The sequence below is a fragment of the Nicotiana sylvestris genome, chromosome 12 (genome assembly GCF_000393655.2).
Source record: "Nicotiana sylvestris chromosome 12, ASM39365v2, whole genome shotgun sequence".
Lineage (NCBI taxonomy): Eukaryota > Viridiplantae > Streptophyta > Magnoliopsida > Solanales > Solanaceae > Nicotiana > Nicotiana sylvestris.
Window position 1 is genome coordinate 102,644,043 of NC_091068.1, and position 72,089 is coordinate 102,716,131.

A 72,089-nucleotide genomic window follows, 5' to 3' on the forward strand; every position below is an offset into this window, starting at 1 on the left:
CGAGGGCAGAAATTATATTTGGTAATTACCATCTCAAACTTTAAACATTCAAAAGGAATTTCATGTTAAGGCGCTTTGACCTGCGCAAAAAGGTAACAGATTTAGAAGCAAATGGAAGGAAAAATGGGCTTTGTATAATTTACAAAAAGTTGTAGGTCACGATCGAGAGTTCCTCGCAAGGGCCGATCAACCTCAAAAGCAAAAAGTTACTAAGAGCACGAAACCTAAGCAGCACGGTCATTATTGACAAAAGTGTCTTCGCCCTCAGAATCTTCCCCGCCGCCGGACTCGCTAAAGGTTCTCGGAGTTTTCCTCAGGAAAAGACAGCTTCCAAGCTTTCGTTTCCTCAGTCATTTGCGTCATGATAATGATGTCGTGGCAAATTGGGGTAAAAATCAATGACTCAATTCGTTTCTTGTCGTTATACTCTAAGAAACGCGGGGACTATCTGTATATGGTAGAAATCAAGGCTACCCGATTTCGTGAACTCGAGGGTCACTTCGAGAGAGAGATCGAAATACACCAGGAGCAAGCCTGATGGGAGACTTCGAAGATCAAAGTGTCCGATGAACATTGGGGCCAAACGTGACCGGCCTCGAGATAATGCTGTTACGAGTTTGTAACAGAATGAGCGAAATTCCTGCCATGTCCCCTAAATGATGGCGTAAATCCCGGGACAAATTTGTACGAATCCGTACTAGGCGGTTAGATAGCTGTCCCAATAAGATTCTTTACTGTAAATAGAAATGTACGTTATTTAAGGTTCCCCTATTATATAAAGGGGACTCCAATCATTTGTAAAGATCATCTAATCATTGACAAAGAATATACTATCCTATTTTTCTCTCTTACTATTCATCAAAATTATCCTTTATATTTATTGTTCTTACTTTATTGCTCTTAGTCCATCTCGAGGTTACTAAGCTCGAGGTCACCACTGCTGAGTAACATTGGTTTGGTTCACTTATTTCTTTCATTTCTACTTCATATTTCTTGATTATTAATTGGTATTGAACTAAATCACATATCTTTAAAACCACAAATTAAATTTAATTGTTACTCGTATTTTCAAGGTAAACAGTATGACGTAGAGTAAACATACAGTTTACCGTTATAATTTATCATTTATGCTAGTTCATCAAATCAACAAAAATTAGCCATCCTTTACAATAGTTCATTAAATTACAATAGTTAATAAAAAGTTCGAGCGTATTCTTTACATCACTAGATAGCTTTTGCCCGTGCAAAGCACGGGCCCAACATTTCATACTTTTAGGTAGCACTCTTTTTCTAAATCCTTGATTTGGTTTAAGTACTAATACATATCATTCAGAATATTGATGATTTTGTAAATGTATATTCTAATATCACTGGCCATTGCTTTGATTTTGTAAATGCATCTGATATCACAGGCCATTGCTTTCAACCAGTATAGTCCCATAACAGGGAAGTCAAGTAAACGTAACCCGAGGTGACAACTAAGCATGAACCTTAGATTTGGGCTGTAAAATAACTTCAAAAGTATCAAACATCATTTATTTACAAGGTAATGTATATTTTTAAGTTCTTAAAAATAAAAAGTCTCAAACATAAAATACAAAAACTTAAAAAGCCTAATGCAGGCCATGTAAATCAAACGTCTCAAACTTTAAGAGCAAAAACTGAAGCAGTGTAATGCTTGGGGAACAACAAAGAAATGAAGCATTTTGCTACGCAGTCATAGAAACCACGCAAAATTTTAAGAAGTCTAACACTTAGGAAAACAAAGAATAAAGCATTTTACTTCCCAATCATAAAAGTTAAAAATCAAGCTACGTCACATACGCTTGAACTTAGGGAATCAATCTGAATCAGTGAACAATGACAAACCATATTTAGCTGAGACTATAAAGGGACATCCACATACAATGACAATAACAGTAAGAGACACTTAAAATGCATAATATTTCTACAATGGTTGGAGAATTGCCAAGCTTGGGAGGAATTGGTCCTTTGAATCGATTAGCATCGAAGTCGAAAATCTTTCATTTTCATAAAAGCTAATCCCCTTTAGTATTTTGTACCATCACATGTATACTCATTCAAAGTCCTGCATATCAACAATATAGTAACATAAAAATCTTGAAAAAGTTTGAATGTTAGAAACTAATACTTATCCTTTATTGGGAAATAGCTTATAATTTCCACGAAGAAGAGATTTTGTACAAGTATTGAAAGAAAATCCATTTAAGAAGCATCATAAACGTTACTGTAAAAAAGAAAGTGAAAATGCAAATTAGAGGCTCTACTGATATGTTCCAAAATATATCAAATAAATTGAATTTTATTGAAAAAGATTAATAACCAAATAAATATACAAAAAGTACAAAAATTACATAAGTGGAAGACACATCTTCAAGTTTTTATGACGACAGATCTTGCGTCATAAAGCAAAGTTTCCAAGTCTATCATAAGAATCTAAGTCAAAGATATTCTAATTCGGTAAGTCAAAAAAGTGATGAGTTCTTTTTGCTTTGAGCTTCAAGAATCTTTAAGTGAAGTCAATAATTTATCAAAATAATCTTAATATGCAATCATCATTATTTCCAGATACATACATATATCCAGATGCTACATTAGCCAATAACATTAAAGCGCCCTACTGTTGGACTCTTATTTTGAAGACAGACAACCATGAAAAGTCATACTTTATTAGCGGCAGCCGGCAGGGATCACTATATTCAGCATTTAGCATATATCAAGTCATGTAACTTTTTCATTGTGAAATTATTCATGAATAAGATATCATAATATGTCAAGCCAGCATCACTGAGTTGACAAAAAATTGCATTATAATGTCCATGTTGTTTCTTATTGCTTGCAATTAGTGTATCAGAGTGTCTCTCAAGTTGGACTTCTTTGAACCATTCAGGAAGCATCTCTATCCCACTGATCTCAACTATGTATATAATAGAATGCAAGAGACGAATGTGGTGGACGGAGTATAACAATTAGCGTAGCAAAAAAAAAAAAGAAAAGAAAACCACGATGCAGCTATTTGGCGAAGTCATAACGTGTTCCGAGAGTAGCAAGTTTAAGCCAACATTAACTGTTGATATGCACGGGCTGAGATGGGAAAATGTTCAGAGTTTGTGGTCTCGTTCCATATTCATTTGTAACTTCTCAAGAATGGAAGCTTCTATATTTCTGACAAGTTATGTATTTTAGCTCTTTGGAAAAAGCTGCAGAAAAAAAATGGGAAAAACAAATATATGTCCCGCACTACTACATCTATCAACTTAAATAAACAAAAGAAACAACCTCATGTCAATTATTATACACTGTGTAACAATCTAATACTCGACAACACAATTATACACTATGACTATAACAATTATGCCAATCAATCTATGGTAACTCCAGCATTCTATAGAACCTTACACTGTTTCCTGTAGGCTCGTCAAGTTTAGAACTTGCGAAATTCAACTTGAGCTCTAAAGGATTACCTGTTAGTTTTGTATGATACCGTCAATTTAATCTGTAATCTCATTGTTCTAATCTCAGCTTTAAGATTTATGATAGCATACATGTGTTGATACATCAGATTTGTTATTATAACCCGGCAAATTCAATTCGAAGGAAGAATTTCGACTCTCCTAGATCTTTTATCTTGAAATTTTAGTGTAGTACCTCCTAGATTCTTCAACCATCTTGTCATCATCCGTGTGATCAGCAAGTTATTGACATATAAAAGGATCACAAGTTCACAACTATGTTACTGCATGTCTTCTCGTGAACAAAAAGCAATATAAGAAATAAATCTATCAAAAAAAATACAAAAGTAGCATTACTATATCATTTTCATAACTTAGATGACCATTTAATTAAATAAATCTAAAGAATATAACTTTTTTTCATTAACAAAGGATAAATTAAACTTTGGCATATTAAAATTGAGCAAAAAAAGATATCCATTTTAAATTCACATTCTTCTATAGTGAGTTAACTTTACTAACTACAATACATCGTAAACAGTATAGTGAAAGTACCAATCACTGCTTACAAAAATAAAGAATGTTATGTCGCCATGGAATAATAACAGCCAAGGAAATTCACCCATGAAATAGGAAATTGTTAAGAGATCTCCAAAAAGAAGAAGAAGAAGAAGAAGACAGAAAAAAAAAAAAAAAAAGATTGGAGCAAAAACTGTGAGAGAATCATACCCGAAATGATTTTCTTCAAATTCTGAAGAAGGAGAACTCAAAGAGTTCACCTAAGTTTCGATGGAATAGAGGAGAGATGTTTCTAGACCCATATCGTTTGTTTGTGTCGAAATAGTGAGCACTGTTAAAGATAGAAATAGGGGAAAAATAAAATGGCAAGGTAAAATGTCAATTTTGTCCTTGGTCGACCAACTTCTCTTTTCTATATATAAATAATATACTAGTTAGAGATGGCCCGGCTGAGCCCGGGCCCGAGGACCTTATTAATTTTTTATTTAACAACGTAAAGAACTTTTCTTCACATACCGTAAATCAAATCTGAACAAAATCCATACAACCTGATTCAAAATGATGCAGAACTAATAACACAGTTGATTAACTTTTAAGTTGCATTAAAAGTCAAATTGAAATGAAATGCTATTCTACAAGCTGTATTAGGTCCCTGATAAATTTGTGTGCTCTGCAGAAGCAGAGTTTTTTGCCTTATAACCGAGACAACAAGTTATTCTGAAAAATGTAAAAGTAGAATAAGTCTTAGCACATGTCCGTAATACAAACCATCATGTAATATTCTGATATATTATTTGTATATGTTCCAACACAATCTTTTTCTTTTTCTTCTTTTCTTCCTGTTAGCAAGAGTACAACTGCATTAGAATAAAATATTACAAAGAAAACAGCTATACATCAAATCTCTGTCCTATTAAGTGCAGATGACAGAATGATGTTGTGATCTAATAAAATAAAGTCATTTATTTCAACTTCGATGAAAAATGGCTTCACAATTGGTAGATTAAGATTTTTCTAAACAATGGTAGGTCAAAGCCGTAAAGAGAGTACACTGCACTATAGCAAAGAAATGAGAAAACAGGAAAGTGAGCAAATAACATTCAAGAAAGAACTTTAGACGAACTGTAGAGTTCAAATGTGGTATGAAGCAGCTCAAGAATCACCTTTTAGCTCGGTACACGACATCTATGAGTAGCAAAAAAGTACGCCAACTTCAATTAATCCCAGGCACAAAATATGAGCAATCCAATTTGGGAGTCTCTTCTCTTTTGTTTCCCCGCGAATTAAAGGACTGATGAAGAGAGTTCAACAAACGAAAATACTGTGTTAATAATGAGGATTTGTCAGAGTATATAAATTAGTGCACAGTCAGTTTAATTACACTGATGGGCTACACATCCCTGAAATATGAGGCTTCAGTGATGAACTCTTGTGAATAGCAGCCACATAACAGAACAAGATAAGAGAGCAAAAACATAGTCATATGCAAAAGAGTGAGAAAGAGTCGAACCACAATGTGAAAACATGCAAAATCGACATGGTTAGATTTATCCATTGAGAGTACTCTGCCTCTCGTATTTCTGGTTTCATCTGTCTGTCAAAAAAATTCAGTCCACATCCAAAGAAACATGATTATGTTAAACTTTTAATCACTTTGTATGTGAACAGTGTCAAGGAGAATCACTATACTTTTTAAAAATATTGGACAAATGAAGAATGTGTTTCTAATATTGCACAAGATCCCAAGTGTCTTCTACATTTGTAACCTTACATGTTACATAACTACAATTTAGTCATTTTTTCTATACGCTAGTTGTTTGCAGAAAACTCTGGAAACCATTATAATTGCAACTGCTGTTGAATTCCTCAAGCATAAGCAGATTCTGTGGAAAAAAGAAAATTCAATGCATGTGTGACATCCGACATATATATGCATCCACAGTATACAATATGCTTGCTTACGATACCATGGTGCTTCTCCACCAGAGAACTATTTTACTACAAATGCAGAGGACTATGCCCTTAATCTACATAATTTATTTCCATTTGAATGCTCTAAAAAAATTTCAAAATTTTCCTCTTTATTTGCATACATCTCACCCCTCATTAAACATACTTTGTTTCCATTTGAATGCTTTAAATTTAGATGATCGACTTTATAAATCTTTAGCCTTTAGTTGCAAACTCCCTCCTTCTCTGTTTTCTTTGAAGTTTAGATTATCTTAACTTGTCTGTGAGCAATCATATGTGAAATGCCATATGATTATTATTCTTGCAACTGAAGTTGCTAATGTTGTTTCCTTCTTTTTCCTATATTCGTTTCTGGTTTATCTCTATCTAGCCCTTTTTCGGGGTTTTCAACACAGATTACAGATTATTCAAGCTATAGCCAACTTTGAAATCTCATTAACAATAACAACTTTTTTACAATAGCATGTTCAAAGTAAAATGTTAGTCATCTGAACGGGTATAACATCAAATTTGTCTCTTCAATCACTTAAGAAACAAGAAACTCAAAAAATTAGTTCCATATCTCTTAGTCACAATAGGTTGTGTATCCTAAAAAGAGTAAGATTTTTAGCTGTATTGAAATATAGGTGATAAATAATTAGTTTTTCTAAAATAAAGTGAAGCATTTAATTTATTCTCTAAAAAAGATATGCATTTCTCTAAGAAGAGAATTCTCATTCTTGAAGCTCCATCTAAATTCCAAAATAACACATACACAGTAGAGTCCAATATTCTATCATGAAGTTTGGTCTAATAAGAGTCTATTATGCAGAGTGAGAGTAAGAGAGTCATGACAGGGATTACGTTGTTAATCAACTCACTATTGAAATAAAATGATAAACATTCTCATGGATGCTCCTTATAACTCAGACTCTTATCTAAGCACTTTCAAGTTTTCAAGAAATTAAACTCGGCACTTTCTAGATGCATGGATGCTCCTTTCTGATGATTTAGTTCACAATACGATTAGCTCGGTCGACTTACTTTTTGGCAAACTTAATGATGTTGGAAACTGAAATTTAGAAATCAAAGAATAAAAAACTTTCTATGTGTTGCCTCTGAGCAGAGCATATTGTGACAACCTTTAGGTCTTGACTTTGGGTCCTTGCATCTTGGACTGGACAGCAGAACAATAATGAAACGACTCCCTTTCTTTCTCTCCATATCTGAGTTTTCTATTTACTGTTATTTCTATTACTTTACTCGGTTCATTTGTTACTTGCACCGTTTTACTTGATCTTGGTAGATTTTAGTATCTAAAACAATAAGATTTTGAGCATTTAGGTGTAAACTAATTCTTAACGTTTTTCAGCGCATGTTTTATGCTTAGATATAGAAAGCATGGGCACGCTACTATTACAATCCAATAGCTATTCCCATTTTAAAAACTGTCATGTACATCTTGTTTCAAGACACAAATATTGTACCAAATAAGCTATCGCAATCGCTACGAGCAACTTATTTCATACTCTTTCATCGTACTTCCTCTTCTCTTCCTCTTCTTTCTCTCCGAGATGCTAATAAAGGAGGAAGACAGAAATCTAATGTTTTCAATGTGAAAAACAATTTTCAAACCTCAAAAATTACAATGCAGCAAAATTTCCTAGTTCCCACAATTTTTCAGTTGTTATTTTCATTATGTAACAAAATACCTGAATGCTGTTGCACCAGTGAATGCAGCTCCCGAAGAGGTAGTTAATCAATTAGACTGACTTCACCACAGCAAAGCATATTATAAGACTGATATTTTCTTTTGAGTAGTCATAGTTTCACAATTAAAAATCAGTAATGCAAGAAGTTTAACAATTTTATCTTAAACAAGATATTTGAAATAGAAAGATGATACACACAAGAAGAATAGATGACATACTGCACAAACACTTCAAAAAAACCCACAATGACACACCAAAAGATGCATTTACACCTGAACTGGATTCAACCTTGTTGGGAGCAACAAGGCAACTCTTAGGTGCAGAAGTAAGATACTTCTTAGACACGACTCTGTTCATATTGATTGTGAAATAGGAATTCTCCAATAGAGAAACACAGAAGAAGAATAAAGGAAAAAGAAGCAAAGATAGAGAGCAAAATTCAATGTACAATCAATCACGAGTGCCTGTATAAGTATAAACTTGTGACTCACTTAGACCTATCAAAAAAATATAACTTGGGTCCATTCAGGAGAAGCAATATGAAAACCAATCGCTTACATGGGGTAAATAATATTGTGACTTCTTTTATTTCAAAAGAAAGTTATGCAGAGCAAGAATGTGCAACGATAAGCAAAAGAATGCCTCTACATCATCTTATATCTTAGTATCTATTTTAAATAGGAAAACCCTCATACTGTTAATTGTGAGGGCAATTGAACGGTCTGATTTTTATCTAATTGACAAAGAAATACAAGGAAAAATCAGAAGCAAAATTTACATTACCTATTAGTCTCTTTTAGGGTCCAAACTCAGCCAACAAACATGGAAGAAGCACTCTATTTCCCCTTTTCAGCCACCGATAACACCATAACCTTCCAATGATCAAATTTAAGCCCAACCACTAACCAGACGTAAATAGACACATTAAAGGTAAAATGACAAGAGAAGGGAAAAATGAGAAGAGATAGAGCGTCAGTAAGATTACCTAGGGATTTCGAAATAGCCTCTGTGTAAAATTAACCTACGCGTAACTTTATAGAACTTTGACTCAAAATCCATTGGCTTCAACAACGACAGAAGAGGGGAATCATCAAACATGCTTCGAGATAGGTACGCTGCAGATTAACGGGGAAGACGTTGGCGGAAGCAACAGGAGAGTAGGTATCTGTAAACCACCCGTTCACAAGAGAGATGACTGTCAGAGCACCGCAAGTTTTCCAGGTCAAAGTAAGAATATCTCTAAACGAAATTTCTTAAATACCCCTGAGAGGACGACGAAGAGCTGCTAACTCCCGCTTCTAAATAGTAGTAAAATATAGCTCACCATGAAGCTTCAGTTCCTTTTGAGGAATGATAAACTGGATTAAATAATTTTATCTGCAAGTAGACTTATTCTTGAGGTCGAATTTTAAGATTTTCATATTGTTGACATTAATATTACATTGAAAGTAAAATAATTCGTATATATATATATATATATATATATATATATTATATTTTTATGAATAAAAAAGAATCACATATTAGTGAAAAATTTGTCAATATATAAAGTACCTGACAAGAATAAAAATAGAACAATAAGAAAAGAAAAGAATTTTCAGCTACAAAAATTACATAATAATATGGCTTGCATAGGTAACTTGGCCGACCTACTTGGACTCAAAAATAGAAAAGAAAAACCAATATAGTGAGTAAAATTAATAAACTTCAATTAAATATGTGTGACTACCCGACCCGTCGTCTCGTGAGTTACCGCCCCGTTTTCCCCATTTCCTATTTCTTTATGCTTCATTATCAGTGTTGGGTGTGAACGAGTTGATTCGGAAAGGTTTTGAAAGGAATTGAGACACTTAGTCTCTTTTAAGAAGGTTTAAGTTGAAAAAGTCAACTGGACGTTGACTTATGAGTTAGAGGGCTCGGATGTGAATTCCGACGATTCGGTTAGCTCTGGGAGATGATTTGTGACTTAGGAGTGTGTTCGGAAGTAATTTTGGAGGTCCGGTGTAGAATTAGGCTTGAATTGACGAAGTTAGTATTTTGGCGAATTCCGGTTGATAGGTGAGATTTTGATCCGAGGGTCGGAATAGAATTCTGAGAGTTTTTGTAGCTTCGTTATGTCATTTGTGATGTGTGTGCAAAATTTCAGGTCATTCGGACATGGTTTGGTTGGGTTTTTGATCGAATGCGTGTTTTGGAAGTTTTAGAAGAACTTAGGCTTGAATTCGATGTAATTCGATGATTTTAGTGTTAGTTGAGGTATTTTGATGATTGGAGCAAGTTTGGATGATGTTTTAAGACATGTTGGCATACTTGGTTAGAGTCCCGAGGGGCTCGGGTGAGTTTCGGAATGGTTTCGGGCCATTTTTAGGCCAATTTAACTTGCTGGATTTTTGACAGCAATGTTCGAAAATTTTGATGCGAGGAGCATAATTTGGAAGCTTATATCTCGTAATCTATAAGGAATCGGAAAATGTATAAAACATGAAAGTTGTAGTCCTTGTATTCTAGTTTCCAGAAATATAAACCATTTGTCATTTGGATATTTGTACAGAAAGTTATGATCGATTGAATAAGGGCTAGTAAAGCTGTTTTGAAATTTCCCAGAAATTTCTGATGCGAGGAGGCTAATTTGGAAGCTTATATCTCGAAATATATATGGAATCGGAAAATGTATAAAACATGAAAGTTGTAGCCCTTGTATTCTAGTTTCCAGAATTTTAAACCATTTGTCATTCGGGCATTTGTACAGAAAGTTATGATCGATTGAATATGGCTGGTAAAGTTGTCTCTCGTGGACTTTTAGTGACGACTTTTAGTGACGGGCGGACAGAAACTTAAGGACCAAAAATGCCGATTTCTTCATTTTCGTTTTGGGATTTTTGGAGCTCGGTTCTTGGGCGATTTTGAGGTGTTCTTCACGATTTCAACTCAAGTAAGTGTTCTATACTTGAAAGTGTTTATATTACATATATCCATGGTTATTTTCATCGTTTAATTCGGATTTAAATGGAAGAAATCAAGATTTTTGCAAAATCTTCCAAAAAATAAAAAAAATTAAGATTTGGAGGTCGAGTTGTTGTCGGAATTTGATAATTTTGGTATGGTTGAACTCATATCGGAATGGGTTGTCGGATTTTATAAGTTTCGCCGGATTCCGATACGCGAGCCCCACTGGCGAATTTTGAGTGCAATCTCGGATTTTTAATGGAAAGTGTAGAATTCCATATGAATTAATTCCTATAATTTTATTGATTGAATCGAATTATTGTGGCTAGATTCGAGGCATTCAGAGGTCGATTTGAGAGGAAAAGGCATTGTGGAGTAGTATTTTGCTCGGATTTTTGCTAATTTCGAGAATTTTGGTATTTTTCGATTGTTTTGATTGGGCTTTGTTCCCTTATCATATTATGACATATTCGTTCTGATTTTGGATAGATTCGACACACGTGGAGGCCAATTCGAGGGGCAAAGGCGTCGCGAGCTAAAGAACTAGCCGGTTCGAGGTGAGTAATTGATGTAAATGATGTCCTGAGGGTTTGAAACCCCAGAATTTCACATTGTAACGCTATATTGAGGTGACTTGCACGCCGGATAACGGGCGTGGGGTAGAGCACCGTTGGAGATTGTGACTTGGTCCGTCCCGAGAGATGTTTTTACCGTGTTTTCTACTTGAACTAAATTGAGAATCATCTTTACTTGGATTTAATTGTTACATTTGGGCTTCTTGCCAATTATTTGAATCCTTCAGGGATCGATATTACTGCTTTCGCATATTTTGCATATCATTTGACCTCAGTCCAAGGTTTTAAATACTATTTTGCAAACTTAGCCATCTTTCTAAGATTTGAAAACTTAAATGATATTTCTAAATGATATTTCGGGCTGAGAACTACTGTTTTACAAATTCCCAAGGGGCTTATGATGATTTCTGGACTGAGCATGGATCGGGCTGCGCGCCGCAGCAGTGTTATATTGATATTGAGGCCGAGAGCCTGGTTGATTACATTGATATTGAGGCCGAGAGCCTGGTTGATTACATTGATATTGAGGCCGAGAGCCTGGGTGATTATACTGAGATTGATATGAGGCCGAGGGCCTAGATTTGATGCCACGAGATGGCTTGATATTGCGCTTGGGCTATAGGAGCCCCTCCGGAGTTTGCACACACCCCCAGTGAGCGCCGTCGACGATAAATAAATGGATGGCTCGGGCTGCACGTCGCAGTGGGTACTAGAGTGTACCATCATATGCATTGCATTGCACTCATGCATTTGTTTTTATCGGTTATACCTGTCTCAGTATTTGGTACTATAATTTAATTGACTTGTTGCTTCACTATTTGTTGTTCTAAACTGCCAGTTATAGTTTACTTTGTATTTTTCCACGATTTCTTATTCTCAGCCTTTATTTATGTTTATTACTCACTGGGTTGGAGTACTCACATTACTCCCTGCACCTTGCGTGCAGATCCAGGTACACCACAGGCTAAGTGAGGAATTGTTTAGCTGAGCAGGCAGTATCTGGGAGTATTGAGGTAGCTGCATGGCGTTCACAACCTTGATCTCTCCCCTCTATCTCTATCTTTTATTTCGTATTTTTCCTAAACAGACTTGTAATAGGTGGATATTCTGTATTAGAGGTTCATATTCGTGACACCGGATTCTATTGGGCTATGGTGTTGTATTTTAGTTGAATTTCCGCAGATTTTATTATTAATTATACACATGAAAGTGATGACTTAGTAAATTCTCTGTGATATTTATCTATAATCTGAATAAGAATTTGGGATAATGTTGTTGAATGGTTGGGCTTGCCTAGTAGTATGTTGGGCGCCATCATGACCGGGGTTGGGGGCGTGACAAGTTGGTATCAGAGCCTAGGTTAATTGGTCTCGCGAGTTATGAGCCGGTTTAGTAGAGTCTCGCGGATCGGTACGGAGACGTCTGTATTTATCCTCGAGAGGCTTCAGAACCTTTAGGAAAACTTCACATTCTTGAATTCTTATCGTGCGTCCTTGATTCAGCTTGAAAAGAAACTTTTGAAATTCCTTCCACGCGTTCGTATGCGCACATGTGCGCTCAGTATCAGATGTGCCTCGATGGCTTGTGATTCCCCGATCGAGGGGCGAGGTGTTATCTCTGTGAGTTTATGGTGGGCCAGTCTGGAGGACTTGAGGTTGGATCTTTGCCTATGGCGGGAGCGCCGAGGTGCTGATTGTGTGAACAAGTGTTTTTGAACTTATATGTTCGGTAGTGTCCCTGTTAGTGGAAATGATGGTTGTGGCTATGTGATGAGTATGTTAGTACTGCGAGGCGTATCTATATGATTTGGAAGCGACGAGAAGGGTCTGCTGAATGATGGAAGAACTAATAGATGCTTGAAGTCCATCGTGATTCAAGTTATAGCCCGAGTTATGGGCGTGTGAAGAATCTTTTCATGTCTCCTAGTTGGGAGTGAAGTAAATTTCATGTTGCAGTATGAGTACAGACTTAGAAAGATCAAGTGACTGCGTAATGCTTATGGCGGTGGAAGGTATACGAAAATGTTATATTGAGGCGAAGCGGGTGGGTTATCTCCCGTGAAGTATGCTGAAGCGGTGTGATCCTCATGTGAATGACAGAAGATCTCATGTGCAAATGAATTGTAAGTGTTGAAGTTTGAAATTTTTGGTTCACTTAAGAGAGTGAGTTTAACTGTTGCGAGATTGCCAAAGAGTTGAAGTACTAGATGAAATGTGTTTACACAAGCTTACAGAGGATTTGAGTTTAACCTCACTATGGTATTGAGGCAACAATGGAGTATATGCGTTATGAGTATAGTGTGTTGTGATCTATGGCTTCGAGCCAAGTTGGGGAGCTTGCTATTGGTTAGCGGATTGTGCGGTTATGTACTATGTTAGTTCTGATTTGATGCATGCTGGTGAATTAGTTCTGGTTGTGGAAATTGGGCCGAGAATGGCACGAGTGAAGGAAAATTTTTGACAAGATGTCATGAGCTCGGATGAGCAAGAGATAAGTTTCGATGTTTACGGTAAGTTGGCATTGTCTTCAGCGTCACCTAAGATCGGTGTTTTGTAAAAAGGGTTTTGCGTCCTGGTTAATGATTCTTGATCGCTCTTCAGCGTTAGTGCGACCGGTGGTTTGGAGGTACGCTCCAGATATTGTTGTGGTAGGTTGTGGGAGTGTGTCCCACGGGAAGATTATATAAGTGTGGCATGTGATCACTTGATTGATTAAAGATGTAAACCAAGTATGAAGTTTGTGATGGTGTCGTTAAATTGAAGATTCATGCCTGGAGGGCACGTGGCTTATTGGGTTGTAAACTGGGGAGGATTACTCCGATTGTGATGGTTGTTCTTGTGTGTTATGAGAAAAATAGGAGTTATTATGGACATTTAAAAGGTTATCAGACTAGTTCAGTGTGATCAGAATCAGCTTGCAGTTGGTGGATAGATTTAATGTGAATAATGGCTCTATATCAGGCCAGATGTGTGCATTTTAGTAACGCGGTCCTCATGGAGGAGTAGTTAGGTTGATGTTGCGTTGTCAGATATTTCGCGTAGTAATGTATTGTGCCGTGTGAGTTGTGAGACGGCTTGAGAAATTGCTATGTGTTGAGAATCCGCATAGGAATGACGTTATATGAGCATCTTGGCTGTTTTGAAATTTCCCAGAAATTTCTGATGCGAGGAGGCTAATTTGGAAGCTTATATCTCGAAATATATATGGAATCGGAAAATGTATAAAACATGAAAGTTGTAGCCCATGTATTCTAGTTTCCAGAAATTTAAACCATTTGTCATTCGGACATTTGTACAGAAAGTTATGATCGATTGAATATGACTGGTAAAGCTGTCTCTCGTGGACTTTTAGTGACGGACGGACAGAAACTTAAGGACCAAAAATGCTGATTTCTTCATTTTCGTTTTGGGATTTTTGGAGCTCGGTTCTTGGGCGATTTTGAGGTGTTCTTCACGATTTCAACTCAAGTAAGTGTCCTATACTTGAAAGTGTTTATATTACATATATCCATGGTATTTTCATCGTTTAATTCAGATTTAAATGGAAGAAATCAAGATTTTTGCAAAATCTTCCAAAAAATAAAAAAAATTAAGATTTGGAGGTCGAGTTGTTGTCGGAATTTGATAATTTTGGTATGGTTGAACTCGTATCGGAATGGGTTGTCGGATTTTATAAGTTTCGCCGGATTCCGAGACGCGGGCCCCACTGGCGAATTTTGAGTGCAATCTCGGATTTTTAATGGAAAGTGTAGAATTCCATATGTAATTAATTCCTATAATTTTTATTGATTGAATCGAATTATTGTGGCTAGATTCGAGGCATTCGGAGGTCGATTTGAGAGGAAAAGGCATAGTGGAGTAGTATTTTGCTCGGGTTTTTGCTAATTTCGAGAATTTTGGTATTTTTCGATTGTTTTGATTGGGCTTTGTTCCCTTATCATATTATGACATATTCGTTCTGATTTTGGAAAGATTCGACGCACGTGGAGGCCAATTCGAGGGGCAAAGGCGTCGTGAGCTAAAGAAGTAGCCGGTTTGAGGTGAGTAATTGATGTAAATGATGTCCTGAGGGTTTGAAACCCCGGAATTTCACATCGTAACGCTATATTGAGGTGACTTGCACGCCGGATAACGGGCGTGGGGTAGAGCACCGTTGGGGATTGTGACTTGGTCCGTCCCGAGAGATGTTTTTACCGTGTTTTCTACTTGAACTAAATTGAGAATCATCCTTACTTGGATTTAATTGTTACATTTGGGCTTCTTGCCAATTATTTGAATCCTTCAGAGATTGATATCACTGCTTTCGCATATTTTGCATATCATTTGACTTCAGTCCAAGGTTTTAAATATTGTTTTGCAAACTCAGCCATCTTTCTAAGATTTGAAAACTTAAATAATATTTCTAAATGATATTTCGGACTGAGAAGTACTGTTTTACAAATGCCCAAGGGGCTTATGATGATTTCTGGACTGAGCATGGATCGGGCTGCGCGCCGCAGTAGTGTTATATTGATATTGAGGCCAAGAGCCTAGTTGATTACATTGATATTGAGGCCGAGAGCCTGGGTGATTATACTGAGATTGATATGAGGCCGAGGACCTAGATTTGATGCCACGAGATGGCTTGATATTGCGTTTGGCTGTAGGAGCCCCTCCGGAGTCTGCACACACCCCCAGTGAGCGCCGTCGACGATAAATAAATGGATGGCTCGGGCTGCACGTCGCAGTGGGTACTAGAGTGTACCATCATATGCATTGCATTGCACTCATGCATTTGTTTTTATCGGTTATACCTGTCTCAGTATTTGGTACTCTGATTTAATTGATTTGTTGCTTCACTATTTGTTGTTCTAAACTGCCAGTTATAGTTTACTTTGTATTTTTCCACGATTTCTTATTCTCAACCTTTATTTATGTTTATTACTCACTGGGTTGGAGTACTCACATTACTCCCTGCACCTTGCGTGCAAATCCAGGTACACCACAGGCTAAGTGAGGAATTGTTTAGCTGAGCAGGCAGTATCCGGGAGTATTGAGGTACGTGCATGGCGTTCACAGCCTTGATCTCTCCCCTCTATCTCTATCTTTTATTCCGTATTTTTCCTAGACAGACTTGTAATAGGTGGATATTTTGTATTAGAGGCTCATATTCGTGACACCGGATTCTATTGGGCTATGGTGTGGTATTTTAGTTGAATTTCCGCAGATTTTATTATTAATTATACACTTGAAAGTGATGACTTAGTAAATTCTCTGTGATATTTATCTATAATCTGAATAAGAATTTGGGATAATGTTGTTGAATGGTCGGACTTGCCTAGCAGTATGTTGGGCGCCATCATGACCGGGGTTGTGGTCGTGACAATATGAGAATTAAATGAGATAGATTATTAAAAAATAAATGGGTTTACCTAATTTGACTGCTGCAAAATAGCTCTTCTATTGCAAGAGCTCTTCTGTTCTGCTTCTTAACTTCGAATGTTCCTCTCCTCTCCTTTGCGAATCGGGGTCTCGGACTGGCCTAAGCTAGGCCTCAAGGTTGAGCGAACGAGCTCGACTGGAGATGGTCGATGAAGGACTAACAGTTCCAAAGGTTTCAATGATGGCTCTTTATAATCAATGATGAGTAATAAATGAGGAACAATCAATGAAATACAATAAATGTAAGCGATAAATCAAAGGAAAGACAACGCAAAATATTTAAATTAGAGAGCAAAGAATGTTCTTGTTCTTGTATTGAATATCATATATCTTACAAAATGATAAGGGTCGTTTAGGAGGGGGAATCCCAACATAGTCCAGGTGCATTTATTACAAAGATAAACGGCTGGTACAACCATTTAATGTTATGGTACGGATTTGTACTAGTTTAGTAGACCTGGTCAGCTCTAACCACGTGCCTTGGGAATTTCCCGCTTGCCCCTCATAGCCACTGATTTGCACTACCCCGAGGTCGAACATAGGGAACCCTCAGAATCGAACATCGAGTTGTGCCTCGAGCCTTCTGGAGACGGGCTTATGAGTGTCATAATAATCCTAAAATCGGACTCTCCGATTTTAGCCGTATACAATAAGTTTAACAAGAAATTAATAGATGAGAAAATTTAGTAATTGACTTAAACAAATAAATTACAGTAAATCTGAGCTATGTAGAACTATTAAGACCAACCGAAATAAATCACTTAAAAAAAAAAGAATCAGACAAGTGTAAGGAAGAGGCCGCTTATGAGTTTGGTAAAAAAAGTTGAAATATTTTATATACCCAAACAAACAAAATCACTTGCACCCATTTTCTGCACTGGACCTTACAATTCACAAAATAATGTGAGAAAATATACCATTAAATGTTAGTTAAATGACAACAAAATTTATATATGCAAGTAGAAACGTCTAGTATTCATCTATTTGGTGTCAACATAGGACAAAATTTTTCACACTCATCAATTGAGTAATTTTTTTTCAAATCATAAGCAGACCTATTTCTCCACATCATGAATTATTTTCTATTTCAGGAAACAAATATTGTTTCTATAACAAAATATTTTGTTTCGTAGTTCATTATCAATATTATTTTAGTTATATAAATCGTTTCCACGAGAGATCACTAAAAAGTAACAAATAATTTTTAGTAAATAAAATATATTAGATCTTTATTAAGGTATTTTTATTTGAGCATGAGATATTATTTTATCTACTCTTTTTCTATTTATATTTTCTTTTCTTCGATATGGTAGTAAAAGTATTTTCTTGCAATGAGATTTTCTTTTTCTTTTGATTTTTCGAAGGTATATATGTCATTTTTTTAGGAAGGTAAGAAGTACAAAATATTTCAACAAATAAAAGGATTCATTAAATTTAAATGAAAATTTAAGAAAAAGGAAAAAGGACAAAGAACAAAGAAAACGAGTGAGGACTGGACAAGTGGAAATAGGTTTTTATTTTTATTTATTAAAGCAGCAAAGGAAATACTAATACTACTGTTGCTAGTTGCTACTAAACCCTTCGTCTTAAACCCCTTTTTTCTTCAAAACTTCCTCCACAGCCTCCAAGCCAAATAAAAGTACAAAAAAACATCCGTCAATTTCCCTCCCTCTACGGCGGGGAGAGACGTGGGTTTAGTTGTTTTTCTCATACAAGTATTGCTTCACCCCTTCCAGCTCAAATATACACAAGCTTAAATTTGCCCTAAGTTGGGATTGAATACTGAAGTTTAATCTGTTCCAACTGGAATTTGAAGATGGCTCAGGTATCTCTTTTTATTTTCAAACTTTTGATTTTTTTGCCGAACCTCTCCTCATATTTTTCTTTCTCCGGCAGAATCAATGGTATCTTTATGCTTAAGTATCCTTTTTTCTTAATGATTTTTCAACGATTAAACATAATTTTTAGTGAATTTGAAGTTACGAGCTGTGTATACCAGTGGTGGAGCCAGGATCTTATATAAAAAGGATTCGAAATATGTCACACCAAGAATTTGAAGTCATGACCTAAAGGATTTTTGAACCTTCTTTGCTACTTTATTACTTATAATTTTTCCTCAGTGGATTCAACAGCTTATATATAACTCAAAAAACTAATTTTTAACCTATTTGCACGGTATAAGTTTCAGAAAAAGGGATTTGAATGAACCCTCTTTCTCCGAGCTAGCTCCACCACTTATGTAATATTTATTATTTGTTTATTTTTTGATAATATGGTGTCCGGTCAACTTACCCCTACCTACACCTGGTAGTTGCTCCTCTCACCTTCCCTCTATTCACCAAGAATTTGGCAGATGAGAAGAAATTACCTAGTTTTTTAATTCAAATCTTGGTCTTCCATGGTTCGTCCCAACTTTATTGACCACTTAGCTCTACTGTTTGAAACATGTTAGCTTCATGTAAATGCTCCATGTAACTAATTTGTTATACTTATAATCTCCCACTAATTCCCAAAGTGCAAATAGGGTGATAGTATACTATCAGTAACATTACCTGCTTTGTCTGAAAAATACTTTAGGCTACATGTATTTTGGATGTATATTCTTTTGTGGTTATGTAACAAGAACGGTTGCTGCTTTTATAGGGTGCATCAGAGGCCGTTGAGGCGGTTCACTTCAGTTTTATGACGGATGAAGAAGTTCGTAAGCATAGTGTTGTAAAAGTCACAAGCCCTAACTTGCTTGATACATTAGGCGGACCACTGCCTGGTGGGCTTTACGATCCAGCAATGGGTCCCCTTAGTGAGAGATCTCAGTAAGCTTCTGTAAATTTTGTTACCTTGAATCATAAATTGATATTTGTTTAGATAAATAAATTGATGTAAGTTTCTGTAAATTTTGTTAGTATTAATCATAAGTTGACATTTGTTTTAATAGGTCAATTGATGTGTGTATATATATTTTGATCAGTAGTTAAATACTATTAACAGAAAGCAGCTGAGCACAAAATTTGTGCTGGACATCACAAAAATGGGAGGCTCCCCTATATAAAAAAAAAAGGCAAAGGGGCTCCCCTTGTGCTCCTGTGATGAGTCAACAAAATCAACCTTGCTGTTCTCATCAGACACATCTTGTAGCTTACAGGAAGATGCTAACAGGCCTAAACATCTATATCTTAGAATCTGGACTAATCTAGCTCTGTCATAAAAGCTCCTTAAATCCTTTTCTTCCCACCAATACCTAGCAGACTCATGCTGGAATAGTCGTCCAATACTTATTAAGTACCTATGAAGGCTGCATTTCCACCAATCATCCAATGGTTCTCTGATTGACTGTGACATAATCCAATGGTGTCCAAAAATATTGAAGAACAGCCCGATGACTGCCTCGTAACACTGCAATGTAGGAACAAATGATTGTTGGTCTCCTCTTCTGTGTTGCACAAAAAGCATCTGTTGCACGAAGATCTCCCTTTTTTTCTGGATTTTTTTGATGAAGTTATCCCTTTATCTGGAAATTATTTTGGGTATGGCAAGCTCATAGGCTGCTACCTACATAAAGCAAGCTATCTTTCTGTGATAGGAAAATTGGTTCTGTGATTGCAAGAATGTGACTTAGGGAGAAGAATCTCTTGACTCAGGGGCAGCCGAATCTAATTTTATATGAGCTCCTGTTTTCCATATCGTTTTCCAGGGCCACTCGTTTTAGTTGTTTGTCCCACTGTTTAGCAACTTGTAGCATAAGCTGAGGGAGAATAACCCCTATTCTGCTGTTTCCAGGTGAGTGAGTCAGCCTCCTCCAAATTCCGGCGCACCTATTCTAATTCTTGGATGCAGAGATAATCTGTCCACTACCTGGTCGAAACACTGTCTCCTGAAGTTAAGGTTCCATGCGTCTCCACTTCTACATTGACTAATTGCCGCTGCATCCACAGCCAAGTTAAATAAGTCAGGAAATCTAATTTTAAGGGTGTGGACCCATCCATGCATTCTACCAAAATCTTGTACTCCTTCAGTCCCTCTTTAATCTCTGTATTGACCTTAAAAAGTAACCATAAATCCATACCCCAACTTCATGAGGGGAACTCACAGCTGAGTGCATCAGACTCTATTTCTCCCCTACTTACAAGAGATGACATTTCACCATTGATTACTGTCCTCCTTGCTATATCTCCATAGCCACTTTAGCAGCAACCTATTATTGTGAAGTTTCAAGTTTCCGATTCCGAGGCCCTCCTCTTATCTTGTCCTATGTCCCACTTTATGAGGTGGAAGGACCTCCTTTCTTTGTTGCCTTCCATAAGAAGTTCCTTCTCAATTTGTCTTAGGCAAGCATTACCTTGCTTATGATTGGAAACAATGGCATCATATAGGAAGGGAGTGCATCACGTACACTATTAATCGGAGTCACTCTACCTGCAATGAGTAGATATTGCATTTTTCATATTGCCAAACTCTTCTTAAACCTATCAATAATGCTATGCCATACAGAGTGAGCCTTATACTGGTTATACATAGTCACCCTAGAGGCATTCCAAGGTATGTAGTGAGGAGGTTTCCCACTTGGCATCCCAAATTAAGTTGACAGGGAACAGAAAGCTTTTCGCTGTATAAACCCTCAATCTTGAAACAGCCTAAAAAAGTAAGAGCATCACCCTTAGGTACCTTGAATGTCTTTCCTCAACCTTGAATGTCTTTCCTCAGCATCACAGAGTGTAAGGGTGTCATCCACATATTGTATGTGAGTGATACCATCCTTTGTGTATCCAAGCCCACTCTGAAGCCTCTAATCCAACCCAAAGACATTGCGTTGCACAATATACTTGTCCTTCCATCACCAAAATAAAGAGGGAACGGTGATTAAGGGTTTTTCCTGCCTTAGCCCCCTATAGGAAGGGAAGAAATCTTCCGGGGCTCCATTTATAATCACTGGAATCCTTAATGTTGAAATGCAAAAAATAGTCCATCTAACCCATTTTTCACCAAATCCTTTCAAAATCTTCAACAGAAACGACCAATTTACATGGTCGAAGGCTTCTTCAATGCCTAATTTGCACATAATATCAGCGTCTCCCCTCAAGTGTTAGGCATTCATGGCAATGAGAACCACGCCAGTGATTATCTACGTTTCTCAAAAGCCACCTGTGTGTCAGTCACTAATTTAGGGATTACTTTCTTCAATCTTTTGGTCAGTAATTTAGCTATGATTTTGTAAAAGCTCCCCATCAAGCTAATAGGTCTAAAGTTCTTTAACTGATCAATTCCTTCCTTTTTTGGGATCAATCCTATTAAGGAGGCATTGAATCTCTCAACAAATACTCCAGTCTGATGAAAGAAGTTAATAGTCTCAGTCGCATCAGTTCATGAAACAGCAATGTTTTTAGAAAGCCATATTAAAGCCATCCGCGCTTGTCTTCTCTCCTTCACATCCTTTAATGACTTCCTCAGCTTGCTCCGCGGAGAAAAGCCTTTCAACCCATTCTTTCTTCATGTCTATGATTCTCGGATAGTGAGCTTTGAAGGAAGGCCTCCAACTTTAGTTGATATATTCATATTTAAATGTATACTTCAAAGGTTGATGGTTGCCATAAGATAGAAGTAATTTGCATGGCTTTTATGCAGTTCAATTGCCTTGCTTCCCTTTAGGAGAGATGTTTTGTCAAATTCTCCTTCATCCAGTAGCACACAGTTATAGACTTGGACAAGCTTATGTTCTTAATGGTGTAGGCCATAGGTAACTGATTGCATTACTCAGAAAATGCTGCTTTATATGTTGAATTATGTTCTATTTAGAAGTCATACCTGTGTACCTTTTTTGGATGAACTAGATGTTAGGGGACTTACTATTTCTCATTGTCTAGATGTAGCAAAATATTCTTTGGTATGTAATTTTCAAGAGCATATGCCCTAGTGAGGATGCTTGAGAATGGTAAACAATAGCACGGTACATACCTAGTTTCCTGTCCAGGCAATTTGGGTTTCAAGATACTTTCTTCGGAAACTGTATTCCTTGACTCTGTCCAAGTAATGGGTTTGTAGATTTGTCCTCTAAGATTTGGAGGTTTTTGTGGTTGTTAAGTAATTGCTGTTTTGGTTTCTAAAAGTTACCCTACCTGGTGATGATAGTGGGATGGCTTGGATAGGTGTTCAGATACCTATACCGCCAGCCTTTTCAGAACCACCAGGAGTTGCGCTTTTTTTTTTTTTTTTTTTTTTGATAAAGTAAATTTTTTATGAAATAGCAGTATCAAGAAAATACTGCATCAAGTACATAAAATCTAGATTTGAAACATCACATCTCTATAAAATCTAACAAGTCTAGCAAATCCTGGAAATTAAATACACTTTTCCCATTCTTCCAATAATACAAATTTTGAATGCATCTAAACTTCACCACTTGAAGCTGCTCACTTTTGCCCTCAAAGCGTCTTATATTTCTCTCTATCCAAATTGTCCATGCAATGCACAATGGAATAGTAATCCAGATCTTCTTCTTATACTTCCCGTCATATATTGACTTCCAACACTCTAGCAATTCTCTGAACTTCTCAGGAATAACACTTTGTACAGCAAAAATAGTCATAAACATGGTCCAAGGCCACACTGTCTCTATCTCTGAGACAGATTTAATAAGTTCTCTATAATAAGAGTTCACAGTAAACACCGCCAGGAGTTGCACCTACTTTTCACTACTAGATAATCTTTTTACTGCAAATGCAATTGCAATTCTTTACTAGTAGAGGAGGATAAATTTTATTGCCCATGCAGTAGTTTTAGACGCTGTTTAACTTTTTTTTGAGAAATGGTAAGGTATTATAGATATCAAAAGACGAGTGAGTGCTGTTGTTACATCCCAGAAAATAACCAAAGAGAGAAAAAAGAAACCCTATTTGTCCATACAAAAGAATCTATGAATTCTAGCAGGGTTTCACTATCATCTATCCAATCATATTTACACCCAAAAAATATCGACAACATGCAGTCTGATTTGATCTTCAAGAATGAGTTCTCCTGTCCTTCCTCTCTTTCCATATGTGCCACCAAATAGCTGCTGTTATTGTATTCCAATCTTTCTTCATTTACTTTGATAGCCCCTTTCTATTCCAGCAAGACAGTAACTCAGGAGTAGTGCTTGACATCACCCATTTACTTCCCAAAATGTTCAAGAATAATTGCCACAACTGTGTGGCAGCTCCGTAGCGTAGGAATAGATGATTGATAGTTTCTGCCTCCTCTTTACACATATAGCACCTGTTAACTATTTGGATTTCCTTCCATGGAAACCCAAATTTGATTGGGAAGTGTAATTTCTATTGAGTGCCACACTATGCTAGAGTGCTGGTGTAATGATTTGATTTTGATAATTATAGTACTCTTTGTCTTTTGATTAAGTTAATATATTTGAGAAATATATTTGCGCATGGAAAATGTTTGTAGCTTGTTATGCTCAATTTTTTGGACTGTAGTACCTTGGTCCAGTTAATATATGCATATACAAAAAACGTTACCCTCTAAAAAAAAAATAATTTGTTCTTGTTCTGTTGGATGCTTTTTCTTTGTTATGTCTTTCTGTTGATTTCGCTATGTAATGACCTGTTCAGATGTAAGTCATGTGGTCAAGGTACAGTTCACTGCCCTGGTCACTGTGGCCATATTGAACTTGTTTCGCCGGTCTTCAATCCCCTGCTTTTCAATATGCTGCACAATCTTCTGCAAAGAACATGCTTTTATTGCTTTCATTTTAGGGCATCAAAAGAAGAGGTAAGTCTTTTTATGAAAGTATTATTAGTTCTTCCCTTTAGCACTTGTTTTGCCATATATTTTCCTTACTAATAATCTACGTTTCTTTTCTGAGTTAGGTTGAAAAGTGTGTCTCTGAATTAGAGTTAATCGCAAAGGGTGACGTTATTGGGCCCAAAACCATGGATGTTCTCTCTCCTGATAACTCTGCTGATCGGGAGGAAAGTGAAGGGAGCCATATGTCATGTACAACGGATGATTTGAAATTGCAAGATCGTTCTGAGTACAATAAGAGGCCATCTTGGGACAATTTCCAGTTTACTGAAGCTATGGCAGTTATCGATAGAATTCTCAAGACGAAATCTGAGAAATGTAGCAATTGTGAAACTAAAAATCCAAAGATCAATAAACCGAGTTTTGGACGGTTTCATATGGTATGTCTCATTGCATCACATTGGTCTCTTTAATGCGTCGTTCAGATTCCCTTTAAAAAAGATGCATTGTTCAGATTTCTTGGATGTCATGTTGTATGAGTTTCTGATATTACCAAATGAAGTATTGATTGTGTTATAGAATAGATGCTTTTTGTCCTAAGCTTTACGTATCATTTTCTAAAAAATAGCATGCCATATCATTTTATTGCCGACAGTGCTCTGAAACAAATCCAGCACGTAGGTACATATGGGAAATTCGTAGTGTGTAGCCATTCATGGTTCTGCGGAAGAATTACCAATTTTTTTCTCTTTTGGGGGATGGCGTTAGTTTCTAGGTCACCTTGCGTGTACCTTGACTGTCCAACGCGTGCTGCATCCTTCCACCTGGAAAAGTATCGAGTAACTCCGCCCATTAAAGTTTAGTTTAAGTAGATGGAAGGAAATAACTTGTTTGCCTCGGTTGATTCAAACTCTGATCTCCCATGATCGTCTACTCTTCGTTCTTGCCTGATATACTGTTGGGCCACACCATTATTTACTCCTTTTCAAGTAAACATGTGGTAGAGAAATACAATCTCTCTTACCTCTTCAAGCCAGCATTCCGTTCCTAATTCTATATCTCTCAGCTCTTCAAATAAATACTCCTTAAGTCAATACCATTTTCCCACCTCTTTGCCTTGGGAGAAACCAATTGAAGATATGAATAGTTTCATAAAAGCTTTATTACATGTACACTAGGCTGTTAAGAACTTAAGATTAGCATGGCCCCTGTGCAAGGATGACACACAAATCAAGAAATGGTCCAAATTCTTAGAAGGATTTTTTGTGAATGTGAAATAGAAAGAGTTGGACTTCTACTAAATGCTGCAGAAGGTATTGTGGTAGATAGTTCGCAAGGGATTCACTTTTCTTGTTAGGAAAGAAGGATGGAATTTTCTCTGCGAGCTCCTGTTGTAAGCTGTTGTTGAAGAAATTGTCTGGAAATGATGGTGTGTGGCCTTTGAAAGTTATTTGGAAACCAAGGCTCCAAGCAAAGTTTCTTGCTTTGGGTGGATTGCAACACATGAAGCATGTTTGAGGCAGGAAAATTTGCAAAGAAGGGGATTTAATCTTTGCAGCTGGTGCTACTTTTGTAGAAAAATGGGAGATAGTGAATCATCTACTATTGCATATCAGGTTTGTTTGGCAAATATGGTGTATGTTCTTGAACTTGTATGGGGATTCACCAGGTGATACCTGCCAACATCAAGCAAGCTTTATGCAGCTGACAAGGACAACCTTTTAGGAAAAAGCAGAAGGCGACTTGGTTGTGTGGTAAGTATGACTCGATTTGAAAGAAATTATAGGTGCTTTAAAGGAACCAAGGAGAATATCAGTTTTGTTAAAAATAGATGTATTCGGAATCTAAAGTTATGGTGTAGTGCCTCTTTTGATTTTTCAGTTGATATAATGCTGGATTTCCTAGATTCCCTTCAGGTTTGAGGGATCTGCTTCCAGTCGGCTAATTTTGTAACGCTGCAGTATCATCTTGGTACTGGCTGACAGTTCTTTTAATAAAATTTTACCTTTTACTGATTTGAAAAAGGTTGTTAACCTGGAGAGCATGACTGGTGAGATGTTAATCTAGTGGTGGTCAAAGAGGTGTTTATTCAAACCCAGAACATAAGTCCTCTTTCCCTGGTAAAGCTATCAGCCTCCCCAGTGAAAGTACAACAAACAGAAAAAAAAAAAGAAAACCGTGTTCAATAGGTGAAGAACTAAATAGCTTGACAACTGTTCTTTTTCTCAGTCTATATTGCATAATTTATTTGTTTATATCTGCAAGTGTTGCTTTAGCCGTCCTGCAAGTTTCCATAATTGCAGCTTCCTATAACATGTTCAACTTAACATTCTCTATTTGGATAAACTTTTTCTTGATAATCAAGAAATCCCAAGGACCAGTGACGCGCAGTTTGAACACTCGGTGGATAATAAGCCCGTCCTTTTACCCTTCTCCACTTAAATACCAGGCTTTTGTTTGCGGCATGGTTCACACCTGGGACGTGTGCCCAACCCACAAATCACAAGCTGCTCTCTTGCCACCAGACTGAAGCCCTGGGGGCTTTTTTATTTGGATAAACTTTTGTTATTAACATGTTCTAATTGTGACTATTTCTCCATTTCTACTAGTACTTTACTTTTTTGATTGTGAACTTTCAAAGTACTATTGTCCATCCTGCTATCATTCTGGTTGAGCATGAGTTCTGTCATGGGCTGCTTTCCAGACACGCCCCATGACCCCTTGGCCGCGCCCCATGGCGGCCTAGCAAGCCTCACAATGCCTAGCGCCATGGTCGGCCACGTGGTCTTGGCTGCGCCAAGTGACAAGCGCGCATGCGCCTCTGTCGCCCCACCGATGCCTCTCGCCAGTGCCCAACGGCTGGCCAATGAAAACAGCGCCGCGCGCGCAGATCCTGATGCCTCGCCAGCGCCCAGCTGCAGGCCCATTCTGGCAGCGCCTCGCGCACAGACCCTGATGCCAAGCACCAGCGCCCAGCCTCAGGCAAACACAACAAGTGTCGCGCGCGCTAACAGCACCGCGCGCGCAGACCCTAACCCGCAAGACAAAGTTGCTGCCATCGGACTTGTTTCTACATTGTAATAAACTAAGTCCTTTTCATTGTAATTATAGGCTAGTTTACATCATTTCTATTCAGTGTGCTTCTACAGCTTTATTAGGACAAGTCATGTAACTTTGGTTTATTTTTTTAAGCATTATTAAGGGGATCAAGCAATCAAACATTTTCAAGCAATCAATTTTCTGTACTGGTGTCTCTCCCCCTCGACACCGCATCTTTTGTAATCAGCTTTCATTCATCAATAAAATCATCATCATCATTCAAAACTCAATTCTCTCTCAGCTTCCGCAATTGCTCGTGACATTGGTTTTCCCGCACGGCACTGACAATCTAGTCTAGCGTGCGGAGGGGACCTCATTAGCGGACAACAACCGCACTGACATCGGTTGTTTAGCCTTACGTTGCCCTTCCAAAGAACATCAGGAAGGCGCCGCATAACAGTTGGTATCAGAGCCAGGCTCGACATCGGACGAGGGAACGCATTGCCATTACCACAATTTCTGACCATGGTGAATCATGGGGAGCGCCTAGCATCCCTAGAAGAGACGGTTGACCGATTACGACCCATCGTAGATACGGTGCCTGATCAAAACAACAACCTAGTGCAAAGGTTGGACGACCTGGACCGCAGAATGCGGTAGGCGGAAAATGACATTGCAAACATCAATCGTGACTCTGAGGATGATCGGCAAACGGCAGCCATTGAAACTGCCAATATTCATGGAAACTTTGAGGACCTCCAACTGGAGCGTGCCGACAATTTCGCCCACCGGGAACAAGAGGCAGACAGACTAACTGCCATGCAGCAAACCATAGACAACTTGACAGGCCAACTCAACGTTGTCAATGCTGCCCTACAAAGCCTACTTCGAGGAGGCGACAACCACATTAGGGGTGCAGCAAACCTCACCCCCATTCCACAAAAACTTAAGATACCGGAGCCAAAGCCATACGGCGGATCCCGGGATGCTAAAGAAGTGGAAAACTTCATCTTCGACATCGAACAATACTTCGATGCCATGGGCCATTTGGAAGAATCCAAAAAGGTAGCAACTGCTGCCATGGATCTTCAGGGCGATGCCAAACTTTGGTGGCGGGTCAAATACGAAGCCATCAGGGCCGATGAAGATACTCTCTAGACATGGGATGAGCTGAAGGCAGCCATACGCCTGCAATTCTTCCCCGAAAATGTGGAATACAACGCAAGGAGAAAGCTATGGGAGCTCCGCCACACCAGATCAGTGCGGGAGTACGTGCGCGAATTCTCTGCACTCATGCTAAACATACGCGACATGGGGGACAAAGACAAACTCTTCGCATTCATAGTAGGTTTGAAACCTCATGCCCGTATGGAACTACAAAGACAACAGGTAGACACCCTGCCCAAGGCCATTCAAGCTGCAGAATGCCTTGGCGATTATCACTTGGGAACTCAGAACGACAGACCCCAGCCGCCTGTCGAGGGGGATTCAACGGGAACCATCCCAGCAATGGTGGCCCAAGTAAAAGTGGGGGAGATTGGAGTGCATCCAAAACCAAGACTCCTCCCTCCAGCAACAACGGTGCTGCATCCATCAACAACAATCAGGGGAGAAAGCCTCCCTCAGAATGCCGTCATTGCGGTGGGGCACATTGGAACAATGAATGCCCAAACATAAAGATCAATGCTCATCAAACTGTTGAGGATGAGTCAGATGAATCAGACACATCAGAAGAAGAGCGGGTAGGTGCCTTCAATGCAATTGTTGGCTCTAGGGGTGTTCACGGTTCGGTTTGGTCGGTTTTTGATTAAAACCAAAACCAAACCAATTTAATTGGTTTTTAAAATTTTAAAACCAAAACCAAACCAAATTAAATATAAACCATCGGTTTGATTGTTGTTGATTTGGTTCGGTTTGGTTCGATTTTTCGGTTCTTAGTAAGCTAATGATAAGTCGATAATAGTAAAACAACGCTAGACAACAATCTGAAAATAATTTGCTAAATTTATGCTTTTTTATATATTTCTTTCAGAACTGAAAGTTTATTTACATGTTTATATGAAAAGAATGAACAAAAAACAAACTAAAAGTTTGCTTTCTCAAGCTTTAGTCATTGTTGTCTTGCAATTTGAATTTGCTTTCTTTACTCTTGTGGTGTTTTTTTTTTAACTATTCTGTTAGGCAAAAGTATGTGCGGAGGGTTAGAGAATTAGAGTCTCTTAATGAAAAGAAAATTGGTCGAGTCCTATTGTTTTGGGCTTAGGCAATCTTTTAAGATATAAAAGGATAAACCAAAATTCAAAATAACAATTAAAATGCATAAAATATTTAAAATTATTTACAAAAAGATATTATATTGTATATAAATAATTATTAAATTTTGTATATAATTAGTTGGTTTGGTTCGGTTTTTTAAAATAGAACCAAAACCAAACCAAATATTATCAGTTTTTAAAATTTAAAACCAAAATCAATCCAAATCAAGAAAAATATCGGTTTACTTAATCGGTTTGGTTCGATTTTCGGTTTGGATCGATTTTCCGTCAAACCGTGAACACCCATAGTTGGCGCAATCCCACATGCCTTAGCGGGGACCAGTGCATGTCCTCCTAAGAAAATCTCAGTCCCAATCACCAAGAAAGGGAAGGAAAAGATGGACGAGAGGCCTCCTAAACAAGCGATGACCCTAATGTTCGTCGAATTGAAAGTGAATGGCAAGCCCCTTCACGCATTGATAGACACGGGTGCTACCCACAACTACTTGTCTTCAACTCAGGTAGAGCGCTTGAGTCTAGTTGTGCAAAAGAGCAAAAGCCGCGTCAAGGCTATCAACTCGCCACCCTAGACATTGGGTGGAACAACTACAAATGTCCTAGTAAAACTTGGCCCATATAAAGGAAGCATCAACCTGCGCATTGCAATCATAGATGACTTCGACATCATAGTGGGTTTGGAGTTCATGAGGCAAACCAACACCATACCGGTACCATATGCCAACATGCTCCTGATGTTGGGAGAAAACGGGGCCAAGCCCTGCACCATACCATGCATTCCCATAAAGATGGCCGCTGGAAACATCTCGGCCATGCAGTTGGAGAAGGTAGTCAACAAACATGAACCCCTGGTTCTGGCTACCCTTCGCAGCAACAATCAGCCATCATGTCATCGGCCTCAAAAGATTGGTGACGCTCCTCAGCGTGTGAAGACTTGTCAGCCATGCCACAAGGACAAGTCGGATCACTCATCACGGGATTGCCCCAAGTCGGTAATCTTGCATCCATCTTGGTTGTCATAGATCAGTTTTCAAACTATGCAACTTTCATAGCAGCCCCACAAAACATCTCAACAGAAGATACAGCTCGACTCTTCTTCTCGCACATTGTCAAACGTTGGGGCCTGCCCAAAGACATTGTTAGTAGACCCGACTCACGCTTCACTAGCAACTTTTGGACCCATCTCTTCAGGTGCTTTGGGTCAACATTGAGTCACAACTCAAACATCCATCCGCCATTGGATGGCCAGACAGACCGGTTCGATGACATGCTGGAGGAATATCTCCGCAACTTTGCAACCGGATCACAGAAGCATTGGGTGAAGCTCTTAGATGCTGTTCAACTGTGTTTCAATTCTCAAAAGAGCCATCATACAAACAAAAGCCCTTTTGAAATTGTTACCGGACAACAACCACTTCTCCCGCACACGGTGAATGCATCGGCCATGCCGAAATCTCCTCGAGCTGCCAAGTTCTCGAGCGAATGGGAGCGCAACATGGGGATAGTGCGGAGCTATCTCGTCAAAGCCCAAGAGCGGGCAAAAAGGTTCACCGAACAAAATCTTTGCTTTGCCCAACATCAAGCAGGGGACAAAGTAATGCTATGCATCCCAAAGCGATACTTGTTTGCAGAGAGGACCCATGACCCTCGCCTGCCACAAAAATACATCGGGCCCCTGCCCATTGAAAAACGCATTGGGAAGTCCACGTACCAGGTGAAAACTCTATCCTGGTGGAAGATCCATCCAGTCTTCCATGTCGGCCGCATGAAATCATTGCATCGCTACCACATCAAGCTCAAATAACAGAGGGGCGCAGACCTCCCAACCATCAACCACCAAAACAATCATCATCATAAGGCTCCGAGGATGGCGCCAACTCAGGTGGGGGAGAATGTCATGGGCTGCTTTCCAGACACGCCCCATGACCCCTTGGCGCGTCCCATGGCGGCCTAGCAAGCCTCACAATGCCTAGCGCCATAGTCGGCCTCGTGGTCTTGGCTGCGCCAAGTGACAAGCGCGCATGCGCCTCTGTCGCCCCACCGATTCCTCTCGCCAGCGCCCAGCGGCTGGCCAATGAAAACAGCGCCGCGCGCACTGACAATGCCGCGCGTGCAGATCCTGATGCCTCGCCAGCGCCCAACTGCAGGCCCATTCCAGCAGCACCTCGCACACAGACCCTGATGCCAAGCACCAGCGCCCAGCCTCAGGCAAATACAACAAGTGTCGCGCGCGCCAACAGCACCGCGCGCGCAGACCCTGACCCGCAAGACAAAGTTGCTGCCATCGGACTTGTTTCTACATTGTAATAAACTAAGTCCTTTTCATTGTAATTATAGGCTAGTTTACATCATTTTCATTCAGTGTGCTTCTACAACTTTATTAGGACAAGTCATGTAACTTTGGTTTATTTTTTTTTAAGCATTATTAGGGGGATCAAGCAATCAAACGTTTTCAAGCAATCAATTTTCTGTACTGGTGTCTCTCCCCCTCGACACCGCATCTTTTGTCATCAACTTTCATTCATCAATAAAATCATCATCATCATTCAAAACTCAATTCTCTCTCAGCTTTTGCAATTGCTCGTGACATTGGTTTTCCCGCACAGCACTGACAATCTAGTCTAGCGTGCGGAGGAGACCTCATTGGCGGACAACAACCGCACTGACATCGGTTGCTTAGCCTTACGTTGCCCTTCCAAAGAACATCAGGAAGGCGCCGCGTAACAGTTCACATGTTTGTGTTTTCTATAGCTACCCTTTCTTAAATTTGTCCTACTGTGGAACTTCCACAAGGGAAGATACTCTTGATTGGGTTGTCTGGGAACTCTTGTTATGTTTGTTGTAGACAATGTTTTCAGAAATACCTGCTTTCAACATGATCTCATGGGATCATGTTCAGATGCAGCCATCATATATCCTCAACATTTTCTGTTAATTTCTGGAGTTTGCCTATTAGTTGCTATGATTTTTTATTTATTTTGTGAAATGTTTTCTCGAATTAAATAAATAGCAGCACTACTTCTACAGGCATACAGATTACCTTGCAGTTATGAAGTATTAAACTGCTGCTTTCTGCTCAATTGGTTTTCTGCAGGATATTTCAAGTAAGCAAATTATTTTCAATTATATCAAAAAAAGTCAAATGTTCAATCTGCAGCGCACTGGTGGAAGTGAGGAAAATCTTTCCCCTGAGGTGGTAAATGCCACCGAGCCATTAGGGGAAGCTGAAACCAGCTTATCTATGGCTTCCTCGGATAGATTAGAAAATTCTATGGCACGTGGAAGGCAAGGGGATGAGGAGTATATTGTGATGCAGCAGAAAGACTTATTTTCAGTAGCTCATTTACCATCTCAGGTATGGCTTCCACCGTGAGCCATAAGCTAGTAGTTACAATATTCTAGCTTATAGTCCTTGGCATAATTATTATGATGATAATAATACCTTAGTTGTTATATACATTTGGTGCTCTCTTTAGCAATCTTTTTATGTTATAATTGACAGGTCAGGAAAATTATAGAGCATTTATGGGAAAACGAAGCTCGTCTTTGTGCATTCTTCTGTAATATTCAGGGTCAGCACCTTAATACACCTAGCAAGGTGGCTGGGCCCTCTATGTTCTTTTTGGATTCCATTCTTGTACCTCCAATCAGGTTCCGCCCTCCAGCCAAAGGGGGTGATTCAGTAAGCATTTTGAACACCTTTCCAAAATTTCTTAAGTTTGTATTTATGCTTTTTGTAGTCTGGCTACGAATCATGTACTGCAAGAAGTTGTGCTCTTCAAATTTGCTATATCATGAACAGATTCTTGAAAAGGATATTTCACATTAGGTCTTTATCTCACGGTTACTTGAATCTCTCTCCTCTATCTTTATCCCGTACTTAAGCAGCAGTAATGAAATTAATCTTGCAAAATCATTGAATATTTTTCTGTCTTGTCCACTACTTTTGGTTGATACTGTAGATGTTAGCTGTAGCTTTATGTTTCTATTTATGGAGGTATGCTAGCTTTATTTTTCTCTCCTCAACTCGTTCATAAGCTTTCACATATTCACATCTACCCTCTTGTCCCCATGCCTACAGTTTTTTTTGAATTATCCATCTTCTCACATATTCATCTCCCTCTTCCACACCTTAATTCCCCTTTTAGCATTTTGAGCTTCTTTGTCAGCTGAAATGGAGGTCTGCCTGAGACATCATATCCACTTCACCAGTCTGCCATTCCATCCACAACAATTGATTTGTGTTGCTTTTTTCTGATGGCAGCAAAAGATTTTGCTATAAACCTATAAAAAACCTTTACGTTTCTGGCCCTTTTACAGCTCATAGTACACTTTATCTAGGTCCAAAAAGTTGCATTCTCTGCATTGGACTAACTTCCATACGTCTTTGAGGAAATAATTGATCTTTTTTTGAAATGGTGAATTTTCAGTAAATTAGTTTCAGCACTACGATGTATGCTGAGATTAGTTCAGCAGAAACAGAAGAAAAAGAACAGAGTACTTTTCTCATCATCTATACATATCGTTGTTAAGTTTTCCATGTTGGTTGACAGATGAGTTAATTGTCTCACTATATGATCTTAGGCAATCCTCACCTCATGAGTTTGTTTTTGGGATTGAGTTAGGTCCAATTTTCATTTCTTCACATGGCATCGATCTAGCTCTTGGGATTGAGTTAGGCCGAAGGTCCATCTCTTCACAATAGTGATAAAGTTTAATGGACTTTGCCTCTTTTACATAATCCTCCGTTTACAAAAAGCAGAAAAATGCAGTTATACTTGATCTTTGTGATAGAATTGGTTTTTCCTTCCGTCCTTCAATACATCTTGGGTTTCTCTGATTCCATATGCTGCGCTTGATGCAAGCTGGTACTATCCTCCTTAACTTTTCCTGTTCCTTGTCAGTCTTTCCCCATCCAAATTTTCTCGCATTATCCATTGTAATCCAGATGTTCAGAAGAAGAGCCATGGGTTGTTTGTTACTGGGCAAAGCAGAAAGAGATGGTTGACTCTCATCCCTTCAGGAAGCTGTTATCTCAGCTTTCAGGCAATCTAATGACCGGCCCATCACTTTTAGAAGGAATCTTAACGACTGGGAAATTGAAAGCTACATTCAGTTGGTTCAACTTCTTAACAATGATCCCTCTTTTGTCTTCATACCTGACTATGTCAACTGGACTCGACTCCAAGGGAATTTTTTCAGTTAAAGGCTGTTACCTCTCACTTACTGTTCTTTCCCCTCCCAACATCTCTTGGAATTGGAAAACTATCTGGAGAAGCAAGCCCTACAAGGTCAAATGCTTTATCTGGATAGCAGCTAATGGCAAGTGCCTCACTCTCGACAACTGTCAAACGAGAGGCCTACACCTTTGCAATAGATGCATTCTCTGTAAAGAAGATGCGGAGAACATTAACCACTTGTTCTTACATTGCAGTGTCTCTAGCCAACTTTGGAACCTAGTTTTTTCCATCATGGGCTTGAACTGGTGCATGCCTAGCTCTCTTCTGGGTTTTTTGATGGCTTGGCAGAGAGGAGGAAATGCTAAGTCCTCCTTCCCCATGTGGAACACTATTCCTGCAGCTATCTGCCGGGTAATTTGGAAGGAACGGAACGCTAGAATTTTTAAAGACAAGAATGGCAATATACTTAAGCTCGAGCAGAATTGTGTATTCTTGCTTAGTTTTTGGTGTAGCATGGCTATGCCAAATGTGTTAAGAGCCTGAAGCCATGCTTGATTTTATTTTTACATTTACATTCTTTGTAGTATTTTCAGCTTTTGCCTGTATTTCTTTTCCAGCATTTTGCTCGCTCATTTCAATATACGTTACCTTATTAAAGAACACCTATTACATAGTCGAAATCCCCTCCTCTGTAGTTTGTCCTGTGTCAGACAGCTGTTGTGGGCTATAATCCATGAGAAAACAGCAACTTTAGTTGGTGCATTTGACTTCCATATCTGTTTGTAGGCCACTGTTGTTCTAGGGAAGTCCTTCAATCAATGACTCATAACACGACTTAATTGTAAATTAACCTTTGCTGTGTGCTTGACAAAACCTCAGGGGAGCTATGTGAATTTTTCTCCTCCTAATTATATCTCTTATTAACTTACATTTAAGTTTTGATGTTTCTTCAGGTTATGGAACATCCACATACTGTTCTTCTTGGCAAGGTCCTTCAGTCAAATATAGCTTTGGGAAATGCCCATAGCAACCGGGCTGGAAGGTCTAAGATCATTAGCCGCTTGATGGATCTTCAACAATCTGTAAACATCCTGTTTGATAGCAAAACAGCTGCTGGTGAGTTTATTCTTCTCTTTTGTGCTACCAGTGCTACTTTTAGATGGTGTTATAAAAGCCATTGCTTAAAGCAATGAAGCGATGAAAACTGAGGGTCATCGCTTCATGGGCGAAGCCATGCACTTTAGATAAGCATGCACTTCAAAATGACACGCAAAGTAATCCCAACGAGAAACGATTTATTCTTTGAATCTCAACTTTGAGGAATTGGATTAATATCAACATTAGTGTGTATGAGATGTTGAAATTAGTCATTTTAATTGATAATTTGATTAGTGTATTACTAAATTCATACATGTTTGGTACTTTCCGTTTTTATGTAAATTGCGCGCTTCACTTTAAAGAAGCGTGCACCTCAATTCTCGCTTTTTCGCTTCAAGACCCTTGGACCATGTTACTTTTTGAGCTTTTCACTTTTAAAGACACTGCTTTTGAAATTGTTTGACTGGGGTGTTTCCTGGTTAGTTAGTACTCTTTCTAGAACCATCGGAAGGCAGTATTTAGTTTAACTTTGACTTGCCCATCGCTTCTGGATCTGGAAGATTCATGGCTTATACTTGTCATCTGGATCTTTCAGGCTCTTGAACTGGCGACGTTCTAAATTTTGGGAACTTTAGGTTTCCAACCTCAGTTGAAAACTTAGTTGGCATATAATGGATGGGTGTAAACATAAATCTCATGGCCATTCTTCAAATATTAATAAATTTTCAGTAGGTTTTGAAATCCTTAATTGATAATCAATGAGAAAAAATTTGTAATATCAACAAGATCCCTACACGACAAACTTAAGTTGTACTAAGTGCTCTTTAAAAGTTCCGTTTTTGTGAATTTGGAATTTTATTTTATTCATAAGAGCACCAAGGAAGTACCATGATGCACAGAAGACTTGGACATGTGCTCCTTAAAAGTTACAACTATACTAATAACTAGCATACACACACACACATATATACTCTATTACATATACTATCCGGAGTATTATCAACGGTGGTCACATCCCAAAGTTACTTCTTCTTTTACCAGACTATTCCCAAGATTATATAGGGATCACTAAACAGATATCTTACCCAAACCTGTCAGAGAACGGCCTGACAGACCCAGCTGCCATTTGTAGGTTGGAAGAGGAAAACTAGGTTTGCATTTTGTAAGCGCCTTAAGTGATGCAGTTAGGGAACTATGATGGCATATCCTGATTTGTCCTGCAAAATTGTAGAGGTCGCGTTCACTTGTGTTGACCACCATAAGTAGGAAAATTGTCAGTTTGTTGATAACCCGTCTATATTCAATTTAAAAGTTTAAATTTTTAGAGATGGGACACGCTTATTGCTTTATTTTAGGTCTTCAACACCCCCCCTTATGTACGGGTTTAAATTGTTTTTTCTAGTACCAAGCACGTGAAATATTTTTGCTAATGGGTGACAATGAGACTTGATCCCAGGACTTTTGCCTAGATATCATGTTAAATTATGTGACCGTTTCATCTAAAAGTTTAATCTTTAGAGGGAACATCTTTGCTAGGTCTACAACCATCCAAATAGAAATGGACTTGAGACTTGACCGCAGCTGAGAATCCCTGTTATCTGAATTTTAGTTGGTTTATTTTTCTGTAGATTTGCATGTATGTGGCATGGTATTTAATCTCTAAATAAATCAAGGGTCTACATGTGTTCCTTGAAAACAACATTTAATTTTCTATGCGTTGTTGTCTGCGTGATGGTGTTATAGTGTTTATTTGCTATTGCTGCTGATTTGTAGTTTATTTGCTATTGCTGCTGATCTGTTGGTCCGACAACAATCATTTTCTTGGCTGATTAGCAGCATCTTCTATTTTAAATGGCAGGTCCAGGTCAAAAAGATGTTGGTGTGGGCATATGTCAGTTGTTGGAAAAGAAAGAAGGTATCTTCCGCCAGAAAATGATGGGGAAGAGAGTCAATTTTGCCTGCCGATCAGTTATATCTCCGGATCCGTATTTATCTGTCAATGAAATTGGAGTTCCACCATATTTTGCTTTAAGACTAACCTATCCTGAGGTATTGATTAATGTACCAATTTTACTTATTTTAGAATTCCTGTGCTGTTTCTACTGTTCCCTATCTATCAAGAAAGTTAAAAAAACAAGAAATTCAACTTTCAACTTTCTGCTCACACCATATTAAATAGATTTAATCTCTTTTTTCTTTGTGTTTTTTTTTTAAATTATTTGCAGTTCTCATCATATTCTGCGAAAGTTCTGAATTATCTTTTATATTATCATGCTCAGTTCTTTAACTAAAATGTATTCAAATTCCTTTTCTTGATGGTCTTGGCTAAATTAAAGAAAATATACCCAGTAGGCTTGCATCCTCTAACCCTGTGCAAAACTTTCTCAAGCTCTTACATGCACACTTTAATCTTGCTACCACAGTACGTGAAATCAAAACCAATGTTCCCGAGTGGCTCATATGAGGTTAAAGGCAGTTTGGTGGTACTGATATTTTTGGAGCAAAGGAGTAGAGGGCGGTAGAAGGACTAGTGTACATTAAGGCTATAAGATGAACTACATTTTTTACCTTATCAAAATATATAAATAAGATGAACTACATTTTTCTCTTAAACTAATACGGAACTAGAGAGTGTGTTATTTCCCTAAAACAATTGGAAACCAACTAAAGATTTTTTTTTTTTGATAAGACAAATGATATTATGAACAACTGGAAAATTCCCGTAACAAGAGGTATATCAAAAGGTACAGATTCTACAACAAAACATGATTCTCTATGAAAGAGACCCAATCATCTACACAAGTAGGGATCTCATGGGTGCACCAAAAAGCAATCAAAGACAAGGATATTGTCTGGGGATAGTGTTGGATCCTCTACCAACAATATTTTCTTGTCAAACAGATTTGAATCTATTAAGATATTCTGTGCATCCTTGATTATGTGCCCTAGTTTAATTAAGATGCACTTGTAACAGGAAAGATAGCTACTAAAGCTGGTGTTATTAACTAAGAGATTAACTTTATTGTTACCTTTCTCCCAAAAAAAAAATTACGAAGAATTAACATTATTTGGCAGGACCAAGAAGAAGTCTTCGAAGGTCATGCTTGTATATCATAAATGAAAGGGGGGGGGTATTAGGTTGTGTTTTTTAAAATGCTGGCTCGAAAATTGAAGCGCCTGCAATGTATGCTTTTAGTTGAGCGGAAGGGTTGATAACAACCGAGTGAAAGGTTTCCAATTGTTAATTTCTGGTATATTTGATTCTTTGTAAAGATAAATGTCAGTGAAGCTTCATACAGTGGAACCATGGAAAACATTGTCTTTGCTTAAATATGTCCGAGATTCTTCTAAGCTGCTTAGATGGATCTAAATTTTTTTGGTGTCTAGGATTTTTATAGTATTCATATTCGATTTACATGGGTTGAATAATGAACCAGTTAGAGCAAATATATCCCCTTTGCCTGTATTGTTCAATAGCGAGTTATACTTTTTTGGAGAACGACAATAGCGAGGCTATAATCATGTAGTTCAATTTGGCTATATTAATTACCTGAAAACAAGAAAATGAAAAATAAAAACGACTAAAGAGTAAAAAAGCAGAATAGCATTCAGAACATCTTATTTTTATATTCGAGCTGAATGCTTAACTTTTAGCATTACCTGTACTTGCTCGTTCTGTGCTGATATCTCATTCTTTCATCAGCGGGTCACGCCTTGGAATGCTGGTAAAATGAGAGATTCTATCATCAATGGGCCTGAAAACCATCCTGGGGCTCTCTCTTTTGCTGATAGAATATCTACTGTGAAACTGCCGTCAGGCAATGGTAAAAATATCAAAAAGATCCGTATGGCAATATCTAGAAAATTGCCTTCTTCAAGGGGGGCAGTGACTCAGTCTGGGAGGAACGATGAATATGAATTTGAAGGCAAAGTTGTTTACCGGCACTTGCAAGATGGGGATATTGTTCTTGTGAATCGGCAGGTAGAGCTTTTTGCTTCAGTTTGCGGAGCCAATTGTATGCAGTATTTTACGCTTCCTTCTAGAGGTGCAATTACTATTTTCAAATTAACAAAATAACCTGTTGTTTAACAGATTAGTCATCGACAACTATGATGTGATGTAATTAAGGAAAAAGTAGTTCTAACAGATATGCCACTATAACTCTTGCTAGCTATAACATGGATCATACAAGGATATCAAATTTGATTGAGATAACTATGTGATTGCTGGGTTTAGATGCAAAGGAACAATTTCAGTAGTTTAGTTCATTAAATGTAATGGTATCTAAGCTTTTATTATTAATTTATTCATAGCACAAACGAAGCAAAATTACAATAAACGTGTGGTCCTTCCCTTTGTTTCTTGTTCATTTTTCTTAGAAAGGTAACAATATATTAATAGTCAACACAGAGGCTGTGCTGGAGCCATATTTACAGTTTTAAAAAGCAAAAATATGAGCTTGCTCTTCATACTAGGGTACTAAGAATTCTAATTGGGTCGTTTGGTACGCAGACTAAATTATCCCACCTGGGAGGTGGGATAAAATAATTTACCAAGTTTGATGGGATAAGGTGGGACAGGATTAAGTCTGGGACTAAGTTTATACCATGTTTGGTTGATGGTATAATTTTATCCTGGGATAAATTTATACCATCAACCAAACATGGTATAAATTTAGTACCATACTTTATCCCATCTTATCCCGCGTACAAAAATACCCCATAGAGTTTCAGCTGCCTCTACATAGTTTTCTTTACCTTGCATTCCTTTCCTCCCGCACAGTCCATCATATACATGCTGGGATTGTTTTCCACCACTTCTTCTGCCTAACATTACTTCCCACATTATTCCAACACATAAGAAGGTCATATGTAATCTTAGGCGTAACCGATTTGAAGTGAATCAGTGTAGCAAAAAGCTGCCAGTCTGTAACTCTACAATGTAAAAAAAGATTGCTGTTATTCTCTGTATTTGCATGACATAAAAAAACATCTGGAGCTTAGTTGCCCTCCTTTACAGATTTCCTGGGTCAGATAAGCCTGTTTAGTTACCAACCAGGAAAACATGCCACTTTAAATGGTATTCAGACTTTCCAAATATGCTTCCAGGGCCAACTTTTTCTTTGTAGAAGATGATAAAGAATAAGCAATCTTAACTGTGAATTTGCTGTTGCCCTTCCATAATAAACAGTTTTCTGTGTTGTTTTTTTTCTCTGTGAAGAGGGTAAAAGTTTTATTAAATATGTACGAAGGAGGCACTGAAGTAGTACAAGGAAATTTTGTTCCTTCTATAGGTTGAAGATGTACATAAGCTCAGACAAAAGCAAAATCAGCGACCATTTTCTTTTTACACCATAAGAAAAGACTCTTAGATGTACAGAGGACATAAACTCTTTCTTCTTACTAAAGCATCTGCAATTTTGATCAAGACAAATACTCCAAAATATGCATATAGGAACTGCTCCAAAGCTGCAACTCTTTGCAATGAACTGCCCACTCCAACTGCTTAGAGTTTGCTGAATATCCCCAGGTATAACCCACTGGCTCCAAAGATGTTGAGGAAAATTCTGCCATGTAAGATTGCAATGTAAAAGAGGTGATTGACAGATTCCAAAGCATTCTCACATATGTAGCATCTGTAGCAAAGTGTAATCCCCCTTTTCTGCATATTATATTGAGTTAAGCTAGATGAGTAACCTCCCATTGCCCTCCTAGTAGCGGTACTGTAGTACCCTCATAGTAGCAGTACTGTAGTGCTTGCGATAGAATATTAATGTAGTAGATCAAAATTACTTGCCTAAAAAGGGTTGCATTAGTTGTCATGTTCTTGGGGTAGGTATTCTGGACAAGCTGTTCTATCAGCCTATTAAATGCACCACTTAAATTACCTGGAGGATTCAAAGGGCATCCTGAATACTTGTGGTTCCTTTTTGGATCTCACATATCTGAAGCAGTAATGTGTGACTTGGGTCCACTTATGTTGATGTGGTGACCAGTGTTGAATACCTTTTGTGGGTTAAAATGAGCTCTTTCTAGTTTTGGTATAATTGTTTGGTTCTTCTCTTTGTTGCTTCACTTGCATAAACAAAATATTGACGACAGTGATAAATGGAATATGTACCCATAACTGCGCTGTGTTAACCTTTTGCGGGCAAAATGAGCTGGTGCTAGTTTTTGGTACATAATTGTTTGGTTCTCTTTGGTGCTTCACTTGCATAAACAAAAATATTCGCGACAGTGATCAATAAAAAGGGTATCCATAACTGCTTTGTGTTGCCTTGTTACGCGTTGTTTTATAGCTGCACATGGTCTAACTGGAAAAAATTGATGGCAGCCTACGCTACACAAGCCCAGTATAATGGCTCATGTTGTCCGTGTACTGAAAGGAGAAAAAACTCTTCGCATGCACTATGCTAATTGCAGGTTGGAACTCTTATCAGTTTTTTCCATGTTTGTAATAGTACAAAATTTCCTTTCCAGGACTAATCTGTTGTTGTATTGCTTCAGTACCTATAATGCCGATTTTGACGGTGATGAAATGAATGTCCACTTTCCACAAGATGAAATTTCTCGTGCTGAAGCATATAACATTGTAAATGCTAACGAACAGTACATTGTTCCGACTAAGGGAGATACAGTTAGAGGCCTGATTCAGGTTTGAGTAACCAAACTGGACATTGTCACCAGAAATTTTTATGATTCGTTCTTGTTGTCTGTTTATTCTGTATTTCTCTTAATAGTTCTTTGACTTGTATTCATTTCTCCAGGATCATATTGTAGGTGCAGTCCTTCTTACCATGAAGAATACTTTTTTAACCCTTCAAGAGTTCAACCAGCTTCTGTATGGATCTGGTGTGTTTGCTGCTGGGCCCGGTTCAACTTCTGGAAATCATTCAAATAAAGTTTCTGTAGTAGATTCTGAAGGTGTTGTACAAACTATCTTGCCTGCTGTCTGGAAACCAAAGCCTCTTTGGACAGGGAAGCAGGTGAAGACTAGCAAAAACAAGCTCATTATGCACTCATTTTGAAACTTCCAACATGAATTGAGAGTAATCATAAAAGTCAACTTCGTAGTGAACTGATCATTTTAGCTTCTTATTTGTAGGTCATCACTGCATTACTAAATCATCTGACAAAGGGTAGTCCACCTTGTACCGTGAAAAACAAAGGGAAAATTCCATATCCGTATTTCCTTAGCCAGAGTCGCCTAGCTGAGTATCAGTCAAGAGAAGAAGAAGAAGATAGAACCGCTGAAAATAAGTTCTTAATTTGGAAAAATGAGCTTGTGCGTGGTGTAATTGACAAGGCTCAGTTTGGAAAATTTGGTTTAGTTCATACAATTCAGGAGCTTTATGGGGCCAACAGAGCAGGGATTTTACTTTCTGCTCTGAGTCGTTTATTTACTATTTTCTTGCAGGTTCGCTATGTTGTTTTAGTTATTTCTTTCTCCTGACTCGTTTGTTTTGTTTTTCATGCATGCTTGGGTAAATCTTTCATCTAAATTTACTCATTCTCTTCAGCTTCATGGGTTCACTTGTGGTATTGATGATCTTGTCATCTTACCACATTACGATATTCGGAGGAAGGAGGAACTTGAAGGAGGGGATGTTGGAGAGGACGCTCATTGTGATTTTGTGAAGTTCAAGCCTGGAGAAATAGGTGAGCATGTCATGAAGCTCTTTGAGGTTTTAAGTGTTATTCTATCTTCATTAAGCTAAGAAATTGTGTGGCAACCGATGAGAAACATATTGCCTTATCAAAGCTATGCATGGCTTTCTTTGTAACAGTTTCATTTCTTTTTTTTTTATTGCATACACACACACACAGAAAGAGAGAGGGAGAGGGAGAGGGAGGGAGGGAGAGAGAGAGAGAGATAGAGAGATACACACACACACCTTACTTTATAGCTATCTTTGATGTGTGAGTTGGAGGCAATAAATTGACTTTTCACTAACTAGATTCAAAGCGATGCATGGCTTTCTTTGTAACAGTTTCATTTCTTTTTTTTATTGCGCACACACACAAAGGGGGAGGGAGGGTTATGTACCATTATTTGCTATTGAAGTCTTCCTTGGCATGTGCTTATCAAATGACTGTTGCGCGTTGGTAATTTGGCATGCAGGCCCTTTGGAGCTCCAACTAGAAATTGAGAAAGCCATAAGCGGCAATAAAGAAGCTGCCACAGCAGCCTTAGATATGAAGATGAAAAATAAACTGGCAAATAAAGGCTCACAATTTAATAAAGAGTTGCTGCTAAAGGGATTGCTGAAACCTTTTCCCAGAAACTGCATTGCCCTTATGACCATTACTGGGGCAAAGGGGAGTACGGTAAGTTGGTAAATTTTTGAAATCGTGCTATTTAATTATAGGAAAGTTCACCACACTCGTACTTTAAGGCTGGTTCTGTGTTACTGTCTCATCATATGCATAAAGTTCTTAGAAAAGTTCTCAATAAGTTTTTAACTTAATTTCAACACATGCGGTTTCTATGACTAATTGTAGATTATATTTCTTGACAAACTTTTAGTTCCTTCTAATTATTTTCTATATTGTCCCTGTTACATCCTGCTTATGTGTGTGGTATTTTAAGTGAAAGAGTGAGTACGGGTAAAAACTCTTGATGCATGATTTTATATTGTTTGGCTGTAAGTGTCCAAAATCCTTTTCTTTGGAACCTGTTGTTGAACCTAAAAGAAAAGCTTGGGAAAGTAAAGGTGACTTCTTTGCGTATCCAAAAAAAGGTGACTTTTTGCTTTGCTGCTGCCGTATTGCTTGAGTGGTCAAATACTTTTTGTCTTACTCTATTCATGTAATAGCTGCTTGTTCTGCTTAAATCGGTTATGGTTTTCATAAAATGTTACGTGAAAGTAGATCCGTGTTCTGGAGAAGCTTGCCTGTTACACTGTCGCAGAATTCCTTAATAGATTTAGGAGCTCGTGTAAACAACTGTATGTTTGTGTCTTGTTATAAAATTGAAAAGGTTAGATTAGGTCTTATAAGAAATTGTCAATGTCATAGAACTGATAGTGAACTACCTTCCACATTTGAATAGATAAAAATACTTTGAGGAGATCTAATTGTTCATGATCTTCCTGATTGCTTTCGAGTGAAAATGTTTATGATTTGCCTGGGTTTAGATATTAAGTACTGGAATGGGTAATGATCCACATAAGCTCTCTGATACAACAAAAAAGGTGCAATTAATAAGGAAAGAGTCACATGTTGTTTGGCACGACCTAAAAGTTCGTAACCGGAAACACTTTGTTTTGAAGCTTAAAGTAAATGGTTAACACTATCATTTAAGTGCTTTTGTTTTCCTTTAGCTTTCACATAGGTTTTGATGGGTCGTCTGCTTTCCTACTAAATTTGTAGCTGTGCACGCTTTTATGTTTTGGATATTGTTATGCTAGACTTTATGATTGTACACATTTTTATGTCTGCTGCATGCCACTGCACAGGAAAGCATGCAGCTGCAGACTTGTGTATCTTCGTCTGGTGTGCTATTAGAATTATGTATATGATTAGGATGGGTAGGGTTTGTTTAGGATAATCTATGGTTTTGCACGGCTCACGATTGTTGACCAGAAAAATTTCCATATCATTTTGCCTACACTGTTAGTTCAGCTTTATCGTAACTGTCATTTTCACATTGTCCTTGCTGAGTACTGATGGATTCTGTATCATTTCTTTAGGTTAATTTTCAACAAATTTCCTCTTATCTGGGCCAACAAGAGTTGGAAGGAAAACGAGTGCCACGAATGGTTTCTGGAAAGACATTGCCCTGTTTTCCACCATGGGATTTTGCTTCTAGGGCAGGAGGCTATGTCAGTGATCGATTTCTTTCTGGACTTCGTCCCCAGGAGTACTACTTTCATTGCATGGCTGGTCGTGAAGGGTAAATATATGATTTGTTCCCTCTTGATTTTGTCATTGTGGCTTCTACCCACTTGGGTCGAGAAAAATGTAGCCATTGTATGCTCAGGCTCTCATTTGAGAGGAACCTTTGCTATGTAATTTAAGAAAATGAAACCAGGCCTTTTTGTACAGTAGGTAGGGGGAGTCAGGATGAGGGCTCTATATTCCTCTGCTACACCAAGCGCAGTAAAAGTCACTGGGAAGATTACTCTAAAGAGTGATGAGCTGAAAAAAATTAAGTGCCTTGTAAATGAACTGTACATAAAATGTGGATCAACTCCCATATATGGTGAGGGTTTATGGATAAATGAGTCATTTAATAATTGCTGAGCGATAAATTCTATTTGTAGAACTGCCAAGTGAAATTCTATTTCCAAAATCCTTTTTCAAGCCTATGATAAAGAAATGAACCTTGGGCCTTACTCAACCCCAAAAGCTAGCTCTTGTGGCGAGGATTGCCCAAAGCTATATAAGGAAACCAAGGACCTCAAATCCCACCGATGTGGGACAACTCAAACTTCATCTTTATGATTTATTCATGTGCGCCTACTACTACTACTTCTGCATCCTTGGGTTAGGGTATTTGCCATATCTGACTTCCACCTTCTGGTTGTAACAGGTTGATCTATAGTCCTTCAGTGCTTCTCTAGCGATTTGGCATTATGTATGCTACTTCTAATGTTTTGTTGAAGCATATGAATAATCTTGTTATTGAATGATGGCTTGACCTTTTATTTATTAACACCCATAGCTTAGAATACTTCTTTATTCCATTCTCTTTCTACTACTGAGGAGAAGGTTGGAAAGTACCTATATCTCTTTATTTAGTGTTTATGGATAACCATTACCATGTACTCCATCAATAACTATTCTGTTGGTCATATTTGCATTTACTTGCCTCACTGTTGGCTCCTTATGTACAGATTAGTTGATACTGCTGTCAAAACATCTCGCAGTGGATATCTACAAAGGTGCTTGATAAAAAATCTGGAATCTCTTAAAGTCTGTTATGATTATACTGTCCGTGATGCAGATGGTTCAATTATCCAATTTTATTATGGAGAAGACGGTGTTGATGTACATCGAACAAGTTTTCTCAAAAACTTCAAAGCACTGAAAGATGTAAGAACTGGATTTCGAATTCCTTTATTGACTAATAAAATGTGTGCTGATTGTGTAAGATTTGCCATACAGATAATCCAATTTTTTTTCCATTATACTAATAGTTTATTAACTTTAACGATGCATCACACTTTTGATTATTTGTATTTAGTTGTTGTAAAAATTCATGTCAAATGCTGTGTATTATACATCATTTAGTCATTTTTGTTTTAGTATCTTGATATTATTAATTCTTTAACAGTTCTCAAAGTTAGAATTTTTGGAATTTTACTTTATGCAACAGTGGAGTACCTACGAAACTGGATGAAGATGTAAACAATTCTTAAGGACTTATTCAGTTACTCTATTGAACAAAGTTGTATATTATGGATGTTAACATTTCGTAAGTTTTTAATAAGCATAAATATAATTACCTAAGATATTTGAGTAAAGTGTACATTAAGATACTACAGTGAATATAAAGAAAGGATCAATACAAACTAGTGCGACTTATTCAAGCTCGAAACCTGCTGGGATGAATTGTGTATTTAGCATGTAATAATTGAAGTTTGTCATTGACAGAATTATTAAATGACTCATTTATCCATTTATTGATATTTAGAATCAAGAAACTATTTGCCAAAAGTTGCGGCAAGGACGGAAGCTCAATTCCTATATTGAAAGGTTGCCTGATGGCCTGGAAGAAAAAGTGAAGCAATTCTGGGGGAAAAAAACAAAAAAGTTAGAGAAGAAACTAGAGAAGCGAGTGAAGAAGGAAGAGATATCGAAGCAACTGAAAAAGGAGGAGGTGGACTTTCTAGAATTAGTGGGACAAAAATACTTCTCAAGTTTGGCAGATTCAGGAGAGCCAGTTGGTGTCCTTGCTGGTCAGTCTGTAGGTGAACCGTCAACCCAGATGACGTAAGTCAATATGCTTCTCTTTTCTTCTCTACATAGGTTATTTACTCTGTTATTATTAAGTACTTTTGAACCATGAGGCATGATGAGATGGAAATGACAACAGAAATTGATATCTCCTATTGGAAATGCTAACATATGATGCAAATAAAATGAAATTAAGGCAAAATGTCATGTTACTGTAACAATCTATACTTGAACTTCAGGCATTTTGCTCCAATATTGCTCTTGTAACGTACTGTCTGTGGAATAAGTTACTGTGGTTGTACTTCAACTACTATTTGCTAAAATATTAAAGGCGGTGAAGTGCATTAATTAAACACTCCCATTATAACATTCACACGAAAGAAAATGAAAGTAACAAGATGCAGAAGAGGGAAACCTGGTAGCATCTTTACAAACCACTGGTACAAATATGTATGTTATTCGTAGAATGTAATGTAGATGAACTTGAAATAATTCTAACTGGGTCTAAATTAGACAATATTATTTGCTGACTTTAGTGCTTCTGTCAGTTTTAGAAGCTACAGGATTAATATAGTGACTGAATTATTTGTTTGTACTGCTCCAATAGATAATCAGAGCTGGAGAAAGGTGTATGGAAGAATAATTATATGGGTATTTAGTATTTCACTGCTTCAAACCTCTTTTTCTTATCTTTTCTTTCCCTGAATGTCCAGCTTGTTTAGCGGCTTAATTGTTCTTTCTGCATGTTAATGCCTTGGGTGTGCCTGTTTTTCGATGAGAAACAATGAGGCTGTGTCTCTATGGGTGTGCCTGTTTTTCTTGTTTTCAATCAGTGACCATTCTGCTGGTCCAATATTTCAAATTTCTGCTTTCTATGACTCTATGTCCAGTTGGATTGATGCATTTCAGATACACTTGCTTGAATTATTGTGGCCTGCTTTGATCCGATCTAGTCTGATATTAAAATGCTTCTCATGATGTTTGAGGATTTTGTACTTCAGTATTGGTGAAATTTGATTTTCTCTAGTTACAGAATTTCATATTGCCAGCTATTAAAGTCTGTCTAGAAGCTTGGTCATCCAACTTTTTGAAAATTCCACCCAGCCATCCCAATTATTTCGCTTACTTGCCAATTACTGGCAAATTGAAATTGTGTGCAAAAGTACTGCTGCTGTGAATGAATTCTGGTGAAAATTAGTTAAAATTGATATCACAAAGGCGAAGTGAGATGGAAATAAAAAATACTGAATGCACTGAGTCATAGACGAAACATTTTAGATATTGTGCTTGCATCTCCAGGGATTCATTGATAATGGTATCTTGTTGGAACATGTGTTTTGCCTAAATATTGAAGATCACAGTGGTAGTGTTTTCAGATACACACTGTTTTGAAATTCATTTATCCAAATGCAACCTTAAAGTATTAAATGCTGTTCTCATTTTCAGATTGAACACTTTTCATCTTGCCGGCCGTGGAGAAATGAATGTCACTCTTGGAATTCCACGTCTTCAGGAGATTCTGATGACTGCCTCTGATGCTATTAAGACTCCCATCATGACGTGCCCCTTCCTTGGCTGGAAATCAAAGTAAGTTGAATTGATCTCTTCGTTGTTTGGAGATGGGTAAAGTATGTCTTTGGATTGGAAACCCTTTGAGCTGATAGTTCTCTAGTCCACATTGACAATATAAAGACACTGCATTTTCTCATGGATAATATGATTCTATGTAGTCTTTCTTGTTGACACTTTCTTGAAATCTGCTGCAAAATCTAAAAGTTTTAAGTGATCATCAGGGATGATGCCCAGTCTCTTTTGGCCGAAGTGAAGAAGATCACTGTCGCTGATATGATTGAGAGTATGGAAGTTAATCTTTTGCCACTGTCAATATACAACCATCAAGTTTCTCAACTTTACAAGCTCACAGTTAAGCTGAAAGAGCACGAGTTTGTGTCATCAGAAGATTGTGATTATACCCTAAAATATGTGTTCTTAAGGGAGTTGGAGGATGCAATAGAAAGTCATTTGGCCTTGCTCTCTAAAATTAATGGTATAAAGAACTTCAAGTCAAGCTCAGACTCAGTGGCTTCACATGAGACTGAAGAAAATGCTTCCAGCACCAGATATGAAGAACATATGCTGGATGATGATGATGAAGCTGAGGACGAAAGAACTGAAGAAGATCTTAGTTCAGATGCACAAAAAAGAAAACAGCAAACCACTGATGAGATGGATTATGATGATGGTCCTGAAGATGAAGCTAGTGAAGCTGAGACCACTGCTGAAGTTGAAGATGAGAAAAGTGACCAAGCACATGAGATTGGAAATAGGGATGAAGAGGAAACTGGAGACCATGGCAATGAAGAGCAAACATCTAAATTGTACTCTGAGGAATCAAATATCAAAACAGCTAAGTCGAAGACCAAAACAACTGTCCAACAGAAGAAAAAGAAGGAAACACGTAGCAAAAAGGATTCAGACAGGTCTGTCTTTATTGCTGTGGAGGGACTGCATTTTGAGGTCCACTTTAGATTCGTCAATGAACCTCATATCTTGTTAGCTCAGGTATCTTCAAGCAATTTTGTTATTCTCTCAGTTATTACCTAAAGAAAGACATTGAATACCCTTCTTTTTATGCTCTTACATATGTTGAGTAGACTCATGAGTTGATCAACTGGAGCTTCATTGTGCAAATGTTATTTTCTGTCTGATCATTCCGCACCTCTTGGCAAATTATTTGCCTTGAACTTTTGTGGTCCATAATACCCTTCATTTACAAAGTGCTCTACATGGCGCTGCACTTAGATAGCTTCTAAATTTCTAACTCATGCAGGTTGCCCAAAAGACTGCAAAGAAAGTGTATATTAAGAACGCCGGTAAAATCGACCAATGCAGAATGGTCAAGTATGATGTTAGTGAAAATACTGTGATGTGGGATGAAAAGCAAACAAAGAATCAAAGCCAAGACACTGATTCTGCTTATTGGGCCCTAAAAGCAGCTGGAGTGGATTTTGGTACCTTTTGGGAAATGCAAGATGACCTTGATGTTAATCGAATATACACAAATAATATTCGCTCTATGTTGAATACTTATGGAGTTGAAGCTGCCCGGGCAGCAATCATACGAGAGGTTAAGACTGTTTTTGGAATATATGGGGTTGAGATTGATTTCCGACATTTGAGCCTAATAGCTGACTACATGACTCATACGGGTGGATACCAGCCAATGAGCAGACATGGAAGCATATCCGAGTCTTTGTCACCGTTCCTTAAAATGTCTTTTGAAACGGCATCCAAATTCATAGTTGAAGCAGCGTCTCATGGTTTGACTGACAACTTGGAGACACCATCCTCCAGAATTTGCCTAGGGTTGCCGGTGAAAATGGGTACCGGTTGTTTTGACATAATGCAGAAGCTAGATATTTGATGTAACAAGCATATGCAATTATTATTCGCAGTGTTTTCAATATAATTATTTATTGGTATTTTCAGTTTCTGTGCTGCAACTGTTCGCTTATTTATGCCATTATTACCATCGTTAGAGTCATCTTTTATATTGGGAAGTGTCTTAAAAATGGCTTTGATATTTTGCACTTCGCATAGTGTCTATAGTATGCTTCTGTTTGTGCAATGTATCAAAGTTTGCTCCTGTTTTTTTTTTTTTTTTTTTTTTTTTTGGGTAATTAAAAGTATTTTATTTACCAAGATTTTTACAAGTCTTACAATCTGCAACTAAAGAACTTTAAGCGCAACTCCTACTGGACATGAAGCCCTAGCTAGGAGTTACTTACCGTCTTTACTACTAACCCTCTATTGCTACCATTTCTTCTAGCCTATATCAGGGTACCAATTTAGTTTAGACATGATTTGATCTAATCGGGGGAATTAGTTTAGACATGATTCGATCTAATCAGGAAAATATTGTGGCCCTGACATGTATTCAATCGTAGAATAGCATTGGTTGATCTCTTCTTCTTCTGAAATATCACATTGTTTCTTTCTTGCCAAATATGGTATACTGTAGCTGCTAGGGTCATTCTGCATACAACTGCACCTCCACCCTTTCCTTTGCCAAACTGTTCCAGCCATGTCAACTCCTCCTGCCAAGCTTTCTTTGTTCTCTATATACCTTGCCACTTTAGTAGGTTCTGCCATATTAGCTCCTGATATCTCAAAATCAAAGAACAGATGTTGTACTGTTTCATTCTCTCTTTGGCATAGCGAGCATGTTTCCTCATAAATGATCCCCCACCTCGCTAATCTTTCTTTTGTAGCAAGCCTCTGTTGTAGTGCCAGCCTTAGTATGAATATCCACTTGGGCAATCACTGATTGTTGCATATTTCCTCCATGTCATCTTTGAAAACTCTCCTTGCATGACTTTGTATATTTGTTTATCTGATCATTCTTCCATCTTCTGTACATCCTCCTCTATAAATCCAGCAGCTTCAAAGTAGTTCCTTGCTTTGAATATCTTTTGGATGACCCATGATGCACTCTTCCCATTTTTGCAAAATCATTTCGTATTGTCTCACAAAGTATTTAAGACTGACTCTTTCGTATGTATACTTACTAGTCAAACAACGAGTTTACGCTCTTAGATCTTGGAGTTATTGATATTCCAGAAAAAAAAGCCTCACATTAAAACAACTTTAATTTTACGGTTCTCAGTGCATTAATTCATTCATTATCTTGTGGTTAAAATCTACTGAGCAACTTCCACCATTGTAAATCAAATTGTTCTTTAGTTGGTGGCTTAATTATACACACCTGCTGAAAAATTCGATAAACTCATGCTTCTTTAATGGCTGCTTTGACTGAGTTGTCTTGATCAGTAATTAACAGTTTAGGATCCTGCCCACGCAGTATTGCTCAAAATTACCACGTTAATGTCACGATCCAAAATACCCCCTTAGGAGTCGTGATGACACCTAATCTGTAGGACTAGGTAAGTCTAACACTTACTGAATTAATGATAGATTTTAACCAATGAATTATTAAACATGAACTAGAAATTTCTACACATAACCAACAACCGTCAATAGATGTACAATATCCCAAAACCGGTAGTACAAGTCATAAACTTTTCTAAGATTAACTAGAATATCAAATACATCACTGCTTGGAGTAGAAGTAAACAGTAACTAAGTAAAACTTCAGAAGCTGACTCTGAGGCAAGCGAATGCAACGACAGTGTTACACCCCATGTTTTCGTACGTAAAAGTACACCATAAGTAAATTGATGGATGTTCGGGAATGAGATTATTTTGAGATTATAAGCATTATGCTATTTCAAACAAATGATAAGTAAATTCGTAAAGGTGAGAGGGTAAGAAAATTGAAGAAAATGAATTTTGTCGAAGTTTGACCATTTGAGATAAAATACGATCCAAGCTACAATACCTGGTATTTATGGACTAGTTCCATACAAGGTACCACATGACCATGATAGTAAGGTGTATAAGGTGTGTTAAAAGTGAATAGTATTTTAAGTAATTTGAGATAATTCTTAATTATGTGGATAATCGAATAATTATTGATTTTAGTGGGAAATTAACAATTAATTAAGGTGTTGGGGGTTAATTGGTTAAGAATGGGTAAACATCAACGTCACAACAAGTCACCCAAAGTCATTATTGAGTAGGTGGAAAGACTAAAGATTAAGGATATGTGGTTAAGCCACCACATAAAGTGGGGCCCACATCCATATATAAGATATCTCAAACTTAAGTCTCATGACCCTTAAGAGTCTCATCACGTTGCTTTGAGTCATTTAATATGCATCTGCATATATCATATAAGCAACACAAGACCTTCAACAATTCAAATCAAAGTGAGATTTTGCAATTATAAGGGAGTACAGTACAATCTTTCTCAAGAATATCATACGGATTATTCCATACTCCGATTTTGCCATCACATGTTTTGTCGCAATTAACGTATGTTAGATGGATTGTCAAGAGAATCGACTCAGGTTATGTTAAGGCTATCCCTTCATTCTTTTTGGCATAATCCATACGACACAAACGAAACGAGCAAATGCACAACTTTCATAAATGACTATATTCGTAGAAATGTTAAAGGTGCTTATATTCTTGATTTGCCATAAGTCTTATTATTCTATCGTCTGTTCATGGGTCTTAGAAAATACGTAAGTTCATAAAGTCTATTTCATGATTTTAATCGGAAGCATAATGGTCTTGTGACACTCCGAAAGATTTTATTGACTTACTTCTCATGCATTGCATTAATTTATATTGACCCATGACCAGATGGCGTTATATACGCGTATATATGTATATTATATGTATATAGGATATGGAAAAAATTTACGGCATTATATAGGCACCACCACCTGATCAGCTGGTATACGTTAATAATTTTGCCTATAGTGGCCGAGAAGATATGATGGGATACCCTCAGAGGCTTGATGATGTTATGAATACATGTACCTATGCAAGACATGACATTCATACGCATATACATGGCACTATGAGTATTTCATGATTTACAGAGTTATTCAGACTTACATGTCGAGTCTTTTACTCTATGTTTCTCTCATGCCTATTATTTACTGATTTTCATTTCTTACATACTCGGTACATTATTTGTACTGACGCCCCTTTTACATGGGGACGCTGCATTTCATGCCCGCAGGTTCTGACAGACAGGTCGAGAGTCCTCCAAGTAGGCTATCAACTCAGCAAAAGATGTTGGTGCGCTCCATTTGATCCGGAGTTACTTGTTTGGTCAGTATGATTTAGACGTGTATTGTTTGGTATGGTGGGGCCCTGTCCTGACCTTTATGATAAGTATATACTCTTAGAGTCTTGTAGACAGATGTCATGTATACAGATACTTGTAGGACCTTGTCGGCTTACATTTAAAGTATATAATGGATCACATTGGCCTTATAGGCTCGTATGTCACATGTATAAGTTTCTATATCATGTTGGGTCGTTCCATGTCGGGTATTCCCTCGTGTTTACTCTGGTTATATCATGATGCGCCTTCTGGCCCGCTTATCTATGATGATGTAATAAGAAAGATACGTTATGTTGCTACTCGGTTAAATAAGGTACCGATTTGGATCATGACAAAAGTAGTATCAGAGCAGTTATGTCCTAGGGAGTCTACAAGCCGTGTCTAGTAGAGTCTTGTTTATAGGCGTGTTGTGCACCACACTTATAAGCAGGAGGCTACATAGCATTAAGGGTTGTTACTCTTTTTTCTTACTCTAGATTGTGTGATAGAACTCACTTATAAGAATTCAGACTCCTAAATTCTATTTTATTCGTAATAAGATGATACCTACATTCGGGAAGACGGTTGGTAAGAGATACAGCTGTGGAAGAGCTGAGTCAGAGGAAATCGATTTTTGAATGATGCTTACAATGAGTAAAGGTAAGGTCTTCAGCAGATCATGTATGTACAAAGACGTGTAAGCTTCTTGATAAGGAGCCTTAAGACAAGTACACCCCTATGGTGAAACGCAATGAGAGATTCAGAAGATAGATACAAATTTCAACAAGTAAAAGAAGCAAGATGAAGAAGGGTAAGAGACGCCCAGTTAATGAAGATTATCAGTATTTACAATTCAGGCAGAGAAATATAAGCCTTTTTAGTTACCTTCAACAATAACATAGGTATGTACAATTGACTACACCCATCTCATTTATGCCATATGGGGGGGGGGGGCTAACAGAAGTAGCATAAGAGAAGGACAGATATCAGGATCCGACTGGGGTTAGAATGACCCAAAATGGTGGATGGATTGTTTACATTAGTTGACATTTCTGAAGGATATTGTAAATGTGCTAATAGATCCCTTTGTGAGACACCCAGATGGTGCACTCTAAAATAATACAGCCAGATATAAGTACTACAAAGATAGGCACTGGAATTCTGGAAGGGATAAATATTACATTAGTGTGGCTCCTGTCCATGTTAGAGAGAGAATGTTAGGCAACTCGAAGAGCTACTGGATGGAGCAAGGGGAGCTAAGAGCAAAAGAATGTCTTGTTCGAGTTTTTAGAATAAAGTGATAGGCATAGAAGTTAGCGGAAAATAAGAAGAGAGTTAATGAATCATTATGAGTAAGATATGATACATGGATGACAACAGTAGATAAAAAAGATGAAAGTATTACAGAGTCTACAATCAAGTGAAGGAAAAGACGAGAGGTGACAGGCCTTGAGACAACAAAAGAGTATAGGCCATAAAGTCATATCCTCATTTCGAGAAATAAGTTCGTGACTCCAACACAACTACTAGAAGGAAAAGTTAGACCCCAGAGCAATAGAAATTAGTATGGATTGGTGAACAAGATAAACTAAACATGAATTAAGGACTGAGTGGTTTGATAGTGATCGACATCATAAGAATTTCAGATTGCATTCCGGCAATAATAGATGGATAACAGAAGAAGGTTCATGAGAAATTCAAAGAATCATCATTCAGGAAGACGCTTCCCTAAAGTAAGCAATGTCAGCAAAGTTAAGCTTAAGGACTGTATGCACCAATTATACTAAGTGCCACCCTCGCGAGTAAGAAATTTTATTATCTTTGGTACAGAAGGATTACCGCAAGGTGAGTAAGGGTCACCGATGATGTGAAAGAATGCCAAAGATGAAAAGGTAAAACATCTATAGGTAAATTGCCGTAGCCCTAACTCTTAGTACTCCCCTAAAGGGGGGAATATGGAGTGATGTGGCATTAAGTCAGAATTAAGTGGTTCTAGTAATTATGGAATGATAAAGGAAGAATGCGACAAAAATGAAAATGGGATGAGATTGCACTTATTCAAAGCCTATAGATAGGCTACGATTCTAGAACTTTTATGCAAACATGACATCAATAAGAGGAAGTGAGGGTTCCTGCCCGAAATGTTATTGATAAATAAGGAGCCAGTACGTGACGTAAGTGAAGAACAAAGGAAACAACCCAAGAAAGATTACGCGGAATATTGATATGAGAATGGGCCAACGAGTAGTTAGTAGTTAATTCAGGAAGAGCCTAGTTATGGCTAGACAAGAAGATACAGACAAATCAACAGATCGTGCAAGATAAACATAGTGAACCCCAACATGGGAATTCAGTCTCGCAGATATGATATCGTGATCCTTGAGAAATATTCAGATAGGAGTTGGTTGTATAAGTGTTACGAAAATAAAAGACAGTGCTACTTGGAATACAGTCAAAATATCATTTCAGAAGCAACCGTATGAGCACATAAATATGGAGGTAAGTAACTAAGTGTAATTATAGGCAAGTACGAACATCAAGAATTCTATCGGGAATACGATGTAATAAACTCATAGCTTTACAAAAGTTGGAGGGTTTCCCCTTAGTACTACAATAAAAGACTAGCTAAGGAAATAAGGAAGAATGCTTCAACCTAAGCACAATGACCTAAAGAGGAAATGGTCTTGCAACAATGGTCTCACAACAACATTATATCCACTCCATAAGAAAGTGGCACCTATCGTGGCTAATGAACGGGAAGTAAAATCAAAAGTAATATTCGAGATCATATGAGTTGCACGAAAATTCCGGCATGCGTGGGAACTAAGATAAGCTAAGTATGCACGCAGGAAGATCAGGAAAAGTAATAGATTACGTTTAAAGAAAGCTGAGAAGGAACATAAGGAATTATTCGATCAAGGATTCAAAGTTAGTTACGTTATGAATTCACTCAAGATTTCAGAGTTTATTATCCATGCAACATATAGGTTGACAATCATACATCAGTAGAAGACTCCGGTATAAGTTAAAAGAAAGAATTGAGCCCAGGGCATAAACAAAGGATTAAATTGTTAGAAGATTGTGTCATGAATGTTCCATAGCGCCTAAGAAAAGCTAAAGTAATAACTACAACCATGGGCCGCAGATCGGAAGATAGCTTAAGCCTACATGAAGGCTGATCAGAAAGAAGAGGAAACTAAAAAGTTTCAACCAAGTAAATCAGGGTCTGATTATTAGCCCCAGCAAATTACAAAAATTGTGATTGAGAACATTGCAGGATCACTGTTAATATTAGAGGTATAATAGAGATTGTACAATAGCCATATTCTATAACAACCCTACGATAAAGCTAGTTAGAAAAGTACCAGACTCATAAGAAGTCAGTATAAAGCTCCCATCAAGTTGTGGATGTGAGTTATACCTATGTGGAAGGAAGGTCATGAAAGAGATAGAAGATGTGATGCAAGATTTTAAGGTAAGTAAGGTAAGGTGAACAACGTACGAGATACTCAAATGCAGAAGGTTGTGAATAGTCCATACTTCGGATAGAAGGCTAGAAGCGTAGGGATTTAGTATCCAGGAATGATAGCAGCATCGTTAGTGGCATATCTTCCAGCCTATGGTTTTTAGGTACCGAGAGATCTTGTCAAGAGAGTAAAGAAAAGTTGGAGACTATGTGATGTCTCGCTTGATGTTCCAGAATAACATAAGGAAATCTATGGTGCAAGCAAGTTGAAGGAAGGTTGGGAGTAGTATTAATGAATATGTGTAGGTTGCTAGCTAAAGTATGATAAAGCGACAAGGTTTTAGGAAGACAAGAGTAAGGATAAGAAAGGGCGAGTGAAAAGGTGATGAGAATGGATAATTCCTCAGGATTAAGCCCATGAAAATGAGAGAGATGATAGTTTCTCTAAGTTATAGAAATCTCAGTATAGCCTGAATGAACTCAAAGGAATCTAAGCTAGTAGCATTTAGAAGAGATGGAATGCTACCCTGGTAATAGAATGAGGGTGTAATTGTGACAGATAAAGGATGACGTTTGGGCCTTCATTTGAGTAATGATTTGAAGAAAAAAAAGAGAAAAAGAAAAGATTTATTGGACGACAGGGATTAGAATACCCCATAAGATGAATCACGTTGGAATGCTATGAAATACAATTATGTAAGCATAGTATCATATCGCCCCAGGTGGATCAGGAAAATCACTTCAAATGTTCCACGATGCAACGTGAGCCCTAGTGGTTACGTAAGAGGTTTCAACTTATCAGTAGTAGATTGTAGATCAATATTGAGGTGAATCAACAATAGATGAATAAGGTTCCAACGTATGAGAGGGAAAAAGGATTCCATCCTTTAGATGAACAATAATAAGGAAGCATTGAAGGGCTTGGATTTATACATCTATGATAAGCAGCGAAAGAGTAACCTGGAGTTTGGTAGCAGACCTCAGTAACGATCAATCATAGTGAGAGTTGTAGCATAGTATGACCTACCTAGATGTAGTAAAGTCATACGAATAGATTATCGGGTCTATGAAACAAGATATAGCAATGTTCGTAAATTCGACAAAATACCAAGTGAAGAATTTCAGAATACCGATAGATGCCCAGAGGGACATCTTATCAAGCTCTGTATATGCTCATAAAGTGAGGCCTAGAGTTTGGCTAACAACTTGAGGGAAAAGAAGAGAAGAGTCGCATAGGCGCACTTACATGGTCAGAGTCGTACAAGTTGCATGATGAAAGGTAGAAACAGTTACAAGATTGGAAGGATTCCGACCACAAGTCATGGTGTGAGAAAGAGGTCTAAAGGAGGGAATGCCCTGACCTTTGGATTTATTCACAGAATAGTTGCCTAGATGGCAAGGAGGGTATTAAAGTATTCGGAAGACATAGGTTATGAACATGATAATTGCATCAGTCAACATTCGAGGACGAATGTTCCAAAAGGGTGAATGATGTTACATCCCATATTTTTGTACGTAAAAGTACGCCATAAGTAAATTGATGGATGTTCGTGAATGAGATTATTTTGAGATTATAAGCATTATGCTATTTCAAACAAATGATAAGTAAATTCGTGAAGGTGAGAGGGTAAGCAAATCGATGAAAATGAATTTTGTCGAAGTTTGATATTTTGAGATAAAATACGATCCAAGCTACAATACCCGATATTTATGGACTAGTGCCATACAAGATACCATATGACCATGATAGTAAGGTGTGTTAAAAGTGAGTAGTGTCACACCCGTTTTTACCACCCGAAAGGGTATATGAGAGTTTTTCCAATTAAAGTGACATTATTCGAAATGGGATTATTTAATTTATCAGAGTCGCCACTTGGAATAGTTTATTTGGTGTCCCAAGTCACCGATTTATTTTAAATCCCAAATCGAGGGAGATTTCGACTTTATTTAAAAGTTTGCGAACCAGAAATTCTAAGCAAGGAATTCTGTTAACTCGGGAGAAAGTGTTAGGCATTCCCGGGTTTCGTGGTTCTAGCACGGTTTCTTAGCGATTTATACCTGGCTTAAATTGTTTAATTACTCATTTTTAGGATCTATACACATAAACCTTTGAACCGCTTTTGATTGCTTGATTATTCGTAATTAAAAAATTGAGTTACACGTATGCATACTCTTTTCTTTTGGCGCGTCAAAAATCATGTCATGCGAACGTGTCCACAATTAATAACGCTTTGTTTATTTATTAAGAAGGTTTGGTTGAAGTTGCGCGAATGCATCCCTCAATTTATTTTTAAAACAAAATTCGTAATTATGTTACGCGAACATATAGATAATCACAATAATAGTCTAAGTCGCACCTAAAGCAAGCTACGAGTGTTCAAGATATTTTCTACACTAGTTAGTATTAATGTGAGTATGGCACACCTTGAATTATTATTTTAACAAAAGGTGTTGCATTTCATTTAATTAAGACTAAGGATACTTGTATTTAAATCCTAATTTGAGGTTCAAACTAAGAACCTCTTAACTTGAAGTGTGGGAAGGCTAGTCTTTTAAATTATTTCTTTTGGAAAAAAGGGTTTGGGTTTGGCGCTTGTCACTTGATTAAGTCAGGAAAACGTTCAGCTTTGAAGAGCTGCAGTTGGGCTCAAAACTTGGCCCAACAGAAAAAGAACTCCAGGGTTCTTGCCCCTGTTGGAATTTTAATAGAGTGTTGGATTGGGCCATTATCAGGCAGGCCCAGTTACTACATATTTCCTAGCTGGGACTATCCACTTTTACAATTATCCAAATATGCCTATTCATCATAATTATACTCAATTGCTTGTTAAGTAAAATCAGTAAGGATCAAACAACAATGCTAGTTAATAATTAAACGCAGAACATAGCATAATAACATGTTTTTATACTATAATTTTTTAAAGAAGAGGTCACAATTAAAGTCACTCTACTGGGTTCAACTCCCAGGCCCATTTGCCTGGGCCCAGACTTGCTCAAATGAGTCCCATGTTGGGCATTGTTGCAAGTCTAGCTCAATTCATGCTATGTCCCAAATCATTACACCGTACAATAATAACATCTATTACAAAAGAAAGAAAAGGGTCCAACTGCTATAACCCTATACTAAATTAAACAAAAACTGAATTTTAAAAAATCATTATAACAGTCCATTTCTACTACTGAGAGTCCATGAATTTACATAATTTCCTTGAATACAATTATGTGTCTAAAAAAGAGTTAAGGTAAAGAGTAGACTTTTCCTCCTAACTTGGAGTCTCCAGCTATTACAAAATCTTTCACAAACAACTCCAACCTGCAAGAAATCAGCTATAAAGCTGTATCTTGCAGGCTAGCATTAATTCCAACCCCGAAGCTTCTCACTGCTCAACAGGCTTTTGTTTCAGCTTAGATTTTCATGGATCTGACCATGTGAAAGGTTAGATTCACAAAAAATGCCTTCAAATGTATGGGCCTATTGTATTATCAAATCAAACTTAAATAACCCAATGCAAGAATGAGTAAAAGGAAAAGCAATGTTGTTCATGAGTCTGACCATGTTTAAGGTCAGCCTCACCAACAAACAAAGGCTTCCAACCCATGATCCTACTCTAAGTTCACATAGAAATCAGTTTTACCAAAAAAAAGAAAGGTAAAGGAAACAAACTTAGTCATATGATGAATGAATCAAGGTGAAAACAAACAAAGTTAATAGGGTTTGCTGAACAATCATACTTGAGAGAAAAGCAGGCAATAAGATAGTTAACACAAGGGCCACTTCTTAGCATATCACAAGGACTTAACAGAAAGCAGGCATGAATACTAAACTTCAGATTTGAACAAGAAGATTCATTTCAATAAAGGGATGTGATTACATACCTAAAAATGATCCAAAACACAACAATAAAGAGGACCAAATAAAGGTCAATAAACAAGGCTGATTCAGAGCTTAAATCCACAGCAATCAGACAAAAGCTAACTCAGAAGTTCCAACCAGAAATCAACAAGAAAACCAACCAGTTTCAACCAGCAAACCACAGCTAAAAGAACCAGTGTTTTCCGGAAAAACATCCACAGCTAAGAGAAACCCATTTTTGGAGTGTTTTTGTATCTAATCTTGGTATTTTTCAGAATCAGTAGGGATTTTTCAAAAAATGACTAATATCTGTATATATTTTTTCAGAATTTTTGAGTGCAGAAAATGATGCTGAATCTGTGTGTGAGTGAGGAAATGTTTTCCTTTTATAAAGTGCATAAAAAAGCATAAAAAAAGAATATCCTAACCTAAAAATTCTGAAAATCAGAATAGTACAACATCTTTTACAGCTGTCTGTCCTTTTCCTTATCCAATATCAACATTTTATGCTAAGGATGGGGACAACTGTGCAAAGTTTAGAACATTATGATATTACCCTATGTAAAAATCCATTTTTACCCTTCTAATTACTGACTATTTTAGCTTTGTCCTAAGTTTCGTTTAGTTCAATTAGGTCCCTATAAGTTCCTATTGTTTTACAAACTAAGGCAAATAATACAAAACCATAAGGGATAAAAAATTCAGATAAAAATGCCTAACAGAATCATGAGGCTGCAATCTAAACCTAGAAACTAAATCAATCAGTAAATAGAAGTGTTTACCTAATTAAAACTAAACAAGAACTGAATTTAAACAAACACATAGGGCAAATAAAGAAACAAACATGGCAATAAACATGAAACAAAATAATTAACTTAATGAACCTACACTGTATTCAATCCAAAATTAGAATGGAATAGTAAAGACGAACTAGAAAATTAACCTAAAACAAGCAAGGAACATAGGACAAAAACACAAAAGGAACAGCAGAATCGTTTCGTGTGTCAAGCCTAAAAATGAATCCTAATTAAACTAAATTTATGCCATTAAAGATAAACTTTGAATACTGAGATTCCATCATGTTTTAATTAATCTAATAAACAAAACAACCAAACGAAACTAAAGAGCTGTGAACAAAAGGAAAGAAAACCTAAAATTGCAAAACTAAATCATGCGGCCAGAATAAAAAATAATTAAACATACAGAAGAAGAACAAACAGGGAAAAGAGAAAGAAATTTACCTAAGCTTGTTTCAAAACTTGAGCAGTTAAGAACTTCTCCAAACTTCAAAGGGGAGGATATGAACTTGTTTCATCCATTAATCGACTGTTCTTTGTCAAGAACAGTCGGCTAATGGGCATTTTAGGTTCACATGTTCCAAACACTGACCGAGAAAAAGAAGAAAGGGAAACTTAGGGTTTTTGCAGAATCTTAGATTTAAGATTCAACGGGATTGGGGCTGATTCGAAAGGAACTATGGGGATATTTGGGGAGAGGAGGAGGAGGAGATTGCATGGTGAAGTTTTGGGTTGATTTGGGGAAGTTAGGGTTTTTGGGATTGAAACTCAAATTTGAAATTCGAGGGATTTGAAAGTGTTTTTGGGGACAAGGATGATGAATTTAGGAAGAGGAGGGAACAAGTGTTAAAGGATGTTAATTTGGGTGTGTTTAGAGCACCGGAACTGCCAGCGATTTCCGGTGGTGGTGGGCGGCAGAGACAGTGAGGTTTTTTTAGGGTGGCTAGGGTTTGAGGTTTGATTGGAGAAGCTGAGAATGAGAGGGGTTTGAAGGGTATGGGGGAAGGGGTTTCAGACTCTCTTATACGTGAACAACACCTACTTCACAGCCATTGGATCACACGAGATCAACAGTTGTGATGAAGCGAAGCAAAACAATGTCGTTTGGTTTTAATGAAGGGACCTGGATCGGGTAAGGCTGGTTTGGGCCTGGGTTGGGATGTGTTTGGGAATGGGTTTAGGCTTAAGAAATGGCCCAAATTCGAAAATGAATCCTCTTTTCAATTAATCAACTAATTCCCTTTTCTTTTGTTTTTTCCTTTCTTTTTCTTTAATTTAAAAATCCTATATTAAATTTCTAAATTAGTCTAAAAGTGGTAAAATTAAATCAGATATCTAATTACAAAAATTATAAAATTACTATGATCCTAAATTAGAAGAGAAAAATCATTAATCTAAAAATTAAAAGGTAAAAATGCACAATGAGTTATTTTTTGTGATTTTCATTTTTAATGAAACAAATAATTAACTAATTAATCCTTAAAATATAAAAACAAAACCTAAATGCAATGCATGGTATTTTTGGAATTTTTATTACTTTAATAAAAAATAAACGTGCACAAAATGCAAACAATTAACAAAAAATCCTACAAAATTCATATAAAACGGCAAATAATTAGAAAAAATCTATTTTCTTGGATTCTTTAGGAGTAATTCATATAGGACAAAAATCACATGCTCACAAGTAGTATTTTAAATAATTTGAGATAATTATTAATTATGTGGATAATCGGGTAATTATTGATTTTAGTGGAAAATTAACAATTAATTAAGATGTTGGTGGTTAATTGGTTAAGAATGAGTAAACATCATGGCAGCAATCCACCCATATATATATATATATATGAGTCTTAAGTCATTATTGAGTAGGTGCCAAGACTAATGATTAAGGATATGTGGTTAAGCCACCACATAAAGTGGGCCCCATATCCATGTATAAGATATCTCAAACTTAAGTCTCATGACTCTTTAGAGTCTCATCACGTTGCTTTGAGTCATTTAATTATGCATCTACATATATCATATAAGAAACACAAGACCTTCAACAATTCAAATTAAAGTGAGATTTTGCAATTATAAGGGAGTAACGCATCTGCATATATCAAACAGGTCGGTCTCAAACGGTCTTTGAGCCCCACTGTGGGCCGGTCCTACACAAATAGACCGCGAGCTCGGGACCGTTTAGCCCGGGACCGGCAGGTGGGCTTGGGCCGGTTCAACCGGGCCTAACGGGCCAAACGGTAATTTTTTTAAATTTATTTTTTTTAAAAAATACCAACGGCTAGGAATTAAAAAAGTAGCAGTTAGCCCTTAATTTCAGTTGTTGGGAAGTTTAAAAAATAGCCATTTGGTCCCCAAACTTTGTTTTAACCCCAAACTTTTTATAATTGCAATTTTTTCCTATTCTCAACTATAAATACCCCTTCATTCTTTTATTTTTACTCACAAATTTATCAATCTCTCTCTAATTTTCTTCTATAGTTGCTTACTTTATTATTGCAATTTCGTGAAAAATTGTGAAGTTGGTGAATTGAAGTATTCAAGTCTTCAACGATATTCAATTTTCAAGAAGTTGTTCGTCAATTCGGTAAACTCGTTCCAACTCTTAAGTTTTAATATTATAGTTTTGTTTATTTTATTTAGTATAATTATAATTAATATGGACTTTTCTTTGAAAAAAATATTTGGTGGTAAGGGTAAGGAAAAATCTAAAATTGGTGAATCTAGTCGCCAAGCTACTACTCTTCCCTTGGCTCCCCGACCCAGACCTGTTACCCATCCTCCTCCACCTGTTATTCTTGATAGTGATAACCCTTGTTTTCAATTTTTCGATAGTTAATTTTGCCATGATGTTGCACCATGTCAACAATTAAATGAAGAAGTTATGAATGCTCTTTATCCTAATCAAACTATCTTTGAAAATGTAGAAGAAAATGATGATTTAGATGAAACGCAACCGGATTTAGATGATACACCTACTAGTCCTGTTAATAACCCAACTGATGCCCCACTTGACCCTCCTGTAGTAACCCCTACTTTTAATAGACAACCTTCTAAACGGCCCGAAACATCTCTTGTTTGGCACTTTTTTTACTCAACTAAGAGAACAAAATAAGGCTAAGTGTAAAACTTGTGGGTCTTTGATGGCTCATAAATTTATTGGAGACCGTAGCGGTACGGGTAGTTTGACTAGACACATAAAGTCACACTCTAGAGATAAAGCTAGATATTTACAAATGAAAGCTGCGCAAGAGGGGACAAGTGTAGATAGTACGGTTAACCCTAGTACATGGTCAAATCTAGTTCAACCGGGAATTAACACTGTTACCGGTGGCATTTTATATTATGATCCAAATAAAGATCGTGAAGAATTGGCAAAAATGGTTACTGTTATGTGTTTACCCTAGAGTTTTCCTTATAACCCTCATTTTGTGCATTATATTAGAAGAGTTTTTAATCCTACTTATAAAGGATGGCCTCGCGCAACCGTAAAGAGTGATATTATTCTGTATTTGGTTATAAAGGATGGCAAAAATGGTTACTGTTGAAAGATTTATGAGATTTGTTAGAGATAATACATAGACTAATATGTAACTTGTATTTTGGCACATCTTCCTTAGTTTTTGTTTTCCTTTTAATGGTGGTATTAGTACCTTGTTGTGCTCATTCCATTGGGGGGAGGAAGACTAAGAAAGATATTGCCATTTTTTGTTAATGTCGTAATAATAAAAATTATAAGACATTCCCTTGAATATTTCTTTGCAATTTATTTTGTGTTTAAATTTGATATATATATATATATATATATATATATATATATATATATATATATATACACACACACACATATATATATATATATATATATATATATATATATATATATATATATATATCTAATAGCCTATAAGCTATGATATAGTATATATATTATATATCTAATACATATAAACTATATATATATATATATATATATATATATATATATATATATATATATATATATATATATATTTGTAGATATATATTATAGATTGATTATGGTTGGTTTTTATAGAAACTTTAGGAATCGTCCATTTATTTAACAAATCAAGGTTTTGAGGTATATCTACCTCTTCAAGTCTAGTACTTTTAGTACTTGTTTCTCCCAGATCCATTCCAAAAGCTTCATATCTTTGTTGACCGTTTCACAACATATTTACTATAAACAATTCCTAGGCTCTGATACCATTTGCACCAGGATCTAATTGGCTGGCGGTAATCCGCATGGCCATCCAGATCAGCTGCTTGAGTATATTTAAAGGTTGGCGGAAGACCACACGACCAGTAAATTCGGCCTTAATAAATCACCCATGAATTTTACTTACTGGGATTATATCCAAGCTATATATTATATAAGGCAATATATAATTATATATACATACTATATATATATATATATATATATATATATATATATATATATATATATATATATATATATATATAAGTAATTTATATTAATATATACATATATAGTTTACAAGAAATTGCTTTAGATAAAAAAATTTTAAAAAAAATAGCGCGGAACGAAAAAGCTCGTTTAGGCCCGTGGGCCCAACCCATTTAGCCCGGGACCATGTGGGCTTAGGACCACAGTGGGCCGGTTCCACCCATTGGGACCGTTAGGCCCGGTACCGCCAAAGCCCGGGACCGTTAGGCCCGGACCACAATACAGCCTTAGTGTACCTCGGTCCAAAATGATAGACACGGGAACACCATTAAGACGAACAATCTCCCGGATATTGATCTCAGCTAACCTCTCGGAAGAATAGGTGACTGCCACAAGAATGAAATGTGCTGACTTGGTCAGCCTATCAACAATAATCCACACCGCATCGAACTTCCTCTGAGTCTGTGGGAGTCCAACAACGAAGTCCATAGTGATATGCTCCCACTTCCACTCAGGAATCTCAATCTTCTGGAATAGACCACTATGCCTCTGATGCTCATACTTAACCTGTTGACAATTCAAACACCGAGCCACATATGCAACAATGTCCTTTTTCATCCTCCTCCACCAATAATGCTGCCGCAAATCCTGATACATCTTAGCGGCGCCCGGATGAATAGAGTACCGGGAACTGTGAGCCTCCTCTAAAATCAACTCCTGGAGCCCATCCACATTAGGCACACAAACTCGACCCTACAGCCTCAAAACTCCATCATCTCCTAATGTAACCTGCTTGGCACCTCCGTGTTGCACCGTGTCTCTAAGGACACACATATGAGGATCATCATACTACCGATCTCGGATACGCTCTAGTAAAGAAGAACAAGCGATTGCACAAGCTAACATACAGCTGGGTTCTGAAACATCCAACCTCATAAACTATTTTTCCAAAGCCTGAACATCCAAAGCAAGCGGTCTCTCCCCAACCGGAATATAAGCAATACTGCCCATACTGGCTGACTTACTACTCAAAGCATCGACCACTACATTGGCCTTTCCCGGATGATATAAGATGGTGATATCATAGTCCTTCAATAGCTCCAACCACCTCCTCTGCCTCAAATTTATCTCCTTCTACTTGAACAAGTATTGCAAACTCTTGTGATCCATGAACACCTCACATGACACGCCATATAGATAATGCCTCCAAATCTTCAATGCGTGAACAATGGCTGCTAACTCCAAATCATGAACTGGATAATTCTTCTCATGAATCTTCAACTGACGCGAAGCATATGCAATAACCTTTCCATCCTGCATTAACACCGTACCAAGTCCAATACGTGATGTATCACAATAAACTGTATATGGCCATGAACATGTGGGCAAAACCAACACTGGCACCGTAATCAAAGCTATCTTGAGCTTCTGAAAGCTCACCTCACACTTGTCTGACCACCTGAACTAGGCACCCTTCTGGGTCAACTTGGTCATCGGGGCTACAATAGATGAAAATCCCTCCACAAACAGATGATAATAGCCTGCCAAACCCAAGAAACTCCGGATCTCTGTAGCTGATGCTGGTCTAGGCTAGTTCTCGACTGCCTCTATCTTCTTCGGATCTACCTGAATACCCTCTACTGATACAACGTGACCCAAGAATGCAACTGAACTCAACCAGAACTCACACTTCAAAAACTTGGCATACAACTGACTGTCTCTCAAAGTCTAGAGGACCACTCTCAGATGCTGCTCATGCTCCTCCTGGTTGCGGGAGTAGATCAAAATATCATCAATGAAGACTATCACGAACGAATCCAAGTAAGGCATAAACACTCGGTTCATCAAATCAGTAAAAGCTGTTGAGGCGTTTGTCAACCCGAATGACATCACCAAGAACTCATAATCCCATACAAAGTACGGAAAGCTGTCTTAGGGACATCGGATGCCCTAATCCTCAACTAATGGTAGCCAGATCTCAAGTCAATCTTCAAAATACCTTGGCACCCTAAAGCTGATCAAACAAATCATCAATCCTTGACAATGGATACTTATTCTTGATTGTAACCTTGTTCAACTACCGGTAGTCTATACACATTCGCATCAATCCATCCTTTTTCTTAACAAACAATACCGGCGCACCCCAAGGCGAGACACTAGGTCTAATGAAGCCCTTCTCAAGCAAGTCTTGCAATTGCTCCTTCAATTCTTTAAACTCAGGCGGGGCCATACGATACGGTAGAATAGAAATGGGTTGAGTGCCCGGAGCCAAATCAATGCAGAAGTCAATATCCCTGTTGGGTGGAATACCCCACAGGTCTGAAGGAAATACCTCAGGAAACTCACGAACAATAAGCACAGAAGCAATAGAAGGATCCTCGGCACTAGAATCACGAACATATGCCAAATAAGCCAAACACCCCTTCTCGACCATACACCGAGCCTTCATATATGAGATAACACTACGGGTAGAATGATCAGTAGTCCTCTCCACTCTAAACGAGACAAACCCGACAAGGCTAAGGTCACAGTCTTGGCATGACAGTCCAAGATAGCATGGTATGGTGATAACCAGTCCATCCCCAATATGACATCAAAATCAACCATGTCCAAAAGTAACAAATCTACATGAGTCTCCAGACCCCCAATCACAACTATACATGAACGATGGACAGGATCTACCACAATAGAATCACCCACTGGTGTAGACACATATACCAGAGCACTCAAGGAATCACTAGGCATGACCAGATACAGTGCAAAATAAGATGACACATAGGAGTACGTAGATCCTGGATCTAATAGAACTGAATCATCTATACTATAAACCAAAATAGTACCCGTGATAACTGCATCGGAAGCCTCAGCCTCAGGTCTGGCTGGAAGAGCATAACATTGGGGCTGGGCCCCACCACTCTGAACTACATCTCTGGGATGGCCTGCTGTTGGCTGGCCTCCACCTCCAGCGGCCTGAGCTCCACCTCTAATACCTCTACCTCCACCTCTAGCACCTCTACCCCCACCTCTAGCTGGCTGGGCGGGCGGTGGAACACTCTGTGCCTGAACCATATCACGGGAACCCTGGTGCTGAGAACTGCTCGGTGCTCGAGGGCAATATCTAGAAATGTGCCTCATGTTACCACAAGTAAAACAAGCCCTCGACTGCTGGGGCTGACGACCCTGAAGACTCTAAAGAGGCGGCGCACTGATAGGAGCTGGTGGGCACTATAGGACTGCTGATCAGAATACTGCATATGAGAACCATGGCCACCTGAAGCACCGTGAGAAACCTGAAGTGCTGACTGAAAAGGCCTAGGAGGATGGCCTCTACCATATGAATCCCTGCCTCCAGATGAGGCGCCACTGAATCTGCCTGAATGACGAGGCCTCTTGTTAGACCCCTGACCACCTCCCTGCGATAGAACCATCTCAACTCTCCTTGCCACATTGGCTGCCTCCTGAAAAGAAATCTCACTCTCCATCTCCTTAGCCATCTGAAGTCGAATAGGCTGAATGAGTCCCTCAATGAACCTCCTCACTCTCTCTCTCTCTAAGTGGGAAGTATAAGAAGATCATGATGGGCCAAATCGATAAACTTGGTCTCGTACTGAGTCACAGTCATAGAACCCTGCTGAAGATGCTCAAACTGCCTCCGATAGATCTCCCTCTAAGTGACAGGAAGAAACTTCTCCAAAAACAGCTGAGAAAACTGATCCCAAGTCAAAGCTAGTGACCCAACTGGTCTAGCCAAACAATAATCCCTCTACCAAGTCTTGGCGGATCCAGATAAGTGAAAAGTAGCAAAGTCGACCCCATTGGTCTCCACTATTCCCATGTTCCTGAGAACCTCATGACAGCTGTCCAAATAATCCTGGGGATCCTCAGAAGATGCACCGCTGAAAGTGGTAGTCTTGGTGAACCTGTTCAATCTCCACAAGGCATCGGCAGACATAGCTGCTCCATCACCGGTCTGAGCTAGCACACCCGGATGAACTACTCCAACTGGCTGAGCTGTTGGAGTCTGAAACTGGGGAGCCATCTACTCCGGAGTTCGAGTAGCAGGATTCTGGGCTCCTCCTCCAGCCTGAGAGACGGCTGGTGCTACAGGAAGTAAGCCTGCCTGGGTGACACTCTCCATAAGGCCCACTAGATGGACCAGAGCATCCTAGAGTACTGAGATAGCAATGAACCCCTCTTGGACCTAAACTGGGCCCACCGGAACTGCCTGGGCCGGAACCTCATCATCAAACTCAACCTGAGGCTCCGCCGTTGGTGCTGCTGCTTTGGGCTGAGCTCTGCCCTTACCTCGGCCTCTAGCACGGCCTCGGCCTCACACTCTGTCCCTTGTGGGAGCTGCTGCTGGGGGCTCGGGCTGCTGATCAGTCGATGAGGAAGCGCATGTTCTCACCATCTGCAAAAGAACAAAGTAGAAATTCAATTAGCATTGAGAAACCAGACCGCATGACAGGAAAAAATAGATGTGAAGTTTTTTCCTAACTCTGTAGCCTCGGGGGGATAAATACAGACGTCTCCCTACCGGTCCCTTAGACTCTACTAAGCTTGTCCGTGAATTGTGAGACCTATGTAACCTAGAGCTCTGATACCAACTTGTCACGACCCGGATTTTCCACCGTCGGGAGTCGTGATGACGCCTACTCATGGAAGCTAGGCAAGCCGAATATTATAAAATCATTACCCTTTTTATTAAACATGTTCAACAATTTAAAATAATAAGTGATTAAACAGCAAAATAAATTAAATAACCAGAAATGCGGAAGACAAAAACTTAATAATTCAACCAAACACTGCTACATAATTTGAAGTACAATACTACCCAGAATTTGGTGTCACAAGTCATGGACTGTCTAAGAATACTACAAATAAGGTCTAAATGAAATACATAAGTCTGTCTTTGAATAAGTAAAAACAGAAAGAGAAAATATAGGAGGAGATGCCAAGGCCCGCGGACGCCAAGGCCAGCGGAC

The 72,089-nt window shown here is 37.9% G+C and overlaps 1 protein-coding gene, 1 long non-coding RNA gene and 1 pseudogene across 9 annotated transcripts; 2 read left to right on the forward strand and 1 right to left on the reverse strand.

Annotated features, from left to right (window-relative positions):
- Window positions 1-1,754: 1,754 nt before the first annotated feature.
- Window positions 1,755-9,015, reverse strand: LOC104240445 (uncharacterized). Of its 8 annotated transcripts, none has more exons than XR_714420.2 (5): window positions 8,916-9,015; window positions 8,640-8,819; window positions 5,156-8,555; window positions 4,203-4,831; window positions 1,755-2,089 (listed from the first exon to the last, which is right to left on the reverse strand). It is a non-coding gene; the product is annotated as an uncharacterized lncRNA (long non-coding RNA). The 8 variants fall into 8 exon arrangements; XR_714425.1 differs by lacking the exon at window positions 8,916-9,015 and having other exon boundaries at window positions 5,156-7,710; window positions 8,438-8,555; window positions 8,640-8,907; XR_714424.1 differs by lacking the exon at window positions 8,916-9,015 and having other exon boundaries at window positions 5,156-7,714; window positions 8,438-8,555; window positions 8,640-8,907.
- A 9,155-nt stretch (window positions 9,016-18,170) lies between these two features.
- On the forward strand, window positions 18,171-51,305 carry LOC104238299 (DNA-directed RNA polymerase I subunit 1). Its single transcript, XM_009792630.2, has 21 exons — window positions 18,171-18,420; window positions 19,239-19,408; window positions 24,194-24,353; window positions 24,452-24,766; window positions 32,733-32,993; window positions 33,141-33,320; window positions 35,772-35,934; window positions 37,775-37,965; window positions 39,620-39,898; window positions 42,251-42,339; window positions 42,424-42,571; window positions 42,684-42,902; window positions 43,022-43,333; window positions 43,437-43,575; window positions 44,039-44,244; window positions 45,609-45,811; window positions 46,755-46,953; window positions 47,555-47,853; window positions 49,264-49,404; window positions 49,611-50,379; window positions 50,648-51,305. Exons 1-21 carry the CDS (start codon window positions 18,412-18,414, stop codon window positions 51,239-51,241), a joined length of 5,046 nt encoding a protein of 1,681 aa, XP_009790932.1. The 5' UTR covers window positions 18,171-18,411; the 3' UTR covers window positions 51,242-51,305.
- LOC138884514 (U6 spliceosomal RNA) lies at window positions 25,518-25,578 on the forward strand (annotated as a pseudogene).
- Window positions 51,306-72,089: the final 20,784 nt, after the last annotated feature.

Bases quoted from the DNA above. Each gene is read 5' to 3' on its own strand.
- LOC104238299 (XM_009792630.2), top strand. The intron at 39,899-42,250 runs GTAGAGCTTTTT...AATTGATGGCAG, and splicing joins TTGTTCTTGTGAATCGGCAG to CCTACGCTACACAAGCCCAG. The intron at 42,572-42,683 runs GTTTGAGTAACC...TCATTTCTCCAG, and splicing joins CAGTTAGAGGCCTGATTCAG to GATCATATTGTAGGTGCAGT.